The 50,503-nt window shown below is 40.3% G+C and overlaps 1 protein-coding gene across 1 annotated transcript; it reads right to left on the reverse strand.

Moving 5' to 3' along the window:
* Positions 1 to 438: 438 nt before the first annotated feature.
* On the reverse strand, positions 439 to 30,821 carry RASGRP3 (RAS guanyl releasing protein 3; the record flags this gene model as incomplete). Its single annotated transcript, XM_010171738.1, has 15 exons — positions 30,752 to 30,821; positions 29,150 to 29,252; positions 28,448 to 28,510; positions 27,139 to 27,270; positions 25,715 to 25,862; positions 22,472 to 22,645; positions 21,914 to 22,030; positions 21,328 to 21,603; positions 14,211 to 14,288; positions 10,188 to 10,304; positions 7,829 to 7,944; positions 6,897 to 7,044; positions 3,413 to 3,449; positions 1,270 to 1,395; positions 439 to 803 (listed from the first exon to the last, which is right to left on the reverse strand). Coding segments are annotated over exons 1-15 (2,070 nt in total), but the record flags the coding sequence as incomplete, so codon positions are not given.
* Positions 30,822 to 50,503: the final 19,682 nt, after the last annotated feature.

Here is a 50,503-nt window from a genome sequence, read left to right on the forward strand (position 1 = left end):
GTGGACAGGTATGGTTGGACTCCATGATCTCGAAAGGTCCTTTCCAACCAGGTGATTCTATGATTCTGTGATCACCACACTAGTTCTTGTGAATCTAATACACAATGCAATGCCCTGAACTGTGCATTGCAAGGGTACAACAGCACAGAATCAGGTCAGATATCCACCAGGCTACTTTAATGAATTTCAAGAAGGGAAGTGTCCAACTCCTAAAAGCACATACTGACACCAAAAGCCAAACCCCCAGTTACAGTAAATGCACGCGGCAGTGTAGAAAATAGGTACCTATGGATGATCTGGTGTTCTTCTGAATGCAACTCTTATGTAAGAAGCAAAGGCAAATTTGAGTGAAAAAGTGTCCTGAAATTAGTAAAATAATCTTATGGCACCTCATACTCTAGCAGATTTTAAATTGGCTTGGATTCTTCTGCAACGCACCTCAGATTCTTGTCTTTCTGGGAGGGTTTCTATTCCATTGTGATCCTGTATGTGTTGTGGGGCTTTGGCTTCTAACTCTGTATCAGCCTGCATGTTGGGCTTCTCGTTCTCCCATTTTGCAAAGCCTTTGTTCTTCCCAGCTTTGCCATGGAACTTGGATTTCATTTTGGGGAAAGTATGGGAACCTGAATCATTCCAGCCTGGCTCATGCCAGAGTGGTTCTGTCTGCGTTGCTTGGCTGGTAGTTGCCCTCTGCAACCGCACCGAAATTTTCCGTGAAGACCCAGTGACGAGGGTGATAGCTCTGCCATCGAGATCCTGGTGTTCTGCAGCAACACTGGGAAATTCAAATACTTCATCTTGGACTGAAAGAGAAGGTAGAATTGTTTATTTCAGATATTCTACTTCAAGATCTTCACAAAAAGGTGTCTTAAGCCTGGGATACTGGCATTGTGTGCATATATTTCCCCCTCCCTTCATCTGCATGCTCAGGGGATACAGCAGAGCTGGAATTGTGTCCTGTGTCTCCCAGTCACTGCCCCTAAGTGGCCTACAAGGAAAAGTACCGTTTCCCTATTATAATTTTATTTATTTTCAGCTGGGATAGAGGTGCCAGTATAGAGGACAGGGAGCCTCAGGCAGGAGACTAAGGCCACCACTGCAGAAAGAGATGTTGTAGTCTGAGCACTGAATACAAGCCACAGTGCAGTGGAAAGTGTGTGTGCTGCTCTGTGTGTTGATAAAAAGGGAAAATTAAAAATGGCAGCAAGGACACTGGCTGTTAGAGAGGATTCCAGAAATGGTTGAAAATAGGAACAAAAGTGCTCTCACCTGGAGGCAAAGATGGACTGCTAGGCAGAGAGCCATGGTTGCTGCCTACTGAGGTTCCTCTGGAAAATTTCCTGCACGCCAGCACAAGCAGGTCTCTGCATTGCTTATGACAGTTGGCACCACAATCTGTAAAGAAAGGAATTGTCAAGTCACCAACTGGAAAGCCACAACTATATGGTAACCCCCCCTCAGGGCTATTTGCAGACAGATACTAGGAAGGACTTTGAAGGAACAAATAATTTGACAGAGGGTGCAAAGGGAGTTACAGAAATGGATCATTTGGTGTGAAAAGCGTTACAAAAAATGGCCTCTGCTGGGCCTTGCATCACTGCAGATACACTCATCACTATTTACATTTATCTGAAGCGTGACTGCAGCACAGATCTTATCTGCCACAAAGGGTGGAGGATGTGTGCTCCAAACACAGGGTCTCTCTCCTCTGTCTCCCTGACCCTTGTTAGAAAATTTTAGTCTCCCTTGCTTGCTGTTCCCTGACCTAACATTTTGTTCTAGGTGAGCCATTGACAGAGCGCTGTGTTTATAATGCTCTGCTAAAAGAACCGTTCTGCTCAGGGCAGCAGCTCTAGCATGATGCCTGAGAGTTCTGGTTTCTTCCATTACCTTGTTTGTATGACTAATACAGAAGTAGCTGCCCAGCTGTGGTTTTGCCGGCCCTAAAGGTAACATCCCCCTCCCCCAAATACAATAAAGGTGTCTCTTGGCAATGGACAACCCCTTTCATCACTTGTAGACCACACAGTCTTAGCTTTATCTCATTATCCACAGTGCTGGGGTAAGCAGCAGACCTGAACAGATGAACGCCCTCCCTCCCCCTGCTAGCACAGTGTCAGAGGTTCAAAATGCTGGCATACGGAGCAGCTGGTAGCTGCTGCAACAAGGGACAGGCACTAATTACATTTGTTGACCACTTTAAGATCTGAGTGAGCAGCTCTGCTCCCTTATTCTCATGCTCCATTGCCTATAATTTTGACTCTACTGAACCACTTTTGCTCTCTCTCCACTGAGCCACTGTTGGCAAGCACTGATGCAGGACAAAGCTCAGCTTTCAGATCTCAAGTTGACTTTACAGGGCTGCTGTGACAAAGCCCTGTCTTCCTTCCTGCAACCTACCAGTAAAAGTACAGACTGCAACTAGCCTTTTTCTAGCTGCTCTAATGATAGTAATCAGGAGTAGCTGAATTAATTATACATGTTGGTTTAGCTGTGAATGTTTTCCCCACCCCTCTCTGAGGAAGAGATGTTCAGGGGTGGAGATGGAATATGGTGTATCCTAAAAAACAATCCTGCCAATTCTTCACCCTTCTCCTGGGAGCCAGCATAAGACTAAGGGAAAAGACTGCATACAAATACAACTACGAAGCTCCTGTGTTCCCCTGTGAATAACTGAGATGCAGCTACAACTGTGAAAATCAACAGTGCTCTTCAGCCAGAGCTGGGCTGCTTGAGAAATAAACAGGTCCAGGACTTTAAAGCCGATGAGGACCACTACTATGTCATTGTGGGTCTGACCTGCTCAATATGGTGCAAGTACTTCATAAGAAATTAAACATTTAATGAAAGCAACAGAGAGGGCTTTAAGAGCTCCAGGATTTTTTTTATTTATTTTTATTTTTATTTTTTTTTTAAGTTGAATGTCTGTAGAAGATCTTGCAATGAGCTCTGCTGGACAGTCTAGGAATTAAATATTTCTCTGTTTCTAACTCAGCCACTATTGCAGTTAGGCTTCGCTACAGGCATGCGGATGTACATGACAGACAGCATTGCCAGCAGACCTTTCCCTGACCCCAAGACTCAGGAGATATATTTCAGGATGTCTCGCTGGTAGGATGAAGAGACTTGGTTTTCCAAGATGCAAGGTCTTTGCTGGTAGAAAGTGACATGTCATGGAGTCAGTGGCTGCTTTGGACCTTTAGCTCACAGAACCTGTGTGTTCCTACTGGGTGCTATGTCCCCTAATGCAGTGAGAGTTCATAGCGTACCAGCAGTCACTGTTCACGGACAGTGCCAAGTGGATAAGCAAAATTTGGATGAACAGATGTCATGCTAGTAAAAAATATAGTTGACCTACTTGTGCTAAACCCCAGCACCTAGAGCATGAAAAATCCATGCAATATTTATTTACCTTTGCATTTGTAGCCTTGTTTGATTATACCCCAGAGCTGCAAAGAAAGACAAAAGAACGTCAAGGAATCAGAAAAGAAAGCTGGAAGGAAAACAAGGTCACAATGAGGAAGTACCAATGGCTACAAAAGCACAAACAGGATACAACTGCACTTAACACCCTTCCTGTTAGGCAGAACTCCCCCTCTAATTGTGATAAGGCTTGTGCAGCTTCCCCCTTATTTCTACTACTTACAGTGGGACTGCTAGAGAAGGAGAGACGCAGATGACATTTGCTTCCAGGAACAGGTGAAAAATTGCCATTATATCAAGCTTACTGAAACCAGCAGAGCACATCCTGCTTTTAGGCTCACTTAATGTTATCTGCAAGGGAATTTCCAGTGTGCATCCATTCTCCAGATACATGCATGGCCCACAAAAGGAAACACCAGTGGGGATAAAAATTAGGTTCTTGGTTCCTATACTGGTCCCCAGCACACCCAGCCATAGCAATTGGATTTGTCTGCCTGACTTTTTCCATTAAAAAAAAAGCCTGAAGATTGAAACAGGCAGAAAAGCCACTAAATTCCATCTTTGCCTCCTCCCAGAAGCTGTCCTTGTTGACATATGTAACAACCAAATACTAAACTTCCAGGAGGCAGTGTGTGGAAGCTTTCACTGCAACACAAGCAGGATTATTTGGAAGTGGGAAAACTCCCTAGCAAATCATTATCTATACACTCAGAAGTGCTCTATCTACAGCCATGGCATTATAAAAACAAGCATTTTCATGCTGAGAGGCAGAGAGAGGAAGGGGCAGTTTTTCTAGCCCTAGTGTTCAAGGAAAAAGATCGGGGACTGCAGTGTTTATTTATCTTGACCTCATTCGAAACATTACCAGGGAAGGTGAGCACATTCAGGCAGTTAAACCTGCACGTGGCTCCTCATCATATTTATAAGAAGCCACACAGTGTGCAAGGGGTGAATATGGTAATTAAAAAATGTTCAAAAGGAAGAGCTGGAGAACACTCAAAATACAAAGGGAGAGAATAAAATAAACAGAATAGGAAGATTCTGGGGGAAAAAATCCCATACACTGCAAAAAAGAATTTTCAAGGAAAAATGGGGGCTTGGATAAAGCAAAATTGATTAGACAGGGTGGAAGAAAGGTGAATAAAAGAACAAAAGGCACAACAGTGGAAGAAGGGTCCAAAGAAAGCCTGCTGCTGGATCTTTTTCTGCTAATGCTGTATATATGCACAGTGAATGCAGTCGCTGTAGTCAGGCAGCAGCATTAGGAAGAGCTTTACATTATTTTTCCCAGCTCACTTTGCTGGGCTCACCGTAGGAGACATGGACTGTAGTTTCTTTAATTTCAGCTCTAATCGGTTCCCACTGAAAAGCTTTCATCTCACCCTTCTTAGCTCTGTACCTTCCTCATACTCAAATTTGACACCACTGTAATGGTTACACAAAGGAGCAAAGCTTAGCTTAAGTGCTGTGTCATGAATTGTGACCTAAAGCTTTGAATCTGTCTGACACAGCTTTGCTGCATAGCTGGCTTGAGCCAGCTCCAAGGTAAGAGGATCTGTGCAAATTTGTATCATAAAGCTTGGTGGGATGGCTGGTCATCTACCCTGCCACGCGGTGCAACTCAAGCTGTGGGAAGGAACTGTGGCCGGCCACGGGCATATCACTTTCACACTGCTTAATGGCATTAGGTTTTAGCTTGACCTTTAAAGTTCATATCATTTTAATAACAGATATTTTATGGGATACTGCATGCATTGCACTGTCATGTCAATTCATCCTACTGCAATGTCAATGCACATTATTTTGACTGTGAATCAGTGCATCAGTTTGAAATTAGGTTTCCAGCCATGGTTGAGCAGCACTGAAATACGGAGCAAATATGTAGCACATTTAATAGCTGGTTCCTGTCCTATCAGCCCAATTCATCCACAGGACAATGCCAATGACTTCAGTGAGTTGACAGGAAAAATGACCTTATTTCCATTTCCTGTACAACCCCTTACTCATTTGTATTCCTGCACTGGATGTAATCAGGGAGACATGAAAAATACAACAATGTCCAATTAGCAAATTGATGCAGGAGAAAAATATCTGGTGGAGAGAACATTGCAAGGCAGTCCTCGGGCCTTGTTTTGCTATGGAAGCCTTCCAAATATGAACTGAGTGTCACGAACGCAGTGACGTCTTCCTGAGGCTGAAGGCAGCCTGAAACAATAGGCTCAGGCCAGTGACCTCCCCTGCCCCATCAGTCTGCTGGAGCTGTCAGTGCAAGAGCCCACCAGCATGCTCCTCAATCAGCATTGACCATGTCACCTCCGAGGTTTTGGCAGTTCTAGCGGAAATAGATGGAAATTCCTTCTTCCCTGTGGCCTTGATCAGCAGTTGCGATAGGGACCATGAGCATCTGAACCAGACTGACCGGTCACAAAAGAAGTGAGCATAAGATGGGAGCGAGGACAAGAGCAAGAACACCAGAGCTGGTCTGAAAGAAGGCACTTTTTTGCACTTAGCAGTGCTGTTATTGTTACTTTAAACCAAAAAGAAATATTAATTAGTGGAAAAGTTGACGTAGTACAAGCTGGAGATTTTGTCGCTGATAGCAGAGACAGATCTGTGCTGGAGAGCAGGGACCATCAGACTCTGAGTTTACACCCTGAACGTGGGCCACATGTAAGCAGAGGACATGGGCCTCTGCCCTTATTGCTTAAGCTGTGTAAATGCGGACATCTGATTCAGTGAGGTGTGAACTTTAATGTACCTTTTAAATCATAGTAATTCCTTTTTCTTTACTATACTTGGTTTGAAGTGGATGTTGGAGGAGGTTTACAAGCAACACAAATATTTACAAAGCTAATAACTTCCCAGTTATGTACAGAGCACTCTAACAAGTGGCATCTGTTAAGTTATGGCTGAGAGAAAAAGCAAATTTAAAAAAACCCCAACAAATAAATGAAAAAAAATCTTATTGTACAGAACTTCTGGAAGTACTTTGATTTCTTGACCAAATTAGAAGATCTGTTAATTCAATAGAGAAAGGATTAAGGCTGCTATGGCCATTCAGAGAATTATGAACATAGCTATGTTGTCATATGCAATTTCCTGAAAAAGAACGGCTTTTGCTTCATCTACCTCCTCTGTTCCAGACACCCATTTTCCCTTGAGCTTGCTTACATGGGAAATCAAGCCAAATTAAAGAACGTAAGATAAACCAAGTAAAGCTATTCATATAGTCTCTCATATCCTTTAGCTAACATAATTTTACTTTTTCCCTGCAACAGTAATTCTTACAAATGCCAGTATTCAAGAACCACTAAAACAAAACTAGATAGCACAGCTAAACATGAGTAAATATTTTCTGCTTCTAAATGCAATGAGGTATTTGGCCAAGTAAGACGTGGAGCCAGTTTCACCCTGTCTACATTAAAGGGTAAAAAATTGTGTTTAAGATATACTATTATTAAAAACATACTTACAAATCCTGCACAGTGCTCGCAGAAAGTTGGTTTAAGATAGGTCATCTCCTGAAAATTATGAATAAACCCTGGTCCCATTTTACACTGAAACTGTGATTTAGCTCTCAGAAAGTAAGCCATCATTTCTTCTTTGCTTATAAGACCATCTCTGTTAGGGAAAAAAAAGGAGAGTAAATCTGTTACTGCTCACAGCACTGAAGAATTCATTGCACAAAGCATGCAGCACACAAAGCACTTTCTTCAAAAGAGCTGCAGCAGTCCTGGCAGAAAAAACCTCTTAGAGCCTTCGTGATTCTTACCTTTCATTAAACAGCAAACACTGAACTTACAGCATGGACCTTGTTCGTGATATCAGAGTACAGACCAGGCCATTGTGTGAAGGACCTTGACTTACTGCTCACACAGACCAAGCGGTTATGCCCCTGGCTGACCACCAGCCTTGACAACTAAAGAGGTTCAGGACAACAAGAATTACCAAGCCCAACTGGCTAGGAAATACAGATGCCCCCTACAAATATTTGTTACCCTCTCTCTGCTAGGTACAATCATTTCCCCTGTCCCGTACACAACTTATTTGTTTCACCAGGCTGATGTCTGGTCAGGGTACAGGGTCTCCACTGTAATTTGCTGGTATGTAGGGGTTTTGACTTAGTCCCAGCTGGAATTCCTCATTAAGCTATTACATAAATAATTTTTAAAGTACCAGGTAAGCAGGACTCCAGTCTGGGTGGTCTTATAGAACTGACTACAACATCAGAAATTAAATGAGAACAGAAATTAGCCTTCAGCAATCTTAAGTTCCTTAAGCAAGATGTCAGACACAAGAAGCTTGGGAGACACTGTTCCTTTAATATTTGTTTTTCATGAGTTTTTAAACTAAGGAAAAGGAAAAAAAAAAAACCCCAAAACCACAGGGAAGCCTCCGAACTTACTGGTCTTTGTCCAGTACACAGAAAGAGTCCAAAAAGGGGAAGTTGGCAGCTATACTTTCAAAGTCTTCCTGAGAAATATAGCCATCATGGTCATGATCATAGTTCCTAAAGACAGACTGGGAAAAAAAAAGAAATTATTGTCCTAATATGCAGCCTATTCTGCATCTTTACCAGCTCTTGAACCTCATAATTACATGTAAATTAATGTTCAACATTACTAATCAGATGCTTTGCTTTTATTCTTACTTGGTACTTCAATATACATATGTATTGGACTGTAGGGGAAAAAAGGCTAATTTTTAAAGAAAGCTTGACCTCAGTATCTATATAGTGACAGTCCTCTACACCTTTTTATACATAGTTATTCTGGCTTTATTTTTCTTCTGTATTGAAAATGTCACTAAAATTCTGCCCCATGTGACATATTCCTTTTGCTTCATTAAGTATGCTTTTAAATCACCAAAAAAAACCAAACCCCAAACCCAGAACAACTAAATAGCAGCTTTCCCATGGGTATTTCAGATGTTTTTGGCTTCAATTCTCTTTTAGTTGGTCCCCTCTGCTCTGCCACAGTGCTGTTTCAATCTGATTTGTTCACTAATACTTTGATATCCAGATCATGAGCACTTTGTATCTAACAACAGCTCCCTCCCATCAACCCATCCCAGCTCACTGCTAAGGAAAAATGGACATGGGATTAAATTTAAAAGGTCACATGAAATGATGGAAGCCTTCCTTAGCTGCTGAGGCATTATTATATTCTGTCTTACTGATTGCAGAGATGTGTAAGGGGTGTTAAAGCTACATGTGATGCTGATGGGAAAAATATGCATGTCAAAGTCAACATGACTATCTGAAAGACAAATATCAAAGCACAAACTGTCTCACTAGATTGAAATTTAGTTGATGAAGACAAGAATTGAATATACTGAGACCTCTGCATTGTCCTTATTTTAATGAGAACATGATGAAGACAATTTCTAAGCACCTATCAAAAGGCCTGTAACCAATGACTGGCAGACCTCAAATATACATTGTCAAGAAGGAACCAATATGCAAACTGAAGTAGTATTCAACACTTTTAGTAATAAATGAAAAAAAAAAACCACATTAAAGCACAACTTGAAGCAGCTAGGAAATGACAAAAATTGGCAAAACAAAGACAGTTGTACAGAGTGGTGTGGGCCTCTTGGTAAGTTGTATCCATAACACCTCCAAATCATGTTTCACCCTGTCAAACTCAAGATCATACATCCTGAACCAGGCCAAAATTGTGGAATAGTGGACTGCATCTCCCCCACCCACAGGAAGAAAAATAACCCCCCACTCTGCACATTCTGGAAAGGAGTTGTGACAGACTTCCTATTTAAATAAGCTATCAAAGAGAGTTTTGGATGTGGAGTGATTTTTATCAACACATATGGCACTGACAAAAGCAATACAGGAACAGCATGTGCCGTTCTGGCATCTCACATTAAGAGAAAAATGAAGCTTTTGTTAAAAAAAAGCAGGTACAAAAAGTAAACTACAAGATGTATTTGAAGTCTGAGTGAGAGAACTGAAGGCTTTATTTAAGTTATCTTAACAATATAACCCAAATTAATGACCTGAAACACAGACAAAGTCAGAATTTATTAGTTTCTCCTAGAACTAGTTATTAATTTGTAAAAAGCAGAAGGAAATCTTGCTTCATTATTTACAACACATTCCTGGTTCCTCTGCATGCTGCTCACACTGCTGAAAGTCCCTTACACACCAAGACAACAGGGCTCAGTCTCTCCAAAGGAAGCTAGTAGTGTTTGGTTTTGTTTGCATTACCTAACATATCACCTTCCAAACTGAAGCTGGAAGATCCCAGCTATAATTCTTCACTACTTCATGCCCACATTTTTCAAGTGATACCAAGACAGTGCTATCTTTAACATACATAGTATGCTGTGGATAGTCAAATGTCAGCAAGTTGAAAACTAGAAACAGGGTTTCTGGAAACCTTCTCTGGACCTAGTAATGTGTGAGTCGTTGTTTCTGAGGGTTTTTTTGTTTTTGGACACAAACTGGGTGGCTACAGCTGCAAAAACTCAACTTTGCCCTTTCAATTTATATTTGCTCATCAAACCCATTGAACAGCAGCCAGGCTTTGGATGCCCCTGAAAGTTTGCTCCTTTGCAACCAGAAACCAGTTTACTAATCCCGTTGCTGATGGCAGGAATAAAATAAATATTTCTGAAAGTATCAGTAAAAGCTCAAATCTGCTATCAGATGTCTGAAATTCATCTCAACTATAACAATCTCTTGAAAAGCTGATCACAATGTCAAAGCCATTGTTTTCTTCAGACAATCTATTCTTCAAAATACTTACATCCACCAGCTTTCGTATGTGCTTGTTAATGACTGTAGGGTCAGGTTTTGGTACCACTCCAGATGCCCACTCCAGTGGCACTACTGGCTTGTTAGGCGTCGTTGGGGAGGTAGGCTGCTGAGAGATGGACCAGAACACAAAGATTTTAAAATCTAAATTACAAAGTTCAATTTCCCATTAAAAGCAGCTCTATATATCGGAGTTACAACCACAAACTACTAGAGTTCCCATGCTGTAAAAATGTGCTTAGTACAACATTAGGCAAGATGTTGCAATAAGACTCAGAGGAAGGGTGAAGGAAGGAGGGTCTCTGGATGTTGTGGGCATCAGAATTAGGTAAGCCCAAGCCCCTGCTTTTCTCTCTCTTGATACAACCCTCAAGGAACTTGGCACCATAACACAGCCTGGCCTCAGCTCCGTGTTGGATGGACCATGCCCAGGAGCCACACAAGAGACTTCTTGACGGCCTGAGCAAGTCAACACTCCTGCTCTATGCAGCACCAAGAAGAAACTGTGATGCAGAAGTGGGGGCAGAATTGTGCTCTGCAATCCCACAGGTTTCCAGCTGAGACGTGCCAGGATGCACAGCTTAATTCATCTTGGCAGGCTGAGCAGAAGGGCTAACCTTTGACTTGCTCTGCAGATAACACCACCCAGACGATTTTATTTTGAAAACAGCTTGGCCTTGACAAAACGGCAGCTGACAGCTCGCTTGATGCACAGAGCACGCAACCCAACTGCCTGCATGCCACTACGGTGCTTTGGGAGAAGCTCTGGCACGCAGCTCAGCTTGTTCAAGTAGAAAAATCCAGGACAAATCTGAACACAGTTTCAGGTAAGGCTTCAAAAACCACCAGTCAGCATGAAAAATGCTGCAAGGCATACTGGCCTTCTCCTGCATCTGGCCCTGGACATCTAGCAGGTGAAGCAGTGTCAAGCAGAAAAAATTCAGCATGGTTTAAATCAGAAGGGAGATGGCCCATAGCCTCAGACAGCCCCTCTGTTAGCTGATAAGCAAGAAATCTGGGTCTCATCTGTCTCCCTTTAAATTGATATGAGTTGAGAGGGAGAAAATTAAGCCAGGTAAAAATTTTGCAGTTATTATCGTGTATAAGAAAGGTAATTGTAGACTTTGATATTGAGATGAAAAATGGTCAAAAGGTCATACACGCTAGGAATAAAAAAGAAGGATGTGTTAGTGGGTTGCTTTATCAATTTCTCCTTTCCTTTCTCAATTGTCAGAACAGCTTTTATCAGTTCTCTCGACTCATCACACAAATCTGCACAAGGAAGTTTGGGAAGAAAAAATCCCTATAGCCACAGAATTCAATTTCAACAAGAAATACAGTGAATTTGAACATCCGGCTTTATATGCCAAAAGCACTTACAGAATATTTTAATCCTAAAATTAATGTCACCACACAGTGATGGACCAACATGCTGGCAAGAGTTTTTGCTCTAAAAATATGCAGAAATGCAGCAATCCTTTAAAGATGACATGTTACATGATAACATGTAACATGCCAGTATTGTGATATTCTTACAGCTATGGTCAGAGAAGAAATATGAAATATACCTCCTTTAAAAAAAACCTAAAAATCTTAGACTAAAGGGGCTCAAAACATCAGTAGCAAAGTGTCAAAGTGGTGCTAGATGACCAAATCCTCACAGAGAGTTTTTAGCTCCTGCTGGTCGGAATGCACAGTTGCAGAAAGAGACAGAATCCACTGGAGCATTCATCTCTCTTCTGGGTTATTTCATTTGAAGTTTTATTAAATTTTTATGTTTTTTGATAAGTTGCAACAAAAACTTAATGTTACTGCCCACTAGCCAAAGGGAAATGTCAGTTCCTCCTATTTCACTCACAGACTCGTATGAACAACCATAATTTTATTTACGTATTCGAAATGCATGCTATGAGGAAAGGCTCTAATCAGTGTCCAGAGACTAACTAGCTGAATTTATTGAACTGAAATACTGTATCTGGTCATGTTTGTGATTCAGCCTGTATCTCCTGTCTATTTCACCAGCACAGGGATAAAGGTATCTTAGACTGAAAAAGTATTTTCAGATGGATGCAAACATCTGCATATGTTGGTGTTGAAATAAATTCTATTCAAAAGCAAAAAATCCATGTAAGTGTTTCTTCAGTGGCATAACTGCACCAGGAAGAGTTGTCTTCTAGCCAATAGCTGTACTAGTAAAAACCCCCAACAAGAAGATAACCAATGCACTGGGGAACACAGGAGAGTGTCACAAGGAGATGTTATACTACAACTGGCAGTCAGTCGTCTTTTTTAAGGTGCTACACTGAATGAAGAGTCTCTTCCCAGTCTAACAGAATGAAAGTCTTGCTTGAGTCCCCATTGACAGCAGGTTTATATGCTGACAGATCAGCTCCACTTTCTTCTCAAAACCAACTGCAGCAGCCTGAGGCACTTCCTCTGCAGTGCACCTGCATGGGAGTTGTACCCGTACAACAATAAATCAAGGAGCCATTGGAATGATATAACTATGCTGTCACACTGTCTTTGACAATTTTTTCCACGTACAAAAGCTCTACAGATTCTTTCCCCTCTAAAATATCTTGTGTGCTTTGGCACTCTATCAAAGCAAATTATGCTTCAAACAGTCCGGCTTCTGTCGATTCAGCTGTAGCTTTCTACCCATCAGGGTGCTCCAACAGCTCAATGTCACTGGTTACTCATTGATCATTACGCAGAAGCTTCCCACATTTTCTGGGTACTGTTAAAGTTCACAGCACTGTTGATACTGCTTTTGTCCTTCTTAAAGCACGAGCTAGAGATCAAAGCAGCAACGCGATAATTTTCTTCATTTACAGTTGTGGCCCATTAGTCCTTCCACAACATAGAGCTGTAACAATTCAACTTTGCTGGCAGTAACAGAAGCACGAGGGAGCCAGAATGACTGCGATAAATGGGAACTGTTGTGGTCAAATCATATCCAATAAGGACTGGAGACTCAGTAATGATATTCCAGGTGTTCAAACTGAATGTGTTGACTTTGGAAATATTCAATAACTTCCTTACTATTGCTCATGATCCCACATTGAAAGCACACATATATAGTCCTCAAACTGGTCTCCAAGGCTGATAAATTATCCTAAAAATCAGAGAAGCCCTATACTTGGAAATTAAGGTATTTTTCTTCTTTGTTTGCTATTAGGAATACTTCAACAACATACAAAACACTGCAATTAATAACCTCAGACTACTGGATTCTGCTTTCACATGCTGCTAAACATTTACAAGTGCCCTCAGTTTCTGCTGGTGTCAGACTTGAGAGGGTTCAGCCCGAGAGCATCATGTGCTCAATATGATAGGTAATAAGGATGTTAATGCACTGATGAAATGCTCAGAGGGAAGAGGAGTCCCTAAACTTTGTCAACAGAAGAAATAGTAATACTTTAAATGAAAAGTCATCTATTAATTAGGAGATTTATCTGTATCCTCAGACTTGCAAAACATAATAAAAAATGCATCAATGCAGCATTATTTTTGGTTGCACATACTAAAATGTATTTATATATATTCTGAGGTATTTAAACATTGCTTGAGAGCCCAAGATACAGTCAATTCTGCATCAGCAAGCATTTTATAAAACAGCACAGCTAAAGCTGAGCCTTACCTAAAACAAATCTTTGGACTCAGTGTTGTTTTATATAACTGCACCAGCATCCAGAAAATGAAGTAATGGTCACAAAATAAATTGATATAAACTTACAAAGGATATCTTCATATAAAGCAGAACTATCTTTTCCAGGACTTGCAGAGGTTTTGCTGAAAAATAATTAATAATGAAGTCTGGCATGCTTCACTACTCACCTCTCCTGATATGCACTAAAACCTATAAGTAGTGACTGTGTCTACTACACAAGCATACACACTAAAAAGCTTTATGTGAATACAAATAAAGAAACATAATAACTGCCATTTAAAAATTTAATCAATTGCATGCAGACAAAATAAGCAATATGTGAAAATGCAGTAAGAGATGACCTACAGATCTGGAGTTCCTTGGTTCCAGCACCAGTGAGAGCTTGTAGATATCATCCTCAGTATGATAGAGGTCCAGGGACAGCTATGTGTAAGAAAGAGAAAAAACCAGTAATATTTATTAGACTGGGTTGGTTGTGACAGGTTTGTAATCAGACATAAACCTCCCACTGAAGCTAAACAAGAAGTTTTGCTACTCAGAGCTCAGGACACATGCTGAAGCTACTTGCAGCTGCTGGGAAAGCAGCTTTTCACACAGCTAACGTAACCCACGCTGGTGAGCATGTGTTGCTGTTCACTCCTGTACTGAGCCAAGCAGGTGTTGTACTTGAGGGCTGTCACAACCTGCATCCCAACATGTCAAGTGAGAGGGGCTGCGTGCTGACCTTCTCCAAAGAGGGACTTTGGCACCAAAGACCACCTTTACGCAATACACTTTCTTCTAGTGGTTCAATGGCCATGACAGATCTCAGAAAAATAACCCAGTGAATATAAAAACTGCAGGAAAGAAGCAGTAAAGGAGCTAGGCCAGAAGTACTTCAGATTGTGTTCTGGTCTAATTTTGTTCCTGAAGAAGAGTCAGAGTACTCCAGTTCTGCTCCAGTTTGCCCATGCAGCAAAAGCCCCTCTGGAAAGCCCATTTGGCAGCAGCCAACCACTGACACAGGCCTGGGAGAGGCAAGCCAGGTTTGGCACTGCTGTTGATGCAGCAAGTTTAGCCCAGCTTGGCTTGTTCCTTGTCCTCTCACAGCGAGTAAGGCAAATTCCCTTTCAGCTTCTCTTTTTAGATAAATGGAAAATCATTCTTCCATGTACTCATTCTTTTCCCCAGAGGATTTACTGACAGAAAAGGAGTAGCATAAATATACTTAAAGTAAGATGAATCTGCTTGTTCTTACTTTGGTAGCTGTGGTCTTGTGCCAATGCAGGTCTGCAGTAAATTCCTCCTCTCTTGGAGTGATGAAGGAGAAAAGTAATTGACATGGTGGCTAATGTTTTGCAATGAGAGGAAACTAACTTTGAATGTTTCCTGTGACCATGTCCCTACATTAATTGGCTTTAGAGTAATTGACATGATTTGAAGTTATCATTTACCTTGCAAATCCCCAATTAAGCTAAGATTGAGTTAAAATGATGCTTCCTAGCAGGCAGATAGAATTAGTACTGACTAAATCACTGTGACAAAAGGTTATTTTTAGAGAACCTGAAGTGCTGAATTAGTAACAAGCAGGACCAGAGACACCATACTGCTTAACAACCTCTAGGAATAACCTTCCCATAGACAGAATTTTGTGCAATGAGTAAGATAGGAGTCATGCCCTTTCCCAAGATAGATAGGTACACATCCCAGAACGAATACATGGCTTTAGAGATGTCTGGATTTTGCATTATTCATTTTGTCTAGCTCTAACACTATGCTGATTTTCACGCTTCATAACTTGGATACGGGCACCAGTGAAAGCCTGAGCATCCTGCAGGTTCCTTCACCCAGCCAGCACACTGCTGCCACAGTGGATGTAAAGACCTGTCCTAAAGGTAACGTAGATCCAGAAACTGCTGTAACAAATATTGTTCATGTACTTAGTGATTGTATTCTTAGGTTCCTTGGTGTATAAAATAAGCAGAACTCATTTGGAGCACATGATATTACCAGGTCAGGCTGGGACTGACAGCAGAATTGCTAGTTCAAAAGGCCTTGCCTTGTTACTCCTAAAGAGCACAGTTTTCTCAGCAGGCCAGATGAGCAGGGTGTGGATTTGAGGATTGAAATGCATTAGTATTTACTGAGCAAATTCGTATCTCCCCGTGCCCGAATTATCTGACCTTGTCATAAGCATCAGGTATAACTTCATTAGGCACAATGTGTAAGCACCCAGTGGGCAAGGTATTGTCTAGTACAGAAGTTCCAAATACTAGCAAAAAAATTCCAAGCATGATGATTATGCTGTTATATAAGCTTTAATTCTGTATTTTATTTCAAGTTTTGCTTTGACAGATGAAGTGTAATCAGTTTTCCTAGGACAACCTTTACAGCGGGTGGCAGTTTCCATTCCAATTTGACTTTTATTGCTGCTCTGTTTTTCCAAGCAATGAGGAAGGGTAGGGAGGGTGGAGGAGGCATCAGAAAGGCATGGCTTTTTTTTTTTTTTTTTTTTTTTGCAAGTGGAACGCAGTGAACACAAGTTTGGGAGGGTGACTTTCAATTTGATTGTTTAGATATTTCTCATTCTCTTCACTAGACTGTACAAATGACTGGGACTTTCCAGTCATTTGCATGTAGTCTCAGAACAGGTTAGATAAATAGCTGTTGAGACCTAAAAATAGTGAGGGAAAAATGGTGGCACCAAATAAGTTCTAATGCAGTCAGTATAAATTATAAATACATGGTAGACGAGTTGAGAGACTGATAGGCTCTTCCAATCCACAGAAAGTGATGAAACATTTACCCACAGGCTTTTTTCATGTTGTGAAATAAAAACTATGTGGAAATACTGCACAGCAGGTAAGGAAATCCCTTAACAAGCATCCTTAATGAATGTTAAGTTTTCTAATGAACAAAATGTCATTAGAGCTACTATTCCTGTCTAGAGCACTGCTAAGCTCATGCTTAGGTCCTCTTTTACTATTTCTACTTGTTAGCTCCAGGTTTCAGATGCCAGGGACAAGTACAGAACTGGGTACAGAGTCAGTGAAGATGGAGTGAGCGTGGCCGATAAGGCAGGAATGGAAGAAGAACTGCACAGGCTAAGAGCAAGCAGGAACTAAGGCGTGAGTCCGTCTTTGTGTAACACGGTCTGGCTCATTGCCAGCTGAGTTGTGGCACATGTACTTCTTTTGCCCATATAACTCGGACACATTTACACGTGACCAAGCGAGGACTTGCATCACTAAAGCTCCCTCTCAGCTTTTGCAGTCTCCTATGCCAGTAAGCCTGGCATTTGTCTCACTGCCCTCCATACAACAAGCCTTTGCCTTAGTTATGTCTTTTTAACTTCCAGCTTCTTTCAGCTACTTGTTCAAAGCTAAAATTCTGTGAACTAGAAGCTGATTTTTTTATGCTGACAATAAGTTGGGGGGAGGGGGGAAGCAGACTTCTAAGTTTGTGTGCAGGCATCAAGAGAGAACCCCAACTTTTGAAAATGCTGCTCATTCAGCAGCTACCACTGAAACTATGGAGGTTTAAGCTCTCTTGTTCCTCATTCACCCCTTAGGTCTATACTCACAATAGCATCTAAAAAACGCTTATAAGACCCTTGACCAGGTGGTCTGAAGTTTACTATTAAGCTCTTGCCCCAGCTTTTAAGCCAAGCTCTCACTTCATAGCTCTTAACACAGTCTCCCCAGATGTCAGCATTTCCAAAACACTTGAAAGGCATCAGCTTCCCCAGAGCAGATGGTCCTCCACCACTGAGGAAAAAGAAGACCAGGCCAAATGCCCATATGCCCATGAAATAGCCATTTTATCTTTTTGCACAAGTTGTTTGACTAGCAAACCAGCACCCAGTGATCTACTTCTCAAGCAAGCAGAGGCCAGGAGGCTGTTAGCACTTGCCAAGTGTGGTATAAAAGGTAACACTGCAAGGAATGGAGGTCAGACAAGAGATTTACACATTTCTTCTCAGGATAAAACACCTACTAAAAGCCTGCCTGGATAACAGCAGCTTAATGGGAAAATAGCAGAAGTGAATAAATAGTTGGGTCAGCTGATTCACACACAAATGAAAAGCACTCTATATGCTTATGCACATTTACTAGTTTTGAAAGGGATTTTCTCTAAGTTAAAGATGAGAAAAAATTTTACAGTTTACATTAGAGAGGGAAGACCTAGCAATAAATAGAATAGTCAGTTCTTCAGGCTCTGAAAACTGAGGATGACTTGGGCAGCAAGGGAGGCTAAATCTGCTGAAAGACCATTTGCAGGTAGCAAGGTCAACTATTTTTAGTCAGTTCTTGTCAGTTTTGGGCTGCAATCCTAGCTTTCTTTTCTTTCTCCGACCCCAGCCTATAATTTCAAACTTTCTTATTAACAAAAAGATTGACAAAAACATTGCACCTACTATGCAAGTTCATTATTACTGTTTAAGAGACCACTGTAAAAAAGTACTGTATTCATATGTACAAATGAGGATAACACCTACATATTGGAAGAACAGTGAGAATATTCATAGTGTTCTAGAATCAGAGAATTGCTTGGTGGGAAAAGACCTTTAAGATCCAACTTAAGTTGGAGTCCAACTGTACCTATCCACTACTAAACCATATCTCTGAGCACCTCATCTACCCGTCTTTTAAATACCACCAGGGATGGTGACTCAAGCACTTCCCTAGGCAGCCTGTTCCAGTGCCTGATGACCCCTTCAGTGAAGAAATATTTCCTGACATCCAATCTGAACCTCCCTTGGCACAACTTGAGGCCATTGCCTCTTGTTCTGTCACTAGTTACCTGGGAGAAAAGACACACGCCTGCCTCGCTACAACCTCCCTTCAGGTAGTTGTAGACCGTGGTAAGGTCTCCCCTCAGCCTTCTCTTCTCTAGCCTAAACATCCCCAGTTCTAAGCTCCAGGAACCTTTTGTAGAAATGTGTTTTTACCCTTTCCAGGCGTCACCACCTTGAATAAAAACTCCCACACTATCAAATCTACTTGACTCACAACTACACTTCCAGCCACTACTATGAAGACAGAATTACCCTCAAAAGGTTTTAGGATACCTATAGCCGTCTACCTAGGATACCTATGACTGTCTCCATCATTACTGAAAGATATCACCATGGAATCATGCTAACAGGTAAAAAGCAGAACAAGTTAATTTTAATCCATGATCAGGTCTGGAATCAGCATTACAGCATGCAGCTTCATTTATTTACAATCTGATTGGCTCAACTGTGACCAAAATCAACACAGTTATATTAGGAATCAATGCATGAGAGCACAGTAAGCAAAAAAAGTACTTGTCATATACTTAATTACTTCTCCTGGTAAATTAAATATACTGAATTCAGTATTATGTAGATATAAATAAAATCCATAAAATTTTGCTAAAAACAGACAAAACAAGGAAAATATGAAAAAAAATTGAAAAACAGGTAAAATACATTATGCGAATGAACCTGCAAAATCTTAGAAAAATGTGAAGCTTTCTGCCTCTTTTGGAAAGCAAACTGTCACCCAAAACAGAGAAAAATAGCTAATGAAAGTGTCAGGAGTGGTTCAGCTTCCATGTCTCACTTCACATTGTCTAATTTCTGCCCTTTTGGGCTCAGTTTCTTATTGCTCAGTTCTCTAAAACCTGAAGTTCCACTTCTCCCTACTCACAGCCAAGCTTGTAAGAAACTATAAACTTTCAGGAACAAGCAGGGAGGGACAGAGTGGTATAAGATAAGAAAGCAACTCCTACTAAAATCAAACAAGGTAATAAATATCTGCCTTTTTATTCTAATATTTTAATTAGATGGGTGTTGCAGTGGGTAATATATGGTCCCTTCTCCTCCCTGTCCCACTAACTGTGACTAGGACTTGTTCCCAGATAGCTCCATACAAACTGTGTTACAAACTGTAACAGGAGAAGGTTTTCCTATTCCCTCAAACTTTCCCATTCCTCATTACAACGAAGCCACAGGTACATCCACACCATCTTAGTTGCTTCAAACTCAGGCTTATATTTGTCAGCCTCTGTACCTGATCAGTCCTAGCATAAATCCACCACAAACTACAACCTCTGCTTAGTTTCTAGATATGTTAATTTTTGGGCATTTTAAAGTAAAGCATAAAAGGAAAAAATCCAAAGCTCCTGCCCAACAGCCCTCCAGTTAAGGCTTTTACCTAGAATGAGCTAGGTAATGACAGTCACCTCAAGTCTGTGACCTGACTGAGGAAAACCTGAAATTTGGTTCCCACCTACCCAGGGAGTAAATTCTGAGAAGTTCACGCTATGCAATAAAACAAACACTGGAAAAATTCTGAAATTTGCCCTAGTTACAGACAGACCTTGCTTACTTCTTAGTTTATTTTTTTAAAGGAGAGCAAAGAGATTCTCTTTCGGACCAGATTAGAGATCTGAAAGACAAAGTTAAATAACAAGAACAGAAACAGCATAAAATGATTACATATTAAGAGAGCCCTTTACCTAGAGTGACATATTCGGACTACTTTCAGATGAGCAGGTGGCTTTTATTTGCTTGCAATGTCAACTGGTTTATAACAAACAATATTTCTTTTTTTTCAAGTTTCACAGGTTCTATTCCAAGACACTGTTTTTGCCTTTGACCTGAACAAACTGTGGTGTTGGGTCAAACATTGCTGCAGTTAAGATCAGTGCTGAAATGACTACATTTCAATAGAAACAGGAGTTGACCTGATGGTTTAGGCTCCACGCTTAAGTATGCTTCGAAATAAAGTGTAGTGTTTATTAAAATGACAGTCATTGTCTACAAACCAAAAAGGGGACTGAAAATTAATTCCTTTTAGCATGTCAGTTGCAGCTTTTTCAAAAGAATATATATTTTATTCAGTCTTTTTGAAATCTCACTTTCCTTTCATTTGAAATGGGACATTCAAATTCTTATCTGTAATTTGGATGTGCCAGTTTAACACCTCCCAAAATGTAGCCACTGCCAAGGGGAAAGGGTAGGGGAAAAAGCAGGGGTTGCAGGGGCTCTTTAACACAATTCAAAGGCATTTTTATTTACTGGATAGAAAGAGTACTGTGTTGCACACAAATCCCAGGGGAGCAAGAACAGAGTGATGGCCAAGTTGGAATTTCACTTGTGTGTCCATGTCAACACATCACTGGATCTTTGCACAGGAGACATAAGCCTCAATTCTAAAGAGTCAGAATTTAGTTTTCCCTTCTCCTAACACAAATACAGCCTTCTTTCTGCCATCCTTAAAATAACTAATTGATAACAATCCTGTAGCTGCTTCCAGCCATCACATACTACAGCAATGAAACTCTCTTTGATTTTATTCACAGCTCGTGTGAACTTGTTTCTGGTTTGTGTTCTCTCCCTTTTCTTTTACAAAACTGGGATAACAATGTGCACTTATCTCTATAGATATGAATATTCCTACTGATATTCACCATCTGAATAAGTGAAGTGAATTGAAACATGCTCAATACTTACAGTTAGCAGGTTAATTAAATCCATATTAGGCTCTAAATGATGAGAGGCAGTTTGCAGGGAAACCAGTTCACTCAAGGTGATGGAAAGCTGCTGCATTTTCACTATATTTACTTTGTTTTCATCTATCCAGTCAGGAAAAATGACATGCACAGCAATCAAGTCTTTCAAATGAACTCCTAAAATAGGAATTTTGAAGCCAACACAGTCAGCAAAAGCCTTGCGGTAGTTGCAGTAATTTCCATTGGAAGAGACCAACTCTGTCATTTCATTCCAGTCCTACAAACAGCCAGGGAAACAAATCTCTGTGAAAGCATTCATAGCATTTCCTTCATCTGTTTTAAATGACTACAACTCATGTCAGGGTGTCAACAGTGTTAATTTCCTCTCTGGCACAGGCAATCAAGCAGGGGATGGATCTCTGTGAGCTGATCCTTCTCTACCGAAAGGAATGCAACCAAAGTGCCTTTTAGGATGCCCTGCCATGAGCCAAGTATTGTGCTGGTGAGACACCTGCACTGCAGAACCCATCAGACCTCAAAGAGGTGATGTTCTGCTCAATATGTCGATATTCTGGAGTCCACCATACCTTTGTGACTTCTGAAGACAAATGAGAATGAGTTTCTTTCAGGCGAGAAATAGAGCTGTGGCTTAGACCTCCCACAACTGCCATCAGTGTGTTGAAGTTCTGGAGGTGAAGGAGCTTCTGCAGGAGAGAATGCATTATCATGCATAATTATGCATTATCATGCATAATTAAAAACCAAGGAAATACATGTGGCAGCTATCCAGTGTCACACCTGACAAGTGAAAGGAGACAACCTATCACCGATAAAGTAGAAATCCATAAACCAGGGGATGTAACAGAATGGTTCAGCATTTCTTTTTTAGATTAGCTTAGCTCCACAAGAAATGCACAATAGTGAGAGTTGTCAACCAGAATACAACAGAGAAAAATCATTTTATGGTTATGCCTTCTAGTTAAAAAATGCAGATGTACCACACCTGAACAAATGACCTGCAGTGATGTTGAACAGGCTATTCACTGAGGAAAGAGCACAAAGAGCATCCAGTTAATTTGTTTACAGCATCTCTATTTGTATTATTGCTTTCTACTGGAGGAAAAAGACTCATATGCAAGACTTACCTGTGCAACATTGATAAACTTTGTGATGACTTCTGCCCTTTGCTGGGGTGTTGGTTTGCTGAGAACCATGAGCTGGACCCATTTAGAGATACCATTGAATAAAGCAATAGATCTCTCCAAAGTAGGATTGTTCTCCAAGCAGCCATGAATCACATAGCTTTGGTAGTCTGTGAACTAACAGAGGAAAGGCATTTTCAGTAAAATGGTGGATAACTTAAGAATTAAATTGAAGCTTTGATAATTTTTTCCTTTTAAAGTTCCTCTTGTTTAGCAAGTGACCAAGACTCAGGGTTAGTACACCCTGCTGCACATCAGTTCTTTCCTAAAATGTTGTTGTTGTTGGTTTTTTTATTAATTGTCAACTTAAAAATTTAGTGTTTGTGTGTCAGGTAATACAGTAGCATGCATGATGAACATGATCACTACTCCACGGAATAATTTTTCCCATAATTTACTGAACACTTACAACATTTTATCCCTTGCAGTTTTAACTGACATTCTCATGGCATGATACTTTATAGGAATTACCTAGTGCTACAAGCAAAAAGCATATAAATAAGAGCTTTCATCTCACTCCAATATCCTGACCAACAACATTGTTGATGTAAAAAGGGAAATCTTGGCCCCACTGAAATCAATAGGAGCTCTGTCAGTCTTGACAGGAGCTTGAACTGCATCCCAACAAGCACCAACTATGCACCCTTTTTCTTCCTCCTATATAAAAAAAATTCTGTAGCACAATGAGTTACTTCTGCTAAATCTTGCTTCTTTTGGTGTTATTGTTCAGTTCCTGTATGTTCATGCACATAGTTCAACATAGGAGAACTCCAGCTCCCAAGAATTACATTTCCATAAATGTGTGGAAAATATTTTTCAGCCATTCCTTTAAGATGGATTTTCAGAAGCTGATGACATAACTTTAGCTTGTGTGGGGAGTTGATAGCAATGCCAGTCAACACAGGTTTCTTGGTCTTAGGTGATCAAAAATTGCCTGCTGGAAGACCATATGATAGCATATGCTCTTATACAGCAGATGCTTGATTCAGAGCTGCAGATAAACAGTATCTCAGTGTCCAGATACTCTTAAATATTTTCTGTTACAGTTAACACGGCCTTCCTTCTCCCTGACATTTTTTTAAATAGGTAAAACCAAAGACAGGATTCAGACTAATAATCTTTTACAATTACATAGTTTTGAGATAACACTTTCATCTACCTTGCAAAAATAAGTGTCACTCTTACATTTCTGAACAGTTTGCAGCAAATCACCTGGTCTCATTGACATCTCCAAATACATGCTAGTTGTTTCTCTGCAGCAGTTCTCAATTGTTCTTTAAATTAGATTAGTGACGCTGGGCTCATTTTTCAACCTCTATGTTTTGAGGTATGCCCCTCACTTTATCTCCTGGAAATGTATTATTCTTACAACTTTTTTGTTACCAGTCTCATATAAGCAAGCAACACATCTTTCAAACCTCTTAATTGAATTACAGGATAGTATAAGATTAATTAACTCTAACTGGTTGCAGAGAAACATCTGAGATAGCAAAATTCAGGCCAAAGAATTAACAGAAAAATTAGAAACAGCAAGGAAAAAAGAAAATCCATTGCAGGTTTCAGTTTTCTTTCTGGAATTCCCAAAGGAATTAAAATATATCTGAAGCCTAGTTAGAAATCCATCACTTTTTTTTCTTGTCCATCCCTCCTTCTTTGAGGACAGCATTGCACAGATCACGGTAGGGTGTTTTCCCATGATTTGAAGTCTGGAGTGCTAAACCTTTGAACATTACTAAATGACATCAAAAGTGATTCTATTTAGACTGGTCTCAGCTCCTCATTGATCTTTTTTTTCCTTCCTCTCTCGAGACAAACAAAAAACCTATATAAAAATATATATATTTCTTAGTTTTGGAATATGACACTTTAAAAAACTCTTGGATTTTTGCTGAAGAGAACTTGTCATCTTGAGAACTTATTGCTTCCATTTGCCACTGTCCTGGTTTTGCTAGGATAGAGTTAATTTTCTTCTTATTAGCTAGAATAGCTGTGTTTTAGTTTCAGTATGGGACTTGTTATGAAAAGAATGTTGATAAAAGTACTGATGTTGTTAGTATATTAACCAGGGTTGACTGGAAATCAGGCGTATTCTCTCAGGGATCACTCGGGCTTTCTCTTCCAGGCTTTTGGTTTCGGGACTTTCTCGGCTCCAGGATCGCTGGCTGGCACAGGCTGGGCACTGGTCAGCAGGTGGTGAGAAATTGCACTGTGCATCACTCATTTGTATATCATTATCATTTTGTTTTAATTAGTAAAGTTTTTATCTCAACCTGTGAGTTTCCTACTCCCTGGGGGGCTGGGGAAGTGAGAGAGCAGGCTGTAGTTTGCCTGCAAACCACCACAGCCACTAGATACAGAGGCATCATGTGACCTTTTCATATGGATATTTGCCAGCAGAAATCAGCATTTCTCTTGGCATTTGGGTTACTCATAGTTTTGATTTAGCTTCTACTTTCATTTTCATCCATTTTTGCACCTTGTTCATATACAATCCTGTGTGAAAAGAAGCAACTCTTCAGTTCAAAAGTTCAGATGCACTTTCCGCAGTACCAGTATGGGAGATGAAGGGAAGAGAAGTTGTGCTGTCTCTGTTCTTGCAGGTTTTGAAGACCCAAATGGCTAAGTCCCTGAGGAACATGACCTATCGCAGAACTGACCCTGCTTTGGGCAGGGAGTTGGCCTAGAGACCTCCTGAGATCCCTTCCAGCCTGAATTATCTTCTGATCCTAAGTTGGCAAATGAAAGGACAGTGTCTGAAGAAGTGGTTAGAAGTGAATGGAGACTACAGAAGGACTATATATATTTCAGTCTCTCCAAAAATTATTCATTGCAAAGACTGATGTTTCCTGAAAAGTAATTAACTATTTTTCTCAGATGAAAAATCAAACACCTGAAGATTTTGAACAATATTAGTTTAATCAATTGCTATAACACGTCTGCAGTAGCTTTTAGCAGTAATTTTTGCCCAGAATTTCTCCACAAAATTAACTTCTGTCACTAAAAACATCAGTCATGAAAAAGGTCAAGGAAACGCTGGTGTAGCAATAGCTATGTACATCATATGAAGGATTATAAAGACTTACTACACTGAAATGTCGAGGGAAAAAAGTCATAAATGTTAAACCATGTGAACACTCTTTAAGGATAGGCTCCTAATTGCAAGTGACAAAGTTGTAGCCTTCTTACAGAAATTCTCCTAAAAGATTTATGCTCCAGAAAAGTGAGATGTTCAGCTAACTCAATGGGCTCCAGATGGTCAAACAGCAGGCAGGCTTTTCCTTTCTTGGAAATCCTCTTCCTCTGTGTAACTCTTCTCATCCAGTCATAGGAAGGACTGCAATAGAAAATGGGTACATTTCTCATTTCTGTTTGGGTACATGTGAGTGTAGCCCACAGTTTGCACACATAGTATAAAATTAAGAGACAGATCATGATTTTTTTAGATCTGTGACATCCAGTACATAATAAACAGTCACTGTAAGACCTGTTCAGGTGCATAACAGAAGATAAGAGTTTTGGAAGTGTTACTGCAAATGGTAATTAATAGTAGGTTTCCATCAGAACAAAAAGACAATGTACTCTTCTCTATGATACAGGAAGCCATAATTAAAAAATGCCTTGGGGATACCAAAAGAACAGGTCATACCAAATTCTGACATAGAATATAAAAAAAGACTTGAATAACATCAAGGATTAGTTTTTACTCCGTAAGACCAACTGGTCCATTAAATAATGGAACAGCAGAAACAGTCGAACAGCTAACAAAACAGTAAGAAGTGGGTGGACAAAAAGGCAAATAATTTGCTTGCAAGCAATGGAATAGTTCCTACTTATATACAGTAAAAGCACATTAGAGAGTAGAAAGAAGTTGCTAACAGTATTTTAAAGTGAAGATTTAAAAGACAATATTAATGTGATTTCACTGGTACTGTTCTTGCAGGAAGTCTTGCAACCTTCATTGAGATTAATAGTGCTGACTTCCAGGTTACTGTGCCATTTTTAAATAAGGAAAAATCACTATGCATATGTCATATTTTAAAAGAAAATCTGAAATATCAGGTGAGATACAAGAGATAAAAGACAATCTTAATTTCAGCATGTCAATGAAATAGTAATCATTTAGATGCAATAAAACTACAAATATGAATGCTAAAAATCATCCAGTTAAATCATAGAAAAGAAGCACACCGAAAGCCATTAGGAAAAAATAACATCTTACTGATGAAAGAACAAAAAAGCTTCTCTGACAAAATGTAAGATTTACACAACATGCCAATCACTGCATTGCTTGTCATTCTGTATGAAAAATTATAGGAAAGAAGTAATATTAATCACTTAATAGGCACTAGATTTGTCAGGAAAATTATTTCTTTCCCACTTATATAAAAAACTTGCATACAGATAGGAATCTTCTCCTTACTGTGACACTACAACTGTAATTTCAAATTTTTAGTAAGTTCAAATTTACAAGAAAATATAATCTTTTTATAACTGTGTTTTTGCTCTCTCAAGGTCAAGATAGCCCCTAATATCTTTATATTTTGCACAGAACTAGAATTCAGCTGTCACAGAGCCAGAGAGAAAGATGTTGAAGCTCATAACATCCTCACATGCTGGAGATATCAATGAGATGGATGTGATCCTCATATCCGAGCTGGCTGGCTACTTCTCGAAACTCTTCAGTCAAACGAATCAGCCCAAGATCCAAGTTAAACTCCGCAGGAAATTCCAAAATCCAGTATCTGAAATCCACAGACGGTGGTTCAGAGATGCCCAAGGATTCAGGTGTAACATTCAGTGGCTGCATATATATACTCACACTTCATTCAATAGGACTTATAAATATTTCAGACCCAATGGCTTTTGGGCAGAGAGGGTAGACTACCTCATCTTGTTACTGCTGTAATTATCTATGACACTGAAGTGGCAAAAGCCACTTTATGATATAATTTCCCTTTGTTAATTCACCACAGCACAACATAGCAGCATGTTATTGAAATGCAAAATTAAAGTGATGCCTCAGGTGGCACACACGTGTCCTGACTCATGCTGCCAGGACACCCAAATGACACTTGTACTTATCGCTTGTCTACATGAGACACTTCATCTGCTCAGAAAAGATTTTTCAATGAAAATGAAAATATGAATTTGAGAGACAGTTCTATCATTATAACCATGTAAACAAGATATCTCCTGCTGTTTAAGGGGGTATGGGTCCTGCTTTCAATACCTCCCTCCTTTTCTTCACAGTGATATAACTTAGTCTAGAGGAAGAAAGAAAAAATGTCTGTTTGAGGGAAGTAGGTTATATCATGTTAGCTTAAAAATTCCTGCTTTCTTTTTTACAGAGAGATGTTCCTACACAAGCACAGCCTAACACATGAAAGCTTTCCCACAGAAGCAAGGTCAGAGACAGTCAGTGCAAAGATCAAAACACACTCCACCTGTAACAGCTTTGGCATTATTAACACACTCCTGTTGTTATAAATCATGTAGGGATTGCATGACCTGAAAATGATAGCCCAGAAGACAATCTTCCTCTACCGCACTAGATTAAATCTGGAAGCAAAATATGTCTATATCTCTCCTCTGTGTGGCACTGAACTAGTTACCCTCTAAGAGATGTCACTCAAACACCAGGTAAGTCATAGCACAAGTTTTCAATCAGCTTTTTAGGTCACTACAGTTGACCTAAAAAGTTGTTTACTTTGGCTGGATGGCTCAACGTAAGCAATTGTTTTCAAAGCACAGAAATTCACCCTTCACTATGGACAGGAGATCAAGTTTTTAAAAAAAAAAAAAAGAAAGAAAAGTTTTCTATTTCCATGGTGTAGGTTTAATCTTTACAAAAATAAATTACATTGATAGTATTCATAGAAGCATAAAACCAAAATGCTAGAGGACCAGAAGCATGCTTACCTCATGAAATAGCAGATTTTTAATCGGAATTCATTGCAGTTCTCCCCATTGGCATCTCTATATGTAGGCTAGTTAAAGAAAGCTTTGTGTGTCTTGATTCAGTAATGCTGTTTTTATCCATGGAAGACTGACACTAGACCAGCTGAATAAAAAAACAGTATCAAACTTCTCTTTTAGAGACAACAACAGTATCCTCTGATACTTCATTCACTTTCACAGCATCTTAGGGACACATTTCCTGGCTGCCACTTTGTTTTTTGCCCTAGCAAAGATGCTTCTGTTACACTATTCTGAATATTCTTCTGAACAGTTTCTTGCCAGCTCTGGCTAACCAAATACGTTCATACTTCTGATTACTAAAGTCTTTAGGAGGTATAAATGACATGTAGGTGCTCAGCTACCACTGAAAGTTCATATCAGCCCAAGGTCAGTGGTCAATGCACATTTGAAAAGTTACATTGGCAATGTATTTCCATTTATTCATAATTAATTCAAAGGATGCCTCAGCAAATGTGTACATATGGAGAAAGTTCACAACCAACAGCAGAAAGAAGCTCACAGACTTCCACATTTTAGGCTGAAAAAATGTTACCCCTAAATCGTGTTTGCCACTAATTAATTGACACATTTATACATGCAGTCACAGAAACAATCTGCTTTTGATGTTGAAATGTCAATTTGCAAGTCTTCCTGAAAGGATATGTGGACAGAAGCTTGCCAGCCAGCTCTGTGGAAGGCAGATACCACCGGTGCATTAAAAGAAATGTTCTTGGTAAATGGCTGGAACACCGATTTCCTTTGTCATCTGCAAAAGAGAAAGAAGTGAGTTAACCATATTATTCAGGAAGAGAGAGGAGCTTTGAGTCAGAGAGAAAGGATCAAAAGTGGCAACGTCGGGTCATTATCTACCAAACAGGTAGGAAACAAAACCAAATAACACAAAAGCTCCTTCAGTGATAACTACTGCTAGATTGTAGCGGTAGGTAAAAAATTAATCAGTGTAGATAACAGGCCATAGCTAGAAAATTGGGGTATGGACAGCACTATGCAAAATATTATACAAACGGACTGCCAGTAATCCAAAGAACAAATCCCAAATTAGTCAACCAAAAGGGCAGGGAGATGATTTATGTACAACTACTTACAATATTTCTTTTATTGCAGCTTTATAGCTTTACGCTAACAATTGCACTGTTAAAAAAGGGATCTGCCTCAAGGAATTAAATTTCAAAGCAGCACCTCACATCTGTGCCCAGGGTCCCAGCTCCAGCTGCTGTGCAGATCATTGTGTTTTTGCAACATAGCCACCTAAACTACAGAAAGTTATTCCCTAGCACGCTGCCTGACCATCAGCGTTCCTCAACATCTGCCATCTTAGATTATTTTCTGTCTGTCACTCTTTTAAAAGACAGTAGTCAATACGCATGTATGGAACAGGAACACACATGGACTACACTTGTCAAGAGAGTGTGTATACAAGGAAGAGAGGCATGATTTCTGACAGACGAGTATATCGGCTCTGCTACCTTTCATCAGGTATTTAGAACAACAGGTTCGACAGTAGTCTACAAACATGGATATATGGGGATGCAATTCACTCAGTAGCAAGATCTGCCCTTTAATTATTTCATCTCTCTACCTTTAGATACTTGTTTCTCTCCACAAGGGGAAAAAGCCCCAATACCTCATTCCAATCACAAGCTGTCCTGCATTTAAAGAGAATCTAAGCATAGCTTTATGAATTAAGGCCCCATTTCAAAGCACTTAAACGCATCCATGAACTCATCTGACTGCAATGTGACATATGTCATGATTAATAGTGTTATGGATCAAGGTCTATTTCATCACTTCTTTCCCTCAAACCTTGTACATCAGATTTTAATAAGAGTAAAAAGATTACATGAGCCTTAAGTAATATACTTGCCAATTATTGCATGATGATTCAGACAACCTTTCCAAAAAATGACTGGTCAGAAATGCAGCTGTGTAACCACTCAAGACAAAGACTGATGCCAGAAATAACTCCTTGAATAATTCAACTAGAGAGTTCTCTGGGTGAAGGCCAGCATTTTAAAAACCACTATACCCACCATTGTGCATTATCTGTATTAAGAAAATGTAATACAGTATGTATGTGATTAAAATTCTGGCCTGTGTGATTCTGGGCCAAAATGAAACACGGAAAATTTTACAGAAGAGAAATGATGTGTGCCAAGGGAAAGACTGGCTAAATCAGAGAATGGCAGGGGCTATATTATAAGGTGAATTTCAAGAACAGCAAAGTAAAATATTGAAAAAGCGTACCAAACATTTCAATGCAAGTGTTCAAGAGCTCATCTAATGTTGCGGCCTTCCCAAGTGTGTTTGACCCCATTGTCCTTTAATCGTTGTCAAAAAATAAGAGACATTTTCACCACGTAGAAGGATGCTTCTTCAGCTGCACAGCTTTTTCACTTTATTGTTGGTTGCATTCTTAGCTGGACTTCAAGGAAAATCTGAAGAAAGTAAAAGAAACTGTAATTATATAAGTATATGGAAGACCTATCAGGGTGCAATGTTTACAGTTCGACTCCTCTTTTCTATAAACTGTTTTTTCCTCAGATGATACAGAGCACGTGAAAGACTGTCGAAAAAAAATCCCTACATTCCAGCTTGTGCTTTTAAGTGTTGTCCAATTGTTTGTCCAGTAGCAGAAAACAAATCCATAGCAGGGGTTACAAAACAGAAACCAGATGGCAAATGAGGGCATGCATGTACGATGACGCACATTTTGTTCAGGTCATTTTATTTACACTTGATAAGTCACTTTTTGTTAATAACTCTGCTTTTATATTTTTAAGCATAACATTTTTTTTTTCCTGCAGGTTATTGGTTCATGGCAATGCTAATGGTCTTAATTGGCACAGACTGCACAAAATGTTTAATGAAGTTCATAGCATACATTAAACTAGGAGGCGACTTTTCAAAGAACCTTAATATCAGTCTGTACAGCTTTTTAAAATAAATCTTCCCACGGTAGCTGAACACCCACAGAAAGTTGAACACATTTAGAGACTTCTAAATCGTACCATACATCTACTACGCATTTAGTTATTGAATGCCCATTTTCACAAAATGCTCTGTTACAAGTTTTCAGAAATAATTTTACAGGCTATATTTAAACAAGAGAAGAAATCAGTATTTTATTGTTTATCTGTGACTAAGCCCCACTGCTGCCTAACCATAACAAGTGTTTGAAACATAAAAACCAATAACAAAGTACATCCAGCAATTTTTCTAGAAAAAAACCCCAAGAGTAGAGCTAAAACAGTCCTTGAAGCAAAACAGTGCAGGAATTCAGGAAATTTCTTTTCAGAAGTTGTTGCACTTAATGTAACTTTTTAATGTTGGTCATGCAAAGCACTGATGAACTACATACCTGCTTTAATTCACCCACAAGTATCAAGTTTTTCAAACCTACCATATCACAGATCTCGTACTACAAATTCAATCCTGGTAGGACTGGCATCCTTCATCCTTTTTACTAACTCACTCTGAGCCCCTCCCAAATGCCACTGTTACAACCAGCACAGAGTGCTCTGAGCTAGGTCCCTGTCAGTTTGCAGCCCTGCAGATGTCACCGTGGTCCAGTCACCCAAGGGACACCAGGCAGTGGCAGCTTTGCTGGCCCTGCTGATGCCACCTCAGCCAGCCAGCTCACATCTATGCCACAGGCAGGCATGCTCCATCCTCAGCAGAAGACAGGGCCAATGTGTTCTGACACAATTCCTACTTCCCAGAAAGAGGAGAAAATACTGCTCATTCAGGCTAGGTCTGCACTACTGAACTGGCCATGCCCAGTCCGGCTCCCGGGAGCTGAGGTCAAGCAGCAGAGGTTGGTCCATATCTACTAGGCCAGTGAAGTCTCTCAGTCTCCCAAACAGAGTTGGCATGTGCAAATTACCCATTGCTGGCCTGTGCTAACCCCAACCTGCACCTGAGATCCACTTAGGAGACCACTGGCTGGTCAGGGACCCTCTAGCAGCACAGTGTATTGCATCTCAGCATCTGGAGAAGTGTTCCACATGGAGCAATTCTCTATAGGCCCAGCTTCAGAGTCCTGCAGGGCCCAGGCTGCTCTAAGCATACAGCAGTGTTTTGCCTGGAAGACCTTCAAAATGTACAGTTCAGTCAAAGATACTATTATTTTTAGATGGGTGCCTACAGCCAGGTTCTTCCTGGTCCCACCCAACAACAGGTTTAGATGTGACACACTTTTCCCTGAAGCTGAGAGAAGGACCCTGCAGGAAATAAGCACAGCTCACCAAGCAGGGAGTTTCTGTAAGTCAGCGCACACACGAAGCTGCAGCAAGCCAGGTCAGACAACACGAAACATGAGGAGAGAGGTGCAAGCATCAGTCCATGCCCCGCCACTGCCTTCCTCTTAGCTGGAAGAAAGTACTTTGCTCTGTTCGAGTTTGGTGGCACAGAATCATAGAACGGCTGGGGTTGGAAGGGACCTCAGGAGATCATTGAGTCCAACCCCCCTGCCCAAGCAGGTTCCCTACAACAGATTGCACAGGAAAGTGTCCAGGTGGGTTTTGAACATCTCCAGAGAAGGAGAACTCCACAACCTCTCTAGGCAGCCTGTTCCAGTCAGGGCATCATCTGTGAGCAATAACATGGCTATTGTGAACTTAGTGGTGACACCTTTGTCACATCACCTCATTGTGTATTTTCTTTGTTTAAAAGTGTGCACTCAAAAAACCGTCCATAGTGTTCTCTGCTTTGTGACTAATGTCAGCCTACGTCCAGCAATACTTCAGGGGAGATGTACTTCAGAGCTGGAGAGGGAACATCTCAGTGGTATGTGTTTAGCAAGTTGGGTTTCAGGAATGTGGTGGATACAACTGGAAGGTGATTTGCAGTGAAAGCTCATTTCTCCGTTATATCCTCTTATCTGGTTAGATTTATACATGTCTCCTGGAAGCTGAGAAGCCAAATTTCTACCAGCTGCAGGTGTGCTTGGGCTGCTGTTGTTATCAAGTACGTAGGGATTCCCAGTTGAGAAGAATCTTCATGGTTAGGGAGAGAAAGGAAATAATGATAATATTAAATGCATAATCATAGTAATATCCTTAAGCTCCATGTATACATGATACAGTATTTTATCCTTTATAATAGTAAGATTAGTTTTTGTTCCTTTGGCTGATGAGTAACTCATCAGATTCCTTTCCACTCAACTCTCCATCATGTCCAGGCCTGGTTGAATGGCAGCACAGCCTTCTGGTGTGCCAGCCACTCCTGCCAACTTCGTATCTTCAGCACACTTGCTGAGGGCAGACTCTATCCCTACATCCAGGTCATTGATGAAGATGTTAAACAAGACCGGACCCAGTACCAACCCCTGGGGAACCCCCTTTTGAAGGAACACACATCTGTTTTTTCAGAAATTGAGCAGAGCTTCTATTTGCAAGAAATCAGGGGAAAAGTGCTCCTTCCAACAACAGTAAGCAGCCAGACCACTCACCTAAGAAAAAAGGGAAGGTGGGTTCAGAGCAGTCCTTGGCTTTGAGCCCATACTTGGCATTGGAGCAGAAGGCGTCCTTACAGTTAGGTCTGGGGCTAGGCTGGGCAGCCTCAACCCTTCCTGCTAAAGCTGTGCCATCACACAAAAGCCAAAGTTGTTTGAAGTGGACCAGAGAGAGAAAACTGGGAGAATGTGGCTCTCTAATCTGCTAGTCAGACCACATATGAGCCAGGGTCACCCTGGGTTCAGTCTTTCTAAGACTGTTTATGTATTTAAATGGAAAAAAACAAAGTAGAGCATTTGCTTGGTTTACTTGCTTTGAGAGTTAGCCAGCAGCTGAGCAGTGTTTTTCAAGATCACAACTTTGTACTTTGGCACCTAACTTTTGCTAGAATCCCACTTTGGGCATGTTTGTGCTTTTTGACTATTGCAAAATCCTTCTCTAAGTGCTTAAACTACTGGCTTATTTTTTCACAGAGCCAGCTATCTAGCTCTTCCAACTTCATCTGACTTAGTTTTTATTTTCAAGAGGAGAAAAAGAAAATAAATTTTACATTAGCTATTTAAAATTTTTTTTAGTCATCTCTTTAAAAAACAGATTTGAGAAAAGTTATTGCATTTTCTCCCTATTCCTTGAAAACTGCTGAGCATGAAACACGGGAGGGGAAGAGATCTGATCTTTTTTCAGTTTTGTCAGTATTACCATCCTCTATAATATATAGCATAGGAGAGTAACGTTCCTGTATTTTGTTGGCAACAGTATTAAGGCAGCCATACAGTAATCAACAAATTATACTCCATGTAAAATAGTAGGATTTTTTTTTAATTACATGACAACTACTTAACCAGTAGATACCTAGATCCTGATGTTACAGTACCATCCTCCCAACAGCCTATCTGACCATTAGAGGGTTTTATTCTCATAATGCTACTAAAAGAAGAATAAAACATTTCCACTGGAGGAAGAAATGGCTGACTGGGGCTAAGCCACATATCCACAGCTGAGCCAAAATCTAATATCACATCTCTTGACTGCAGACTCCAACAACCACAACCATTACATCACTATTTGTGTGATTAAGCACTGCTTTTCTACTAGAACAATAAACCTCTTGTCTAAATCATGCCACAATGGTATCCAAGCACACCAACACCTCTAGAGATGGATGAGTAAAATACAACTATAAATTTCATCTACATAAATTAAATAAATTATGGTTTGATAGTCAACAGTTCAACATATGAGCAGCAAAAAATCACATGTAATAATACATGCATAAAATGTATATATATGTGTGTACAATAATGTGTGTATATAAAAATGTATTATATATAATACATGCAAAGATTTGAAAACTTTGAAATAAGTGGTTATTACTAAAAAAATTGATTGCCAAAGGTGCAGCTGGACTTCCAAATAAATATAACCTGCAGAATCTCTGCCCCCAGGTGTTTCCTAATATAACTTTGAGACAGGTCATTGCCATCCAGCTATTTCAGGAGGATTCAGGAAAGCTGAATAAGAAAAACAGAGCTCTCACAATGAGATCACACTGGTAGTGAATACTATGATAAAATTTAAAAAAATACATTTTTGCCTTATAATGGAATTATAAATCCTGTTGGGTTTACTGTGGTTAATAGAGGCTATTAAGGGCACAGGAGACACACAATCTTCCACAGCTATCCATTTGCATTTCTTAATGAGGTCACTTGAAATGACAGACTCCACTACGAGTCTTGCTGGGAACCTACCACATGCTGGGAAAGGACTTTAGGTCAATAATCAGGAATGGGTGAAGGATCACAGGAAAACGATAAGTACAAGACTTAGTGTTCCCTCAAAGCCTATGACTTTGTCTAAATGACCGCCTTCATTAAAGAAAGTCTATTTCCTAATATTCCTATGAATAGGAATTCATACATATATGAATTCATACAATATGAATATATATATGAACAACCATAATATTCCTATGAACCAAGTCATGGTATCAGGCATGTCGTGCTTTATTTCATGAAATATTACCATTACAGGATGTGCACTTCCTACCTAGGGTGAAAGCAGAAACATCTGCAGTGATGCGCCCAACGGGCAGATGTTCACGAGGGACTGAACTACAAGATACAGAGTTCCTTCCAAGTCTTGCTGTCACCCCAACCACCACATGCACACAGTTACTTTGAGCAGGCCTTAGCATTCTTCACGCAGTGTAATTGCTTTTTGTGTTCAACATTTTGGAAGTCTTGAGACTGCACTATTGTGGACTGTCTTGATAGATGTATTTAAAACAAGTGTGTAGGCTGTGAGCTCCCCAGACAGATGTGGTCAGGTGTAATACATTAGTTTTTAAAAGAAACAGGATCCCCTGCCAGTAAACTTGTGGTCTTATGGAAAAACATCAAATGGTGTGAACAGAGTGGGCAGCATGCAGTCAGGTTTTAAGTGTTGGCTACTGTCATTAGTAAAACTAAAGGACATGACTTTCAGTGCTGGAGGCTACTAAGGGGAGGTCCCCACCTACAAGTTACAGCAGTTTAACTAATATTAAAATGTGAAGCCAGCACAAATCCCTGTGTGGGCATTTTCACATGGATTTCAGGCAAGTTATATTGGTTGCAGGTGCAAGCTAAACCAATAAGTAGAGTTTAAATAGGCTTAAATTTGACATAGAGGGTAATATTTATTTAGCTAAATGAAATTTAAACAGCTTTTTAGCCAAGCCAAAGTAAATATAAATGTAGCATTTCTCCCATTAATTAAAAGTAGGCTATCTTCCTTCTACTTAAGACAATAAATAGAGCCACACACAAACAGTTCAACTTTGACAGAGAGGTACCGCTATGGCCCGCAGTTTATCCATAAACTTTCCAGAGGCCTGCACACAGGAGACTCATATTCTTTACAAGAATTGGACATTCTTAGGGGTTTAAGTAAGCCAGACCTTCCCTCATCTCCCCCTCCTCCAAGCCTGTGTCACACATCACTGAGTGCTTGCATTAAACATCTTGCATCTGGCTGCTGGAGAAAGAGTGCTAAATGTGACCAGCCGAACACGGAAATCCAATCAGTAGCAAAATGCAGAAAAAGAAGACGAGAAGAAATTGAGAGTCTCATGAGAAGGTTTAAAGGTAACTTCCCTTGCTACACCTTTTTCCTTTATCCTGTCTTGCTCGTGTGCAAGCTCTTCAGGACAGAGTTCATGTGCTACCCTGCAGATGTAGTGGAGGCTCTGGCAATGAGGCCCTTTCATGTGCTTAGTCTCCAGACATATCAGTATAATAACTGTAATAAGAATCCCAGCTGGGACACATAACGGTTGCACCTTTGCCTACACAGGTGCAATTGAGACATCTGTTGGGTTCAAGTCAACACAGGTCTTAGGTTGCCTAATGCATGGTTCCTGAAGATTTTCCCCTCCAAGCAGTTAAATATTTCTTGTAGGTGGTCAGTTCCAGTAGTTTATTTATTTATTACAGTATACACAAGTCCATTTCTAGAAAATTATGAATAAGTGACATACATGGTCAGGTTTCTCCAGCATCTGACACGTGCTGAAGCTGTGCTAGGCAGGGAAGGGCAGTGATGCTGGGCTGTCAGGCAGCCTCATGCCACTGCTTCTGTCCCAGTCCATGACCTCAACCATCACATGCAGCTGGCTGAAGGATGGCACATCTGGCTTACTAATGATGTTTGTTGTATGAAGCAAGGACACAGAACAAGGGAGAGATTGTGGCACTGCTCCATGAATGTAAGATACAAGCCTTGCTGGGGCAGGAGAGGAATGAAAATGAAATATGAGAGTCCTGGGTGCATCTGATGTGACTCACCAGTACTCATTCACCTCTGCTACGCGCCTTCAGACAGTAGTTATGCAATAAATCACAGTAAATGTCTGCACCTTATTACCTTGACCCACTCTTTTTCTGGATCAAAGGGGAACTTCAAAAGACACTAAATAGAGTGGGACATTTGTGTCTCAAAAGGGAGGGCGAGTGGGATGGCTAAGCGTACACTGCCGGTGGGTGGCTAAAGCCAAACCCCATATTAACAAGAGATACCGCACAGGGGATGTTAGTGGCTCCATAGCTCTACAGACTCCATGGGATAAAGTTTCACCTACTCCATTTCATTCACTTACCCTAAACCAGTGTGATCTCTGTGGTGGGTTGGCCCCAGCTAATAGCCAAGCACGCACATAGCCACTTGCTCAGTCCCCACCCACCGCAGTGCAATGAGGGAGAAAATAGGAGGAATAGGAGCAAGAAAACTCATGGGTCAAAATAAAGAAGGGGAAATCACCCACCATGGGCAAAACAGACTCAACTTGGGGACTTTAACTTAATTCATTGCCAGTTAGCATAAATCTTTAATTACTGATTTGGATATTGGGAAGCAAAGAAGACAAACATTAAACCACCTTTCCTCCCACTTTCCCAGGCTCAGCTTTACTCTAGACACCTCTCCTTCCCCCTCGCTATTGCTGCAGGTTGCACCCAGTCCATTCGGTGAGGCAATAAGCAGCACAGGAGGTCACAGTCAGTACACAGCAGATTCTCTCTGATGCTCTTTCTTCTCACTCTTGTCCTATACACCAGCATGGGTCCTTTATGGGCCACAGTACCTTCAGAGGTGTACCTGCTCTGGCATGGGCTTATCCACAATCCACATGCACTGCCAAACTATTAGCTCAGAGCCACATAATGCCTTGTAGAAGTTCAGAAATTGTCATATGGGGTACAATACATGCTGATTTAACCTAAAGAAGCTTACAGAAATCATGAGGAATGCTAATGGACAGTCACACGATCAAATACTTTCAGTAATGAGAAAGTCACTTAAGGCTTGATTAGACAGCATTTGGTTTAACATTCTTATCTCTTTCTGTGAAATATAACCCGAGACAACAGAAAAAAACAAAAGTTTCCTCACTTAAAAAAACCCCTAAAATAATGGATAACTCAATAATTGAATTCATTAAAACAACAAAGGTTTCATTCTCAATTGCAATTCTATTGTTTTATGGAACTGGCTATCTACCATACTTCAGCTTTTTCCCATCCGTTTTTATATTTGTTTCCTCAATTTACCATGTTGGCATTTGTGGTTGTAACTGTAACTCTAGTTAATAATGGCAGTAAAATCTGAACATACATCCTTGAATTATTCCATGTACTATGATGATGACATCTTACTACCACTTTCCAGGCATCAGGTAATTGTCCAGAATGCATCAGGTTCAAAGGAAAAGCTAAAGGAAGATTTTTGTTTGTCTTCAAAAGGAGGAAAACTTTCATCCACACTTCTCAGATTTGTCACAAAAATTATTTTGCTGTTCCCAGTAAAGCAAAAATAAAATTACAAATATCAGACATTTGATTAGCCTGTATGACACCAGGGGACACAGCTCTTCTGAGAATCTCTGCCCTTCAGACATGTTAGCAATCTCCACCACCAAAGCACAACCCATTGAGAGAGGACCACTAACAGCAATAAGAGTCCACATACTCCTTTAATCCAATCTTCTTTTCAGAAACTGAATCAACACACTGTCAATACCTCTTAAAAGTTATACTACTGCCTGTAAGCCTTAAGAGAAACTCTTGGCAATTACCTCATTATCACAGACTTGCATACAGCTCTTCAGTCTTTCATGAGTAAGTGTGGTTTGTTAATCTAGTCATATAGCTGGCAATCATAAATGATAATAAAATATTAAAATATTTTGTAATAGATATACGATAATAAATATACTGGGTCTTTGTCTTTCCGAACTGAAGAGCTAATTATTTGCCAATATGTGTTTTAAAATCTTAAAAATGGTTTCTTTTGGGCTAGTCCAGTCTCATTAAAAGCTCTGAAGCACATCAAGCTTTACAGGCTTGTGCTGGTCACCCAAACAGTAGAGATTATAGCCAAGTGCCCCAGAAAACAAGATGCTAAAACACATCCCCTCTTCCCTTTTCCATCTCTGTGGCTATATTGTATCAAGAGAAGATAAAATTATTATCTGCACTCACGGATACCAGCGAAGGGAGACTTCAACACCTCCTACCTACCTGCTGTCATTGCCAGCACTGGTGATGATTTCCCACTCTTTCTGTTTCTGGCATTCCCCTAGCTGAAGAACAACTGCACTTACTTTACATCTAACAAAAGCAAGGATATTGCCTTGTGAAGAGGGGAGGTTAAGTGCATGTTTATTTTTCCCTCTTCGTCCCTATTCTCACATACATTACCTCACATCTCTCCCCATGAATTCACAACCTATACATCTCCTGGTGTGAGGTGTGGCCTCCTCGTGTAGCGAGAGCAGTTTTGCTGCTGACCTTTCCTCCTGAGACTATAATCAAAACATGGGTCGGCTTCAGAAATATCCTGACCACACATTTACAGCCTGGGAAGTACTTATCAGGGCAGTAAATTGAAGGCAGCAACTGGCAAAACAATAAAGGCAGGAAGAGGCTTGCAGAGACTTAAGTAATGGGAATCTGGATGTCTGAGAAGGAGCAAGACAGACTTAAAAGGACAGAGGAGCAGGACAGAACTTTGGCTCCTTTTGCTCATTGGGCTGTTATGGTGCATTTCTAATGGAATCATCCTTCATTTTCCTTTTGATGAATGTAGAAAATGGTTCACATGTAATTGCTATTTTCCCACAGATGTGCTAATAGGTCTGAGAGAAGGAGAGAGACTAGACCAGTTGCTACTGGCCTGTTATCCTTCTCACTCCCTGGTGGCAGCTTCCCATTCATTTGAGATCAGTTGCTCTTTAAACACAGAATGAAAATTAAAATGGTAAGCTAGAAAACACTGAGAGAGACACATGACAGTAGACAGATTTGCTGTGTGATCCTAGGAACTCATGCAAATTGCTGTCTACTGCACACTCACATGAATCGAGGATGCTTGCCTTGTGAGGTGCTAGGGTCTTGCATCTGCAGAAGTTACCAGTGACTCACAAGTCACAGGCAAGCAGGCATGCAAAAAAGCTAGTAGAGTGAAAACACAGCCTGGAGGTCAGGAGAGATCCAGCATTTTTCTTTGCAAAATTCTGTCATCAGATGCTGGACATCAAAATATATAAGCAGTTCCTTACATCTAGTTATTTTCTATGAGTTTGATGTGTGAAACAGTGGCAGTTTCAGATTTCTTAATGATGCAAAGAGAATATTTTAAATATAGGCATACAGTGTTTAAGCCAGTTCAGAGGTTTTTGAAATAGTAAACCTCCAACAAAGAAGAGCAAGGAAGAAATTATTTCCTCTTTCTAGTGTGCCTGACCAGATTTTGTACTTTTTTTTCAGAGGTAACAAAGCAACCATCAGTCAGCTGACTAAACCTTGTTTCCCTACTAACAGCCTACTAAGAAACACACACTGGTTAGTACAACCATATGAAGACACACAGCAAACCTCTAAAACTGTTTACAATACAAGAAGAAGTCTACAGAGTACAGGGTATGAGAACAGTGTCACCACAGTTAATTCCTATATCCAAGCTTCTGGAACAGAGCGAGTTATATTAATAACCACGTACCTTCCTAACAATAAGACAGTTCACAGACAACAAGTTAAATGCCTTGTTTAAAAAGGGAGTAACTGCAACACAGAAATTTGTCATCAAAAGACTTGAAACACAAACACAAGTTCATCTGAAGAAGGTGCTATATAAAAAAAATATACAGAACAGCAAGACAATTAGAAAAAGGGGAAGAAGCAGTGTAAAAAATATCTCAAAAAAAAGAGGAAAAGCATCTTACAGCTCCTGCCTTAATAAGTAATACATTAAACAAGTAACTTTGCTCTTTAGGTTGCTAATATTATTTTGGTAGTTAAATATTTATTGTATGAAAGAATATTTAACACAGGATTGCAGCTACACAAATATCCCACTTCCGCAACCACAGAACACATTGCTACAACAGGAATTCAGAGAAACAAACCTTACCAAAACCCATTGGTTAAGTTTGCAAAGCTCATGTCTTAAGATACAACACTGTAATTCTCTACAACTCATGTATTTGTAGTGTAACCTGTATTTTCTGCCTAAAAGGGCAAGATCTGTAGAAAATCCCAAAATGCATACTTTGTAGAGATGCTATGTCAAAGATTCACCATTATTTCAAAAGCAACAAGAGCAGTTACTGTAGCTGTAACAGTTGAGAATCACATACTCAACCAAGTATCTTCTTGGCTCTGTGGATAAAACGCCATCAGTTAATTGGTAGTGTAACACCTTTGCAGTGGCAGGTTCAGACCATCCCAAATACCTGTTGCCTTCACAAGTAACTTGGAAGCCTGACTGCTTTGTATTTACAGAGGAAACTCATAACTCATAACTCATAACTATTTTCTCCTTAGAATAAATTTATCAAATTTAAGGAGCTTATCAGAATTTCTTGAAGAGTCTGCTTAATTCCAGTAATTATTTTAAAAATATATACATATCCTGTGGCTATGTGGTAAAGCTAATACGAGGTGAAAAAAAGTGGTCAAGTAAGCAGAGGAAATTAAAGGGTGGGAGGTGTTAGGAGGATCTTGATTTAGAAGCTGAGATAGAGGCTTTGGGACTTGCCTTCCTTCCCCCACTATTCAGCATTGAAAGACCGACTGCTATTGCAGTCAGGTTTTCAAAACAGCTCACTCCTTTTCAAGCTTACTTACAGGAATGAATTCTATTTCTATAAGCACTAGTATACTAAATAACTGTGACAAGTCAGAATTGACACCAATTTCTGAATCAATATAGTTAAATCAGTGCAAGAATTTCAAAAGGAGCAGATTTTGAAGCACAGATGTTAAGCAAATTGCAGAAGAGCTTTTTCTTAAGATATATGAATCTCAAAACCACCTCTCTTATTTTGATTCCACAATGTGAGCTGAGAACTAGATTAAAAAAAAAAAAGATATTAAGTGCCCACATCCTGTCTCCCTTTCACTTCCAGGGCCTGACTCCGGGGGTGTGATTCTCAGCCTAGTCTCTCACTTCTCAACTCCTCACCCCAGGAGGTGACTGCCTAGAGCTTTTAGCCTCTTTCCGCTGTTTCAATATTAAATTCCCAAATGCTCAACGGTGGGCTTCAAGGAGCCTACTGATGTCAGCAACAACAAAACAGCTTCCCTGCTAAGGTCAGTCCTAAATCCTTTCAGGATCTGTACACCAATAACTCTTCTGCCTTGCTTGTGGTAAGCATCCTCTGGTCACACCTAGCACATCACTCCCATACTAGACAGGTGTTGCCATGATGCCCAAGCTCTTTATCCAAGTCCTCTGAACACTGCTTAAAGCTGTGAGAAGCACAGGATCAATTATTTCCATTAGTGGAAGGATTGTAAATCTCCCACTATCTTGGGTGAAACTACAGAGTAGATTTACCAGCCCCAGAACATCAACAAAATTCCATATCAAATAAAATAATGGAGTTTCTTTGGGCTGCAGGAAGAAAGCAGGCAAAAGCATGACTATAAAATTTAAGGGGAAGAGCACTCACTCAAGAAGAGGGAGAAAAAAAAGTGAATTCTAGTTCCTGCCCCAATGCCTAGTTAAGATAAATATATACAGACAGTCATTAGGGCAGGGCCTGGAAACCAAAAGTTTTAGGAAGGGTGGCAGCTGTTTCAGGAAGTATGTGCTCATGAATTCGGTAAAGCAGAGCATGAGTAAGCAAGCTAAAGCAGGCAAGACATCGCTAGCAGAGGAGATTATTATTAGTCTTTTAAGGAAGCTATTTAATGAGCAGTGTGATAAGGCTGGAATGTCATGGCTATTCTGATTTGGATGACAAAAATCACTATATATCCAGACAGCAAATTGACTCAAGCCCTAGTTCAGCAAAGATTTTCTGATGTAATTTGCCCTACTGGTAATCAATTACATATTTGCACAATTTTTTTTTTTTTTTTTACTTCCCACTAGCAATGCCAGAAATTTCCAAAGAAGCTCTGGGTTCAAACTCTAGGTTGCTGCAAAACAAACAGAACTCACCAATACATGCCATATGAACTAGCACCAAGATGATGGATTGGGTGGATTTAAGTGAATTGCGGGTTATGAATGGAAGCCTATCTGGAATAATGCTATTTCAGATTAAGGAAATTCAATTTGGTGAGACCAGAGTTTAACCTGGAGAATTGTTACATCCTTTTAAAGAACATGAAAAAGAGTACAACATAATGACAATGAATATAAGCAACCTGAGGCCATGTGTCAAAAGCAAAGCAGCCTCATCAACATGTTTTAGCAAGCATGCAAACATACCCAATATAAGTCACGTTCAATCTATTTGGCCATATCATTTATGACTTACTAGCCTCTGAGACTGATTTCTACCCTGAAAACCATCAGCCTGCTTCAGGCATAGGGAGCAAAATATACTTCAAAAGGAATGGAAAATCCTTGTTCCTCTTGGAGATCCTGTTCCTGCACACATTTCCCACAGTCCAGACTCCCTCACACAAGCCCACTGCTACTCTGACTGGAACATCTGTTTCCATAGCAGGGGTTGGAGAGAAGCAGTTTTAACAAGGAGTTGTTAGGGAAGGAGTTGATGCATTGATATACGTATGTATATCAATGCATTATATATGCAAAATGTAATAACAATATGCATTAGCTACTAGTATATTAAGCTTGGTATGACTTTTGTGGTGGTCCAAAGCAGACATACTGCTGAATGACTAATATTGAATTTGTTTTAATTATAAGATGATAGGGTTATTGTCTGATTGCAGGAACTAAATATAAAAAGTATTTCAACAAGAATCGCTCAGGTTTCACTAATTTTGCACATATTATTATGCCTGGCAGACTCTTGAGATGTTGAAGCCTTCCCCCCTTGCCTGAGAAACTCCAGATCATTAGTAAAGAGAATATGCATAAATCACAGGTGGGAGAGTACAGCACAGAGTCAAACCATTTCACATACTTCAACGTGGTCAGAGGACACCGCAGCAAGGGGAGCAATTGTTCAGAGAAGTGAGACAGCAGATGGCCACCAAAACAACCAGAGTAATTCTCAGGGGTAATTGTATTTTCTGCTGAGCTGTAAACATCAGTCGTGTGGGTATTTCCACACGCCCACACTTTGATCCTGACCCCATACACACTTAGATGTAAGCTGAACTTTCTGATGGGACCAGTCCTGAGTTCAGCTCACCAAATACCTATGTGTTTGCAGGATTAGTCTTTGTGTCTGAACTGGACTCACCAAATCTGTTTTGTTGATACTGTCCGTGCTTGTAGCTGATTCTTTTACGTTCGTCACAAAAGAAAAGTTCTCCCCTGTCCCTGTGCCTCTACTCTGGTGGTCAGGTGGTTTTTAGATATGTTATACCACTAAGCAAACCTGTTAATTAAAAAGTACTACTGCACTGGCTGTTCACATTGAACATTAAAAATGCAGAGAAGAGCAATGAAGAGCAAAAATCAGAAAAGCTGAGAACTTGTTTCAGCTTTTTTATTCAAACGCTCAGGTATAAGACATTGACATTCCTGACTTAAATGACAAGGTGTCCTTAACTCTAAAAAATCAGGACAGAAGGCCAATGTCTAGAAAACATGTCTATCAAATTTAGTGGTGAAATGTGACTATACCATAAATATATTAACAGAAAACATTCTGTGCAAGTTGTCTAGAGTACATATACAAATGTTCTTTATCCAGGCCCAGACAGCTTAGGAATAAAAGAAAAGCACACAAGTACCCCTTCAGTATTTTAAAAAGTAGTTTCCTATCTTTATTCAGGAACATCCTGGGAGTGGCTCGTCTGTATAATGGCATTTTCAACTAGAGAGAGGGGCTGGCAAAACTGTGGTTACTCTTCAGATAGATGGTTTGCTCTAGTGCAGAAATATGCCCATTAGATAACTGTAAGGCTGCCCTGATTATTTCCTCAGAGTAAAGAAAAGGGATTTAACAGGAACCTTACAATTTCTGTTAGGTATTGGACTTTCTGGAGACGCAGCAATAGGAAATGCAAGGGCTGAACACTTTCCCAAACAAAGCATGCTGAAATTTAATTCATGTACTTCATGTCTATGCAGACCTGCCTTGACTGACATGAAAAAAATAGGGAGGGGTATGAAAAAAAGCTCAGCATGTGTTTTTTTGAGATTGGCATATTACAAAAGTGTGGCGGTACACAGGTTGTGTCTTCTTCTCAAGCGCAAAATCGGTGTGTAGCCCACTGGTGTCCCATGACTGGTGCTGCAGTAACAGATGTTGCAGCTGGAATTCATCAGAAAAGCCATAAAGTGAAGACTGCAATACTCTCGTTTCTCAAAGTACGCTGTCTGTGTTCTAACAGTAAGTATCCCTACCAAAATGGGTTAGTGATAAGGATCGAAACAAATGCACCCTTAAGAATCTTGTAATATTGATCAGGTTTTCTTTATTTTGTGGAGAGAGGGTTTAAAAGTCTAATAATGAGTCTTGAATTTCAGTCATAATGAGCTACAGTAATGAATACTGGAAGCTGTAAATAAAGCAGGGTTGTTTACCTTAAATTTTGCAGATCCAAATGATGAGTTACCTTCCCTTCATTGCAAATGACCTCCTTAATAATCAATAGTATAGAGGCACAAAACTGAGCGCTCTCACCACATTTCTTTGAGACAATTCAGTGACTGCTGGGATGTGTTTTCAGACATATATTACCTGAAGCAGAGTTCAGCAGCACAGTTAGCTAATTTTAACTATGCACTCATCACTAGTCCCCTTTTATATTACACAATTCCCAGTGATGCCTGAGAATAAAATCAGGTGCACAAGAGGCACATATAGCAGCCTCCAGCTCATGCAGAACCCTATGGCTTTACATCAATCTTCTGCACCAGTCCTGGCACAGCAGTTGTGCCAGACATAGCAAAGAAGAAGGTATGGCAGGAACAGTATGAGCTCCTATTTTCTGGTGGATCTGGAGTTTAACTTGGGTTCAAAGCATGGTCCTTCAACAGACTTTTTCACCTGACTGGGCAGCTTGCTTAACAGAGAACGTTCATCACAAACATAAAATACATCTGGAAATGAGTACACTGTGGCATAGTCTTACCCAAAATGAAGAATTCCTACAATTCTGGAAAAGAGTTATTTGGGCATCAGAATGAAAAAGTGAGATTGGCCCGGTTATTATCCCTGCCCCCCACAAAGGATGGAGACCCAGACAGGACTGAGGGCCCCCATGTCAGCCAAGGTCCCCGGGGAACTGGGGGCTCCTGAGGACAAGACCAGGCACCCCAGGGCCCCATAGGCCTGCTGCACTCATGGCACTGCATATCGTCTGCATGGGAGGGCTGCAGTGCAACTGCAGCCTGACAGTACTTCAGCTCTTGGTTCAAAGGCAGTCTACCCTCGGAGACACGAACAGGCAGGAAGCCAGGCAGACTTCTGGTTTTGTGAACAATTGAAACTGATAGACATTTTCCTATAAAATTTCCAGTTAACTGGCAAAGCCATAAACTATGGTTTAAAAGAAAAACAAAAATCTTCAAGGAGAAATAAAGTTTATCTTTCTTAGGTGAGAAGTCTTTGAATATGGATTATTCTCCCCATCTTTAAAGGAGGGACCACATGATTCACTAAACTTGCCAGTGTTTACCCTTGATCCTGTTCTGAAATTCAGGCTTTTTGACTTGATGCACACTTTCCTCAACAGGAACCCCCTGCTCTCTACCTCTGCCCCTCTTTAACCTTCCCCAGAGCACCTGGCATCCTTCAGTCTCATCACATCTCAAGGCTCCATCAACCATTCATTTGTTCCCATTTCTGCTAAGTCTTCCTCCAAAAAAACAAATTCATCTCTATGTAAATAATTGATCAAAAGTTCCTTTATATATATCCTATACTCCATTTCTTGTGTTTTAAAGCAAAACTTGAGATCGTAACAGTAACAAATTATCAGATGGGGAAATCAATCATTCATGAAGCAAAAACATAAAAAAATGCAAGTATAAAAAATAAATGGAATTAAAAACTTGGAGATATTTAGGAGACTTTCTCCCTGTTTTTAGGGAGGATTTTTCCAGTCTTCACAGTCTAATTATGCATTATTATCCAGAATTACACAATTATATCTTAATCAATGCACCATCACTGGCTTCCTGTATTTCTCTGCTTCTACCTTTTTCTTTCCAAAAAATCATCTCTTCATTCAACCCCAAAAAGTAACCAGTCATGAGCAACTTTCTTCAGATCGATCCCACTATTTTGAGAGGGTACCTATGTCAATATTTCATAATTCCTAAGCCAAATACTGAAATTGCTCTATACTCAAGTTGCATCATTACCTACTGACTAGCTCTATAGAGAAAGGAAAATATGTTCATCATAAGCAACCTCCTCACACCATCATTTGAGTAAATAAGCACCATTTTCCCTCCCCGGCTAGCATGAGGACAAAACACCGTACCTGTCTTGTTCCCGCAAGAGCAAAAACAACACTATTGTTAATCACAGGTCAGAAAAATATAGACATTCTGAGCATGAATGACTGCTTATCAATGAAGTGACAAAAATACGCCTCACCCTTAAGTGTTTTTACGAAAGGTCTAAGATGAAAATAGGAAAGTAGTGGCAGTTTAGGAAAAAAAATCAAAAACAACAACAGGGAAAATCACTTACTGTACTTGGTTCTGCAGAGGTATTCAACACAAACATCACCCTTCCTTGTCCAGCTGCCAAGTGCTAAAGCATGAAATGAGCAGCTGTTTCCTTCAAGCTGGAGCTGTGTGTCTTAACTAGTCACATGCCCCTCCTGATAAATCTCACTGCCGTGCCAGGAGGTCAGAATCTGAAGATCATTATTCCCCTTATTAGAAAATCCTTTTCATAACAGCAGCCTTTGCTAAAGCATTTGACTGGAACGTGGCACTATGTGCTCCATAACTTCTTCTTTTTTATTTTTTCTTTTTTAAGTGAGTAACACCAAACAGTAGATAAGCCTTAATCGACAGTAGGGGCAGCACAAATGGAAAGTTAAACACATCCCTGCTGATCACTTCTGACTGCACAATTTGCCGTGTTCAAGTTTAGGAATTTAAACTATCAGAAACAGGATAACTTGAAATGCTGTGGTGTTCATAGCATCTTTAAGACCAGGCCACTCCACAGATCATGTCAAATATGTGAACAATCCTACTTTTGGGGATTAGTTGTACTTAAGGGGCAACATCACAACCTTTTCTGTTGGGATAATATAGCAATGAGTGCCTTATTAATGCTGGAGATGATTTTAATTTTGATATCTAGCATTTTTACAGCATGGATTATGGAGCTGCATTGTGCCAAACATTGTCTAGTCAGACTGTGATAGCCCTTTTGAGGTGGGGACTGTCAATCTAAATACAGAGAGAAAAATGAGAAACAAAAGCGTCCTTATCCCCATGTTCCCCAGATGTAGGACAAATGAAGGAGAAACACTGGAGTCAAGAAATGAACAGATTCTGATGGAATTTTCCAGGGTGATATGTAGCCACACGTTACTGAAGTTCAACTGAGACTCTGTGCCTAAGCTTGGTCACATATTTAAAGATATTTTTCTATTTAGGGACAAAGGCATACTGTCAATGGGATTTTGAGTGTGAGATGCAAAATATCATCTTCTGAAATGCTTAATTCCCATTCCACCTGTAGGATATATCGTGCTGAAACTCTGCTGGTACTTTAAATTGAAAAGACTGACAGGACACAGGCAATTGCCATACCTCTGTATAGGATGTGATAATGGCATTTTATTGTTTGGTAAGCAATCCAGATCTTGCAAGACTGCACAGTCTGATTGGATTATAAAGGGCATTATACGGTATTTCTCTGAAACACAACCTGCTCTAATACTATTGCAACTGAGACTTGAACAAGTTCAAGGAATTCTCAGAGCCAGATAGCTGCCTGTTGTTAAAATAATTAAATTATAATAGCATACCTAGCTGGCACATTTGTCAGAAACCAATTAAAGCCTCTGAATCACTGAAGACAAGGGCTGCAGCAAAAAAAGGGTAACTCAGGTTGCTTCGTTTGACCTTGGCCAACTCTTCGTATTATATAAACTTGCACATGGTTACAAAACCATGCAGCAGCCATCAGCGCTGCCAGCACAGCCTGGAGCGGGGAAGAAGCCCTCGTGCTAATTACGCCCTTGCGGGTCTCTCATTTTCTCCGTATCACAGCAAAACCCCTGGGTTTCTTTGACAAGTTTTCATGGAAAAAACCTCCCACGTTACATGGCTTCTCATAACCCAGCTAGACACGGGAGTACCCAGCCTGTCAGAGGTCTTGGTCGGTACTCGGGGAGGCGAAGGTGCCCCAAGCACCCATGGTCAGACGCCCAGTGAGAAGCCTCCCGCCGGCACCCCGGAACCCCGACCCTTCCCTGGTGACGCGGCGGGGTTTGGTGCGCTGTTTGTCCTCGTCTGCCTCTGCGCCCAACCCTGGTAACGCCTGTAAACAACAAATAAGCCAGAAAGAAGCATCAGCTGAAAGTCCCTGATTCAGTTTATGGCCAGGCAGGCTCGCCCCTGGTTTTCTGCGGCAGGACGCGCCCGGCGCGGC

This window comes from Antrostomus carolinensis, unplaced genomic scaffold (genome assembly GCF_000700745.2).
Source record: "Antrostomus carolinensis isolate BGI_N321 unplaced genomic scaffold, ASM70074v2 scaffold20357, whole genome shotgun sequence".
NCBI classification, from domain to species: Eukaryota; Metazoa; Chordata; class Aves; order Caprimulgiformes; family Caprimulgidae; genus Antrostomus; species Antrostomus carolinensis.